The following is a 72089-nucleotide window of genomic DNA, read 5'->3' on the forward strand; positions in this document are numbered from 1 at the left end:
GGATTTTGAATTCAAATACATCAGAAATGTGGACGAGATAGATGGTGTAATGAAAATATGCAATTCAAGTATATTTGATTTCCATGAAAAAATGAAATATTTTGGATCCATAGTCCGCGTATCGTTCGGGCACCTATCATATTACTATTCGATAGGCGAATCCTTACCAACCCAGCCCTTTCGTAACGTTATTTTGAAAACAAATGTAGCCAACAATAGTGAATAAAATAAACATTACAAAGGCATTCTTTAATTATACAAAAGCAGTTTCGCTTTTTTAAGGATCTAGTTTAAATCGGTATAAGAGCTTCTAAATTACAGAGAGATAACAAATAAAAAACACAACTTCCGCTTTCAGGATGAGATGTACAGAAGTTGTAAGAAAACACCCGTCGCTGCACTGATGAAACCTTCAAGCAAAAACTTGAAACACATCTACTCCCAAAAGGATGTAGCAAGAGTAGTATCAGTACACCATACGTACTGATAAGCATCATATATCGACTAAGATTAATTCACGCAACACGATATAAAATCAAATAGAATAAACAAATGAGTATAGTCGCAACACGCTTTTTAATTCCTGCCCATACTTAAACAATTCTGTCATAAACATAATCGTGTTCCATTATCATGTCAATGCAACACTAGAAAGTAAGGACTAACAGACAATAATAATTACTCTTAGACGGACTTCTGGATCAATTAGACCCCGGCACTTGTAAAGGATAGACCTTAACCTTTCTATCAACCGACACTCAATGGGACCACCAATCCTTACCTTTCTTCCACCTTGCTTTAACATGCTAAGAATTTAGCAATTAGATTCAATCAAACACATAACCCACAATGAACACCAGACTCAACCACTTATCAAGTTTCAAGTAAGAACGAGCAAGTAATGCGATTAATGATAGCAAATCAATATACTCCCCAACACTTAGCCACACTAACGGGGTCAAGTCAATTTATCTTCCTCTATTTATCAACCGGCTATGAGGTTAATTGTAAACGCCTCATTTTCACAATCATGAGTAAATCATTTGTAACTTACCAGAATGAACCATAATCTATATGTCATCTAATCGGATCAGCTCTGCCTCCGCCACAACTATATGAACACACAAGTATAATGCAATCAATGTTAGTATCATATCCGTACATATATGCTAAATCGTAATGTTTGACCCATTAGGCATGGCCTGCAGGGAATCCATGGTGTCCATGTACCACTCGCTCCGGAATTAATCTCGGATCATAAGTCCATAACTAGGCCACATTCTCACCCCCTATCAAATGTACCTTTTCATATTTATAATATCTTTCTCATCACAATGTACTTCCATTCCACAATCAATAAAGAATGTGAATAATGAATAAATTAATATCAGGGAACACAAGTCACTACATCACAAGTCATATTAAGACTGTACCGAAATCAATTTAACCATATCAGGTATACAAGTCACCGCATCGCTAGTCACACAAGACTTGAGAAATCATCTCCTAACAATGGGATACTCTATGAAGATGCATATAGTAAGAACACACGTCATCACGTAACAGCCATACCCAAATTCAGACTCGACTAGTTAATAACACGGATAAGGAATCACTCCGAATCAAACAAGAAGTAAGTACTGACGATTCCCGCATGCTCAGTACATCGAATAATGACAACATGAATATTTGATGAGGACACCCACAATTTAAGAATAGGTCTCCCCCACCCATGGTACAGGAAGACCCTATTTTGGCACAATTTGCACTATGACGCCCTCACCCTCTCACTGATCAATAACGGACCATAACACTTCTTTTTCTTCACTTTTGGTATATCACGCATCTTATTTCACTTATTTACTTAATGGCCCGACGCCCACGTAATTCGAGTATTCCTTTAACCTAAACAATGTCCGTCCGAACTCCGTGTCCAAAGGCCTAATCATGCTTTCTCCCGTCAATTCTATAACGTATATACGATTTACTAATCAAAGTCTAACTCAAGTAAACCATAACCTACCTCGTTGCCAAGCAGCTTTACGAACGTTCATGGGGTATCTACCATCTCATCTTGAAGCCGAAAACCATGATAGAGAAATATTTAAGAAAGATAATCGGAAGGATCCTTGGACAGTCACGTTTCCCTAGTCACCAAGTGTTTACTTCTAGGAATACCCTAATGACAGCTTAAAAAAGTGATTTTGTGGGTAAAAGTTGTAAAACCTCGAAATAAGGTCATTAAACGAGGGTTCTGATCCGCGCATACCGCTGCAGCGGACTGATCCTCCGTACAGCGGACTTGCTATGGCAGTCGGTTACCTACTGCAGCGACAACATACTTCCCGAGCCCACAACTCTTTAACTCCTACTAATTTCAACTGCGAATAAATATTAGACTTAAAACTCCCTCGGGGACTACTCTTATGACGATACTCTGGGTTTTCATACACGGACTGCAAAAGGTCCAATAACGACCAGGCGGGTTGTTACAAAATCAAAGAAAAAGAAAGACAAATCAAAAATGCAGAATTTCCTTTGTCACACTCAAAAACAAAGAATGTTCTGCAAAGTTTTCTTAGCATTGATATTAAGGAGTTTTTTTATATCTACATTCTGGATATAAGGTACATGCTTATGGAACTTACATTTGCTGCTTGTAGGGTTAGGTGATAAAGAGTAAAGTGAAAAAAAGTAGGGTTTATTTTACCACAACCCCCTCCCGTGATGCGTAATAAAAAATTAATATTGACGAAAACGCACACGATGATAATGTTGTATAGTATCAATCTATATTATTTTTGTAGTGTGTATATGAATTGTAACAATGTATCTGCTTCATCGTATATGTTTTTTCTTGTATTTGATGAACCTTTTACGCCACTTTTTATAATCTTATGATTGAACTTATTTCTCTCTTTAATTTGAGTGTAAGTAAAAATAAATTGACCAATTTTTCTGGAGTTTGGTTGCATTGAAGTGTGAGCGTATCCATATATGTCAGCATTAGCTTATCAAAGGAAAAAACAAGGGTTATATTAGTGTTTTTTTCAAAATTTTTGTAATTGTTAAAGTGATTTATCTATACTTTTTTTGAGAAAGAATTAGATTTAAGGTGCATCATTAGATAATAACAATGTAACATATTATTGGACTTCTATTAATTAATTTTTTTTCTATTTCGAAAATGTTTAATATCTTATTCTCGCCTCGAAATAAGACTAAGAAGCTCTATTGAGAATAAAGTCGTGAATTTTTCAGGAATGCACAACTTTTTGTAGTACATATGGCTCTCAATTGGACTCTGATTTCTTTGTTCGTACATGGTGTAAATATTGATAGTAACATGACGCCTTTGGTTACGTTGATCATGTCGCATAGAATGATGGGTAGGAAATGCGCGCCTAAGTCATATGCTTGGGTTAAAAGAAGGAAAAATTACGCAATGTAGCAAACATTTAAACAGTATTAAAGACACATAGTTAAGGTTCAAAAATTACAAAATATAGCTAGATTTTGAGTTTTGTAGCCAATACACAATACACATGCACAATGATGCAATTCTGTTGCGCATTTTCAGCTGATACCCGTCAGATACAAAGATACCCACCGCCTAAGTATAACTCTTTTGCCGATACAGCTGATTTTGTAAATACGCAACTGTAGTTATGTTTTGTAAATACGCAACTATAGTTATTTATGAAATTTTCTCTTAAAAGAAAAGCACAACAAAATGAAATATGTTGTTCAATTCTAGATACGTATGTATGTATGATTTTTTATGTTTATGACGATTTATCAAGGATGGAACTATGCTTTTGTATTTGATATACTATGGTTATTCTAATTTCTAAGCTATTTATTGCTATTTAGAGTTCCAATCACATATAGATGCACGAGGCACATTCAAATTATATTAATAGTCATATTGTTGTGCCTGTGCTATGCACGAACAACACTATTCTAGTTAAAGGTATATATGTGTATCGAGTAAGCTTCAAGACTATAATAATCAATTGTTTATATTTACACGTAAATTTTCTAAAACTGTGAAGCTCGATCTGATCTATTTTTACATAGAAGCACGCTTACAGTTAATATCAAGCAAAGTGATAAGAAAGAAAAAGAAAATTTGCGATCTCTTTAAATTTGCGTTTAAATCGATGAAAAGACTAATGATATGAATTCATATAAGTAGGTACTTCAAAGTCTAATAATTTTATCTATGCACGTCATAAAAGCTACTCACTCAGTCCTAGTTTATGTGAATTAAGGTGTTATTATTTGGCGATAAAATAGTTTATTCCTTGACTATAATTTCAAACTTCTTAGAAATATTTTGAATCATCAGATATATTGATGACTTGTAGTATTTTTTGCATAGTTTTCAAATATGTAAATTTTATTTTTATGAAATATCTACACCAGAACTTATAGTCAAAATTAAGTATTTGACCCCCGTACTTCGAACATCTTCACATAAATTGAGATAGAGAGAGTAATTTACGCACCTTTTATCACACTATTTATTCCTAAAACCTCACTTTTCGTGAGAAGTCCAAAATATTACTGTCCTTTAAAATAAAAGCCCTTGTACGTTTTAATTTGCTACCTCAGCTGAAACTTAAAGACGAAACAACTTCCAAAGTTGAATCATATCCCGTTTGTCTCAATTTATGCGGTACGATTCGAATTTCCAGAGTCAAACAGTTTAGGACATGAAATCTTTAAATTTTACATACTTGAAAACTATGTAAAAAGTACTATTTGTCACAATAAATGGCAATTCAAAATATTTAAACAATATATGAGAAAGTACGGTCAAAGATAAGCTTGTTTGAATCTCGAAATCCAAAGGTGACGCATAAATTAGGACGGATGGAGTATATAACACCACCAGTGTAATTATCCAGAACTTTGTCTATTCTTTTATAGGAATTTCCTTTTACACGCAAAAAAAAAAAAAAAAAAAAAATTGCACCGATATATTTTTATCTTATAACCTGTAGTAACTTACCATAATTGTGAAATATAATCTAAAACTAGAGTAAGACATGTAAACATTAATGCATACATTACCCCTATATATTTATTTACTATACTAGACGGCGTATGCCCGTGCGCATTTTGGATTATAGTGTATTTATACATATGTAGTTGTATTTGAGTAGTGATAATATATATATATATATTTTATATTACTAATAAACATAAATAAGTTTGCACTGGTTATATATATATGTTCAAAACACGATTAATATAACACTGTAATTTGTGCTCCGTATTCAAAATTTTATTAAATTAGTGTTTGCTACGAATACAAAATTTGCAAAAATTTATTAATACTTTTTAAAAGTGAAGACTTGTGTAAAAGGAAACTATTTTCCTTTCTTTGAGACAAAACAATAGCGATATTTAAGCATAAGTTGATACTTTGAATTTTAATTCGATTAATTTAAAGGTGTAAAATATTCTATTGTTAATGTATGAAGATTGGACCTAAACAATACTTATTATTTTTTATCAAATTTTGATTTGGATAATTCTAATTCAAATTATTAAATTAATTTTACATGTTTAAAACGAAACAAAGTAGAAATAATTTCTCTTTGAGATAAAACAATAGCAGTATTTAAGCATCAGTTGATACTTTGAATTTTAATTCGATTAATTTAAAAGTGTAAAATATTCTATTGTTAATGTATGTAGATTGAACCTAAACAATACTTATTATTTTTTTATCAAATTTTGATTTGGATAATTCTAATTCAAATTATTAAATTAATTTTACATGTTTAAAACAAAACAAAGTAGAAATTTGATTTTCTATTTAAATGAAAAACTACTATTTTTTAATTTTTGGTAAATATTATTGGTTTAGCTCATTTTACTTGTCATGTTGTCTTTTGCACGATTTTTTAAGGAAACGTTAATTAGAATTATAATTTGAGTAATTTACCTTATTAACTATTTGATCTCTATTTAATATTCTTTTTTCTTTTACGACATTAACCTCTTTTCACATTTATTAGAGTAAGAAAAAAATCAAAAAGTAATTAAATTCTATCTTATTTTAATATATAAATAAATAAACATAACAAATAAATGACATGGCGGAATAACAAATACAATGGTTAAATATCTAGATTAGATCTCAGGCTAATATAACAAAAGAAAGGAAACTGTATAGTTTTGCTACTTAACCTTTTGAAGAAAAGCAATAATATAGGGTCTATGTTTTTTACTGTACAATAATTTCATTTGTTCCCACTAATGGGTTGATACTCATGTGGCAATGAATCCACCATTATTGACTTAATGGGAATACTTTGGGAATTATATGAATATTGTTTAATTTTTTTTTGACATTGCTTTTTTATAATATGGGGTCCACTTTTTTTTTTTTTTTGATATTGCTTGATTTTTGTAAAATGGGATCCACTTTTTTTTTTTTTTTTTTTACATGATTTTTTTAATATGGAGTTCACTTTTTTTTTTTCCCCTTTTTTAATACTGCTTGGTGTTTTTAGTATGGGGCTCACCCTTTTTTTTTTTTTGTTAAAAGAGTGATGACGACTAAGCATGGGTAAAACCCATGCTAATAATTGATTAGCACTTACAAGTGACTTATTAAATACTTATTACTAATATTTTTTTTATCAACAATTAAGCACGCACTTATCTTCTCAAATACTCCTATGTGTCAATGATTTTACTGCTCTGAACTAGTGAACAAATGTTAAACTTCACCATCTTTTATTGGGATACGTGTCTATTGAGAACAAATTCGCTATCTCCCAAAATAGAGGTAAGGTTCGCATACATTATATCCTCTTCAAACCTCACTTATAGAATTACATTGGGCATGTCATAGTTGTTTTTTGTCAGGACTGCACCGCCCATTGCCCCTCAAGCCATAGGGCTCCTTCAGTTCTTCCTCATCTTTTCCGTCTCCCATCAAACAACCAAATAAAAGAATTACACTAATATACTTTATGTTATAACATGCAGAAACTTACTATAACTGCGTATACAAGTACATATAGTAATATAATCTAAAACTAGATTAAGATACTGTAAACATTAAGGCATATTGCCTTGGTGATGGATGGATTGACGCAAAGAAATTCAAGGTGAGGTGCCATATTGTATGCTTTTTGTGGATGACATAGTCCTGATCGACAAGACTCGTAGCGGAGTTAACGCTAATTTGAGGGTTGGAGACATACTCTAGTCTAAAGGGTTTAAGCCGGGAGACCAAGCCAGTACTTAGAGCAAGTTCGGTGAAGCCTCGGGAGGCCGGCTTGGAAGTGAGGCTTGGTACCCGAATCAATCCCGAAGAAAAGTAGTTTCAAGTATCTCGGGTCTATTATGCAAGGCAGCGGGGAGATTGACGATGATGTCACACATCGTATTGGGGGAGGGTGGATGAAATGGAGGCTCGTTTCCGGAGTGCTATGTGACAAGAAGGTGCCACCACAACTTAAGGGCAAGTTCTACAAAGTGGTGGTTAGACCGACTATGTTATATGGGGCGGAGTGTTGGCCAGTTAAAATGCCGAGATAAAAATGTTGAGATGGATGTGTGGCCACACCAGGAGGGACAGGATTAGGAATGAGGATATTCGGGACAAGGTGAGAGTGGCCTCGGTGGAAGACAAGATACGGGAAGCAAGATTGAGATGGTTTGGGCATGTGAAGAGGAGAGACATAGATGCCCCAGTGCGGAGGTGTGAGAGGTTGGCCATGGATGGTTTCAGAAGAGGTAGGGGTAGGCCGAAAAAGTATTGGGGAGAGGTAGTTAGACACGACATGGCGCGATTCTGACTACCGGGACATGACCCAGATAGGAGGGTTTGGAGGACCCGACAGGGTAGAAGGCTAGTAGATAGTCTCGTTATCCTTCCTTATTAGTAGTTACATTATCGCAATAATTTCTTGTGCTCGATTTACCTTTGTGCTCATCCGTTATTTCCTATGTTTTGATTATCCTATTTTATCTGTATCGCTTTCGTTATTTGCATTTTCATATCGCTTTGAATTTCTTAGCCTTATAACGACCTCTTTTTATGCTTTTTATGCTTTTTATTGAGCCGGTCTTTCGAAACAGTAGTCCTACCTTGGTAGGAGTAAGGTGCAGACACTCTCTCCTCCCTGCACGGACCCGCGTTGTGGGATTTCACTGGGTTGTTGTTGTTGTAAACATTAATGCATATATTGATGGACACTTATGATGTGCCGTGAAATTACGGGATATTTGATGCTAATTTCTTAAGCTTTTGTAACTCTTCAAGCACTTTTGGTATTACTTTTCATGTGTTTTTGTCATTTTGTAGGAAAAGATATTCGGAAAGCATAACGGAGCAAAATGAAGCAAAATAGTCCAAGGACACACTTAGCACAACATGCGAGCCGCCGTACGTCATGTCTCGCGATCCACAATTCCACCGCATAGCGATAGGCCACGCGAAGAATAGAGAATGAAAGGTTGCGCGATTTCGAGATCAACGTGCGACTTGCATGTTGAACTTGCAAGACAACGTGTTAACGCAAACCTTGTTCGAAATCGGGAAGCCTTGAAGTCAAGAAGATAACACGCGGTACAGCCGAGCATGCTTCGCGTCTCGCGTGTTTGTCTTGCGACACAACACGCGAGACGCGTTGCTTGCGCGCAGGGTGTTTTTGTATAATATTGGTGCTCTACTCGGTTTATGGGATTTAGAAGTGATCGGAAGAAACCAAGTGAAAATAAAGTCAAAAGAGGCCAAAGACGCTTTGCAAAAGCTCACAAACCGACAAGATGTTTTGTGCTTTGCAAAAACGGACAGCTTTGCAAAACTTGAAACTTTGGGGTTTATTTTGTCATATTTTGACTTGGGAAAGAGAGGAGCTACAAAAGAGAGACTTGGGGCATATCATTATCATCTTTGGCCACAATTCAAGCTTGGAGCTAGGGTTTATCATCAACCACACCATTGGAGCAGAAGATTGGAGCTCTTGAATGATAAAACTCTTAACCCTTTCTTCAATTCCTTTTCATGTATTGAATATTTAAGTGTGTTGTATTTTATTCTCTCACTTGCATCTTGTTTATGAGAATATCCATTATCAAGTGTTGAATTAAAACTCTTGTTTTGCTTATGTATTGAACAATTTTTATTTCTAATGAAGTGGGTTAATGTTTTTCTATCAACTCTTCATGCTTAGATGTCTCTTAATGGTTGCAAACATTATTTGTGCCTAAGTACTTTTACTTGCTTGAGAAAGAAAGTGAAAGTTAGGAAAAGTTAGATAGCAAGGATTTGGGTCATTAAATCCATCTAATAACTTGAGCTAGAGATAGGATAGTTAACTTGAGGTTGAATTGATTGTGCTTAACATCACACTCTAAGGCTTGAGAAAGCTTAAGAGGAAATTCATTGATTTGGTTGAGAGACTTTCAATGAGATTTTAGAAATCATTATCTATTAACATAAACCCGCTCATAGTTGTAAAATTGTAAAATACATTGGATCATTACTTGAGAGTAATTTCTCTTGTATCCATGCTTGTGGCCATTGATCATTTTACTTGCTTTCTAGATTAGTTTATATTTTCGTATTAGTTATAATTTTCTCAACAAACCAAAATATTATCTATCGTTTGGCTTAGCTTAGTAAGTTAAAGTTCCTTACTTTCTTAATCGCCTAGTATATTGTTCCCTGTGGGATCGACCCCGACTCATAGTTGGGTAAATTATATTGCATACGATCGTGTACACTTTCTTTTTGAGGAGTGGATTTGGACGTTATCAATTTTGGCGCCGTTGCCGGGGAACAATAAGCTTGTAATGTAGGCTTAGGGAAGGGTAGGATAAGTATTTGGGATACAAGTGACTACGCCCTCCTTGAACACTACACAATACCTTTTGTCCACTTTCCTCTTCATTTCAAAACATCACTCCTTCCTTTGCATACTAGTTTCCCCAATTATTCCAACTTCTTTTTGTGCAACCATTTTCTTGATTTCTAATTTTTTTTTTTTCCACAAAGATACATTTTTTTTGCACAAAAAGTTTGCAACCTTTTTTTGTATTTTTCAAATTTTCTTCATTTCTTTAGGTGCAAGGGAAAGCTCAAGATTGAGAGGCTCTGCCTGACTCTTGACCCCAGACCCACTTCCGTCGTTAGCGCCACCGCGGTTAGCATATTGAAGGTATTCCTCAGTTGTCTGAGTAAAATTGTTTATTAGCATGAGGCCCCGTAACAACCACATGACCAGATCATAGAAACGAGTAGCTTTCTCCAGCGTATCAAAAGTTTCGAGCCAGACACGTCTCTTCTGGTCGGGATCTCTAATCTCAGCTATGTACTTCCCTCGTGAAATCTTACGCACACCGCTATAACGCATCTGATGTGGTGGAAACGTCACCGTCGCATCACTGTTTTCCTTCTGCGCCATCTGAAAATGAAAGGAATTAAGTATATAGAGAAAAAGAAGTGAGGAAATAGGAAGGAGGAGAGTGGTTTATATAGCCGCATGTCAAGCGGATTTGTCGAGGTTCACTTATTTACGTGGCATTTGAGTTTATGGTGTGTTTGGTATTAACGAACATGTTTTTTTTTTTTTTGGAAAATAAGTGAATTTCTTACTTAATTTTTAGTGTTTGGTAAGAAGCAAAAAGATATTATCCCAGAAGCATTTATATATAGTCTACTAAAATACTATGGGGGTGGGATGGGGTGAGGAGTGGGTTCCTTGGGTGACAGGGGTAGGATGGACAGGGGGGGGGGGTGGGGGGTGCTAGGTGGGCGAAGAGGAGACAATAAATTTGAAATATCACTTATGGAACTTGTTTTCCCAACTTACATTAGGAAAGTTATTTTTCTCATTGTTAAAGGTACTTGTTTTCCTAAAGAAAATGATTTCCAAAATATTTTGACCAGCCAAACCTGAGAAAATTGAAAAATATTTTCCTCCATACCAAACACACCCTTAGTTGATGGCATTTTTTACGTTTCTTTTCTGATACGTGGAAAGTGATACACACATCTGTATCTTCCAATATCTTACTGTTATGAAACTTCATGCTGTATTGTCATTTTCTATTTCTCCAACATGCAACGCCACAACCTCCTCCCCCTTCCCCCCAGTGAAAAAGGAAATTCAGATGCCTTTTTTATCCTTTTTCATTGGTTACTCACCTTCCTTATTTTTTCTCAACTCAAGAAAATATGAGGATCTAAAAATGTTTTTAGGGGTTCTTGTGGGGATCACCAATCAATTTACAAAATTAAATTCCATTTCAGTTTGTAGTTGATATGTTAACAGGTAAGGTTTTGTCGAATATTTTTCTGGAATATTTCGTATGCACGGATTACGTATTATATTTACGGCAAGTATAACCGTTATTTAGCTAAGGTAGATTACATATTATATATACGAATAAAAAAGTTACATATGTCGTTTTGTGTAACCGTTATTTTAGTTCAGTATAACTATTGTTTTAGCTGACGCAATTACAAATTTTATACATACGTCAAATATAACCATTATTTTAGTTCAAACAAAAGTAATGTCCGTCGTTTTGCTTTGTCGTGTAATCAATAGATCATATTTTTTTAGGTTATGCATGCGTGTGCATATTCCGGAAAAAAAAATTAAACGACAAAGAAGTTGATTATTATATAAGCTACATATTAAGAAAATAATTAAATTATTAGTTGCGCTTGTTACATTTTAAAAGGTTTTAGGAATAATGCAATAGCCAAAAAGTAATGTGTTGAAAAGTTTACGACATGTTAATGTAAAGGAAATCCATTACTTATCAATTATCTATAATACATTGAAAACATATATAATGATGCAAGCATGACGTGATAATCTTTTAATAGTTATCTAAAAATTCATATTGGAGAAATAATTAGTGAATGATTTACTAATGGGTAGTTATTATTTAATTAGTTACCTAAAAGCTAAAATTACGTGAATCTTGTCTTGGGCATTCTTTTTGGGTCAACTAGGAATACTTACCAAAATATTTTCATTAATCATGACCAAACAACAATACTCATAGGTAAGTAAATTGTTAATCGGCAATGCCTAAATGTAAGTAAATCATTAATTAGTCTAAACATAATTTCTAGTAACTAATATTTAAAAATAAGGAAGAAGACATGTGGAAGCTCGTTAATTGTAACCAGCAGTAATTGGCATGAAATAGAATTATTGGCGTGCTTCTGATCAAGTGATAAACAGTTTTCCACTATCTAACTGATGTTATATTATTTAGCTGATGTTATATTATTGCATGTCCTTTTGTCTTTTTTTTTTTTCAACATGACACGTACCGTTCTTACCAATTAAAGCAAGATTTCCTTAATTAATCAATTTTGTACTTATTTAAAAAATCAAGAAAATGTGAATTAGCTAAAGAAAATGATTTATAAGGATTTTTGTTTGGGGATACAGATTTAAAGTTAGAAGAAAAAAATCTAACAAAAGTATTATTATGTCGATACTACAAGAATAATTAGATACTTTGTCCATTAAGTTATGAAACAAATCAGCAATAGATTATATTTTCAGATATACAAAAAATAAAACTTAATTTCGTTCGTCGATTTGTCTTTGAACAATTAATAAATAATATATTATATTTCGATCATACATTTTAGAGAATAATTGAATAAACGACAAAGTACTTGATTATTATAACAATTCGCGCACAAAAATATATAAAGTATTTGTTTAACTCGTTAGAATGTAAACTATACAAAATAATTAACCTAACTATAATTAAGAAAAATAAACATATTTTCAAATTTTTACATTATATCTACATTTACACACGCCATTAATGAGGGAACAAACAGGGTACGAATTGAATGCAGTATCAAGTAATTGTACTAACAACAACACAAGTGTAATCCTTCTAACGTCTTCAATGTTGGGCGCGTGCCCTTGCACAACGCAGGTTGCAAGGCCGTCTCAATAAGATTGGGGCCTCAGGCCAAACTTCATAGAGAGGTCCTAATTTTCTTTTAAAAAAATAAAGAAAGATCATCATATATATTTTTATTTAAAGTCTACTTTTCTAGCTTTTTTAGATGCAAACTCATTAATTATTGTTTTATAATCTATTTGTTCTAACAATTCTTTTTCAATTGATAATATAGCTAATCCATTCAATCTCTCTTTTTGCCTAACCGGATTCATATTTTCTAGTTGACATATTTAAATTGAATAAGTTCTAATAATAACTACAACAAAAATATTTAATTATGAAATAAGAATGTCAACAATGACAAATTTTCAGTGAAATATAAGATAAAGTTAGAACAATAAAACCTGGTTCAAGAATTTGATAAGTTGATATAATGATATCGAAGTAGTGTTGCATTGCTTCAATATAATGATTACTTGTTGCAATGCTTGATAATTTGAAGAAGACGTCAAAAAGTAAATCTTGATCTTTCGTAAGTACTAAGTTTTTGCGTGAATGTTTAGGTGTTTAGGAGAACGGAGAATTTTTAATAATAATTAGAGTACAAGAATGATGAAAGGAAGACGAAAATAGGTAAATATAAACAATATAATACTTATCCAAATAAATAAGGATACTACAAATAACTACTCCTCCATAAAAGGGAAGAAGTTACCATTTCTCTCCCAAAAAAACCCCAATGCAGACCCCCCTCCCCTTCCCCCCCCCCGACAAACAAATAATAAAAGGAAGAAATAACTCGTTGTACTTCTTCCCAATATATCTTCAAACTTCCAATTTAACGTACACTTTTTTTTAAAGTAGTAAATATATACGTATAGGAAGAAATAACTGTTGTACTTCTTCCCAAAATATCTTCAAACTTCCAATTTAACGTACACTTTTTTTTAAAGTAGTAAATATATACATATAGGATGTTAAAAAAAAAAGTGGGGCCCCCAAAAAGGTGGGGCCCTAGGCCATTGCCTTACTTGCCTACCCTTTCAGCCGGCCCTGGCAGGTTGAACCTTGCTGAACAAAAAATATCCCATGCAAATCTTCGATAATTCTGGCCAACGATTGAATGCAATAATTAATGCTCTGAGGCATATTGTTTGAATTTCATTTACTGATCGAACTTCTTACTCGTTCTTCTTGAAGTGCTAAGTTTTTGTCAAAGTGCAAACCCTATGATGAAACCTAAAAGACAAAAAAAATCAGTGGAACTCTTCAAAAATGCATTTGTAAACATGCACACAAGTGATGATCATCCTGACCCAAAAAAAAAAAAGAGTTTATGATCATTACCTCTTCTGTTTGCTGGTAGAAGATTACTTTACTTTGTATGTAGCGATAACGCTGATATAAGTTTGCCATGGAGTATAATTTACAACAACAAAGATTCTCTGAGCTTTGTGTTTCGTGAATTTTGATATGATTTCAATTTCAAGTCACTGATGAACAATTGTAGTGCAATTGCTTGGACTGAGCAAGAAGAACAGTTTAATTACTTAGTGTTGGGTCTGTGCTCAACACGAGCCATCTAGTTATTGGAGATGAACAGTAATTATGAAGAGAAGATCTTTTTTTTTTTTTTTTTTTTTTTGTGAACTCTTGAAAATCACAACAGTAAAATACTCTAGCAATGTTTAATTTGGAAAACGTAAACAATTTTCATTGGATATGCTTTGAAGTTTGCATTCTAGTTCATAACACACTTTTGTATATTTTTCACAATGATGCACATTAACAAAAATAATGATGCAATTGTGACATAGTGCTATTGTTTGAGGGTCGAATAGTATTTTGTTTGACTACAATTTTCTCAAACTTTATAAAAATATTTGGAATAATTAGCTATATTAATGACTTGTAGTACTTTTTGTGCAGTTTTTAAATATGTAAATTTTATTTTAAAATTTTGAAGGATCTACACCCGAACTATAATCAAAATTAAGTATTTTGATCCTCGTATTCCGAACAACTGCACATAAATTGGGACATAGAGAGTAGTTTACACAACTTTTATCACACAATCCTTTCTTAAAACCTCACTTTTCATGAGAAGTCCAAAATACCACTTTACTTTATGACAAAAGCCCTTGGATGTTGTAACTTGCTACTTTAGCTGAAACTCAAAGACGAAACAACCTTCAAAAGTTGGATTATATATAACAACACCAATGAAATTGTTCAAAACTTCAATTCGGCTATATTCAAACAACAAAAAATAAAAAACAGGTATTTGCCGAAAATATCTCCTTCAAAATACATAAATACAGGCAAAAATACAAAAAAAAATAAAAAAAACAATATTGTATATACATTAAATAATGCAGAATACACTCCAAAACAATCAATTCCGGCCTCAAAATCGTCGGAAAAATTGGATACAATACAACAACCACGTCGGTGATCTGAGAAATACAAATACATACCTGTTCCAGATCAGATCAACCTTGCACTAGAGGGGAGTTCTGTGGAGGAACTTTGGCGGTAGATTAACCCATATCAGCCCATATCAGATTTTCAGATCAGATCCAACTCCGGCGACTGGATTCTGGCATTGTCAACTGCTGCATTGTTCGAAGTTTAGAGCCTCGAACTCAAAAATCTGAAAGCCGACTGGAGCCTGGAGCCTCGACCTCAACTTGCCGGAAACCTCGTGCTAACTGGAATGACAACCTCCTTTTTGACTTCGAACTCACATCTGAAGATCTGGCTTACGAGGAGGTTAGTGCTGACTGAAGGAGAAGACAATGATCACGAGGAATACTAAACGCATGATGACTTTGTTTGTTGGATTGTATTTTCGTTAGGTGTTCTCCAGTTGCTGCATTTTAGATACATGATTTAATGTGAATTTGCTATGAAATATAAAGTATAGCTATGTATAGTAATTAATTTAAAGTGTAGCTACAGTAAAAAAAAATACCTCTTGTATGTTATCCAGTGGCGGAGCTCGGATTTTAAATAAGGGAGTTCAAAAATATAAAGAAATATACAAACAAATAAGCCAAGGGGGTTCAATATCTACTATGCATACATAAAAAATAATTTTCACATTGTATATACAGTGTAATTTTTCACCGAAGGAGGTCGGAACCCCTCAGTCCTTACCGGCTCCGCTCTTGATGTTATCTACGCCTATAAACTTTCATGAATAAACTTGACTATATGAACTTAAACTTTAAATTCATTTTTAGGACTTAAATAATTGATCTTGTTTTGACTTTGATTTTCTTAAGTTTAGAAATTGGAATTAAATTCCATGAGATGTACCATTTCTATACTTATGTGACCAAAATATCCACTTTCACTTCTGACATAAATAGGCCTACTATAGCATGGACACAAGTTGTAAATAAGCATATATCATAGGGCAAAACAAGAAACATTGAGGGTATGTTCGGCACTGAAAAATGTTTTCCAATTTTCTCATACTTGATTGATCAATTTTTTTTAACATTATTTTCTTAAGTTTCTTAAAAATTATGGAAAAGAAATCGCACAAGTAGCATTCCACATGGATTTTCTCATCCCCATCCCCGAACCTACCTCATTTTCACCTCGACTCTCCACCCCACCCCTCAACCCTCACCACCATCCAACCCCAAACGTCCTCCCCCACCTTGCACCTCGCAGCCCTCACCCAATCCACCTATACCCACTGCAACCCCCCATTCGGGTGCCCCCTCACCCCTACCCTGTACCTACCCCTACTCTCATCTTTCTAGTCCACCGACCCCATTCCCACCTCCCACTCGGGTGCTCCGACCCTCAACCCCACCCCAATTCACCCATCCCCACCCCCACTAAGGGATGCCCCCATCCAGTCTACCCACCCCACCATCTCTAAATCCCAACCCTACCGTCATACAATTTGTCTTAATTATATATAAATAATTTTCGAATAATATTTTTTGCTTACGCACCGAACACAAAAAAAAATAAAAAAACTACTTATTATTCTCAAAACCGGTGCATGGAGGATTTGGCTTCGGGGACAGGAATGGTGGAGGAGTCTCACTCCTGGATTTCGCAAAAGCTTTTGGATTGGTGGTAGCCAACTCGAGTTTTCCGGGCATAAGGAGTACTTGGTAACCTTTCGTAGCTCGGTGGCTGCGACGCAAATAGACTTTTTGCTTCTTAGAAAAGATGATAAAAGCCTCTGTAAGGACTGAAAGGTCATACTTAGTGAGAATCTTACGACCCAACATAAGCTATTGGTGATGGATTTGGAGATAAGAAGGAAGAAGAAGAAGAGGGTCGTGGATGAGCGACCGAGGATTAGGTGGGGGAGTTTGACTCCGTCTAATGCCCTAGAGATAGGGAGAAGTTGATGGCTATGGGGGCGTGGGATAGTAGGGGGGATGCGAGCCGATATGTGGGATAGGAAGGCCGGTTGCATTAGGGAAGCGGCTAGAGGTATTGGGGGTCTCGCGAGGCCCGTGGTGAGCACCGGGGATTGGTGGTGGAATGGAGAAGTCCAGGGAAGGTAGAAGCAAAGAAGCATGCGTATGTGAAGTTGGTAGATAGCGAGGATGATGAAAGAGAAGCGGACGAACGAGGGAAAAGTATAAGATGGCGAGAAAGGAGGCGAGAAGTTGGCGGTTCGGCGGCTAAAACGGCGCCTTTGAATTCCTTTATGCGGGGCTAGAGGACGAGAGGTGGGGATAAGAAGCTATTTAAGCTCGCAAGACTAGCGAGAGAGAGAGAGAGAAGGCACGCGACTTGGATCAAGTGAAGTGCGTCGGGACGAGGATGGCCAAGTGTTGGTATAGGAAACCCGCATTAGACAGAGATGGCAGTCATACTTTCATGAACTCTTGAACGAAAGAGGGGACAGAGACATTGTGTTGGGAGACTTGAAGCACTCTGATAGGCGTCAAGACTTTGGTTATTGTAGGAGTATAAAGGTCGAGAAGGTGAAGGGAGTTGTTCGTAGGATGCGCAGGGGAAGAGCGACCAGGACTCGACGAGATTCAGAAGGGGAATTTTAGAAGAATGCGGGCGGGGGTAGGCTTGGAGTGGCTGACTGGGTTGTTTAATGTCATTTTCAAGACAGCGAAGATGCCGGAAGAATGGAGGTGGAATACAATGATTCCCGTGTACAAAAACAAGGGAGACATTCAAAATTGCAACAACTATAGAGGTATCAAACTGCTAAGTCACACTATGAAGGTGTGGGAAAGGGTGGTGGAAATGAGGGTGAGGAGATGTGTGTCTATTTCAGAGAACCAGTTTGAATTAAATGTAGGGGCGCTCGACTACGAAGCCATTCATATTTTAAGGAGATTGGTGGAGCGGTATAGAGAGCGGAAGAGGACTTGCACACGGTATTCATGACCAAGAAAGGAGGCTGTGACAAAAGTGCGAGAGGTCGCATGGAGATGCTTGGAGACTAAAGGTGTACTGTGGTGTACATTAGAGCGATAAAGGACATGTATGATGGAGCTAAGACCGGGGTAAGGACGGTAGGAGGAGACTCGGAGCAACACTGCGACTACGATGGGGTTGCGTCGGGGATCGACTCTTGCTTAGTTTCTATTCGCCTTGGTAATGGATGAATTGACGCGACAAATACTGTGATGAGGTGCCTTGGTGTATGTTGTTCGCGGATGACATAGTCACGATTGACGAGACTTGCAACGAAGTTAACGATAATTTGGAGAAGTGGAGACGGACATTGGAGTCTAAAGGATTTAAATTGAGTAGGACCGAGACGGAATACTTGGAGTGCGAGGTTCGGTGGCGTATCGCGTGAGGGCGGCGAGGAATTGAGGGTGGGTACCACGGACCGTTGAAAAGAAAGGAAGTTTCGAAGTATCTTGGTCTGACATTATACGGGGAGATGGGGATATCGACGACGATGTTTCCGTCGTATTGGTGCGAGTGGATGAAATGGGCTTTGCCTCTAGAGGAGTCTTTGTGTGTGATAAGAAAGTGCTTCAAAACTTAAAGGCAAGTTCTGAAAGTGGTGGTTGATTGACTTTATTGTACGGAGCGGAGTGTTGGTCGATCGAAGATGTCACGTTCGGAAGATGAAAGTCGCGGAAATGCGAATGCTGCGGTGGATGTGTGTGGCACGCTGGGAGGGATAGAATTAGGAATGAAGATATCGAGACAAGGTGGGAGTGGCGTCGGTGGAGGACGAGATGCGGGAAGCGAGGCCGAGATGGTTTGGGCGTGAAGAGGAGGAGAGACACGGAATCTCTAGTGCGGAGGTGTGAAAGGGCGGCGGACGGTTTCACGAGGGGTAAAGGGAGGCCGAAGTATTGGGAGAGGTGATTAGACGGGATGTGGCATAATTTCGGCTCACAGGGACATGACCTTAGATAGGAGGGAGTGGAGGACTCGGATTAGGATAGAAGGCTGCGTGGCTTATCCTTTCACCATGGAGTTGCGGTTTTCATTTGTTTATTGTATTTGATTTTTGCATTTATTCTTGCTTATATTTGTTGGGCCGTGTACTTTGTTTATCTTAGTTATCTATAGTAGTTAATGCTCCTTTCTTTCCGGACTGTTCTTACATAACTTTCTCGCTTTTATTATTCCTTGCTTTTATATTGTTTTCGGTATGCTTGGCCCTATCTGTCCTTTTGTCTTGTTTTCCTCTCTTTTCTCTCTCGAGCCGAGCGTCTTTCAAAACTAATGCTCTACTTTTCACAGGTGGGGGTTAGGCTCGCGTACACACCTACTCCTCCCTGCACTCAGGGCCACGATGGGATTATACGGGCTTGTTGTTGTTGTATTCTCAATACCATTTACATGAATATACATTTTCCTTTCATACTAAACACACCCTGAGGCTTTAAAAATGATTCTCTTCCCATTATCTTCCACACACAGCAAAAAACTAAAAGCTCAGAGAAAACAAATGAGGTTTGCAAAGAGTAGAGTTTAACTGTTCAAAGGGCTGTTGCTCCTCTCTGCAATACCTGTGATTTCAATTTTGCTGTGTCAAAAAAATAAAATAAAATAAAAATTCAACAGCCCTTTTTGCAATTAAACAGTACCAAACGACCCCTTAAGTATTTGCTTGTTCTCACTCCCAAAGTGAGAATCATATAGTAATAGTAATAATAATAATAATAATTTTAGAGAAAATTTATGAGGCTATGATGATGATTTTTTTTTTCTTTGTTTCTCTGAGCAAAATTGATTAGAGTATTGAGATGACCCGACCCGTATCTTGGCGGGGCGACCCGGAAACCGGTGTTTGCAGCCATGGCGGTGATTTTAGTCTCTCTTTGCTGTATGGTAAGTATATTACAGATCTGAGCCTCATTGTTTGATTTTTCTTAAAAAGGGAAAATTACACTCTATGTCACTGGGAAAAAATATTTACGCCAGGTAGCCCAACATTGCCTGGTTTAGCTCATATTTGTGTATAATACACTTTTATACAAGTTTGATACATTATGTATAGTATTGTATACTAAAAATATGGCTACGTGGTGTAATATTTTATGTTGGGCTGTATAGTTTTGAAAATTTCCCCTTTTTGGGAAATGCAGCTGGGAGATGACCCGACCCGTATCTTGGTGGGGCAACCCGGTGTTTGCAGCCATGGTGGTGTCTTCAATCTCTTGCTGTATGGTAACTATTACAAAAAAAAAAGCCCAAAATTATACATTTATCTTTGAGGTTAGACTCAAAATGATCCTTGTTTGGGGAAAATTAGGCTCTATGTCTACTGGGTGAAAATATTTTGGCCACGTAGCTCATATTTTGAGTTTTTTTTACCTGGTTTAGCTCATATTTGTGTATAAAAACCTTTTGATACACTATTACACACTTTTATACAAGTTTGATACATTAGTATAATGCTTTCCCCAGGTTTAATGTTGTATAAACTGAAAATATGGCTACGTGGTGTAATACTTTATGTTGGGCTGTATTTTGTTGTCCACCGGAAACAGTCTCTCTACCTACCTTGGTAGGGGTAAGGTCTGCGTACCCAGACCCAACTTTGTGGGATTTCACTGGGTATGTTGTTGTTGTTGGCTGTATAGTTTTGAAAATTTCCCGGAAAATGTGGGCTGAAAAGGAAGAAATGAGGCATATGAAAAAACCAACAGCCTTTTCAAAAGCAGAAACTGAAAAACTCAATAGAGTTTTAAGTTATATACACTTGATATTATCTGTCTTTACTGTGTGTTTGTGTGTCTGATTTTTTTTTTTTTTGTTTTTTTTTTGTGTGTGGATGGAAAGGTGCATAAAGTGGCAGTGATGATGTTTCTATATTTGGGCCAGCCAATCCGGGCATGGAGATGACCCGACCCGTATCTTGGCGAGGCAACCCGGACAGCAGGTGATCTGCAATCGGTGTTTGCAGCCATGGCGGTGTCTTCAATCTCTTGCTGTATGGTATATACATATGGTAATTATTAGAGTTTAATGGTCAAAAACACATACAACTATCGCTTTTCGCGAGTTTCACACTCCAATTGCCAGTTGTTCCCTTTTTCTAACTGAAGTATCACCATTATCTCTAATTATTATGAGGAAAAGCCCAAAATTATTCCTTATCCTTGAGCTTAGACTCAAAGTGATCCTTGTTTTTTTCATATGGAGCACTAATTGTACTCCATCTTTACAATATTGATGCACTTTTTCGTCCAAAAGATGGAAGTTTTTGGGAGCCTGAATGTTTGATTTTCTTAAATGCAGCTGGGAAATTCGCAGGTGGAATAATACACTAAATTCCGTCCCCCCCCCCCCCCCCCCCCCCCAGAACAAAAACCCAAAACAGGGAAAAGTTTAGCCCCGAAAAGAAAGAAATGAGGCAAAACAGAGAGTATTGGGATTTTCTTTGAAGGGTGGTTGCCCCTCTCTGTTGTGCCATTGATTGTCCATTTTCAAACAACCAACAGCCCTTGAAAATAGCAGAAGCAAACAGGATTTATGTCATATATATATATATGCCGTCGTTTGCATTTGTTTGTGTATGTGTGTGTGTTGTTTCTTCAGTGCAGTAATGATGATGTTTCTATATCTGGGCTAACCAATTTGGGCATGGAGATGACCTGACCCGTATCTTGGCATGGCAACCCGGTATGGCCTGCGACTGAGACTTCTGTTTCTCACATGCAGCTGGCGTTTGCAGCCATGGCGTGGTTGGCTTCTTGTTTGCCTTATCATAATACACATCTGAGCCCCATTTTCTTGAAATAAATAAAAATTCACTTAATATCCTCAAAAACGTTTTCCATTAACAATATTTTCCTTCATACTGAACACATCCTGAGTTTAAAAATGATTCTCTTCCCATTCTCTTGTACACACAGCAGAAAAACTAAAAGCTCAGATAAAAGAAATGAGGGTTGCAGAGAGTAGAGTGGAAAGTCCAAAGCGCTGTTGCTCCTCTATGCAATACCTGTGATTTCATTTTTTGCTGTGAAAAAAAAAAAAAAAGAACTGCGCTTTTGCAATTATAAAGTACCAAACGACCCCTTAAGTCTTTGCTTATTCTCACTCCCAAAGTGAGAATCAATGTTTGATTTTTCTTAAATGCAGCTGGGAAATTCCCAGGTGAAAAACACATGAGAATCCGGGCATGGAGGTGCCCTGACCCATATCTTGGCAGGGCAACCCGGATGCAGCCATGACGGTGTGTTCACTATTCAATCTATTGCTGTGTGGTAAATACGTATGGTAGTTATTACGAGAAAAAGCCCAAAATTATCCCTTATCTTTGAGCTTAGACTCACACTCTGTTTGGATGGTAGTTACCCATGGTTTCATAATGTACAGTATCATATCGTATTGCAAATTCATCTTTGTTTTTTCATATGGAGCACTAATACGTCTAATAGTACTCTATCTTTACAATATCGTGCACTTTTAGTCCAAAAGATGGAAGTCTTGGGAGCCTTAATGTTTGATTTTCTTAAATGTAGCTGGGAAATGTAGGTGGAAAAATACGAGAATATCCCCTCAAAAGGGGAAAAGGTTAGCCCAGAAAAGAAAGAAATGAGCCAGAACAAAGAGTATTGGGATTTTTTCTGAAAGGGGGGTTGCCCCTCTCGGCTGCGCCATTTATTTTCCTCCATTTTGAAACAATTAACAGCCCTTGATAAAACCAGAAGCAAACAGGATTTCAGTCATATATACCGTCATTCGCCTATGTTTTTGTGTGTGTGTGTGTTGTTTTTCCGGTGTGATTGAAGGTATGTAAAGAGACAGTGATGATGTTTCTATATCCGGGCTAACCAATTCGGGCATGGAGATGACCTGACCCCGTATCTTGGCATGGCAACCCGTTATGTCCTGTGATTGAGACTTCTGTCTCTCGCATGCAACTGGTAGTTGCATCCATGGCTCCAAAAAAAAAGAAAAAAAAAAAGAAAAAAAAAAAAAGCAATTTCTTTTTCCCACGATTTGGATGGGAGTGACTGTCTTATGCTGCTGCTATACCTGCTGAATGAAATCATGGATTTCCATTTCATAGACAATAAATGAAGCTGCATATAGTTTGCATATGCTGCTGTATCTGCTGAGTGAAATTATCAAATGGCTGAATCTCATGTTTTTTTAGTCTAGGTTTCAGTCTGTTCCAATTGTTATAGCTCGTATTTATTTGATAGAAGGAAGAAAGTTTGATAATGGTCGAATCTCGTGTTTGCTACTCTAGGTTTCTCATCATACTTCTCAGACTCATCATTGTGTCAAATGGTGAGTCAAGAAAAAGGATTTGAGTTCGCATACTGATATGTAGCATAACGATTTTTTCGCTCAATTCTGCACCAATCAAAACAGAATTTTCCCCTAAATTCTGATTTTAAATGTTAACAAAAAGTCTTTCGTATTTTTCCCTTAATTCGGAGGCTGCTCATGGTTGATACTTGATTGATTGATCTGATTGTATGCGAAGGACATGTGTGTGTGTGTGTGTGTGTGCATATATATATATATATTTGATGTTGTCATTCCTGCATGGCTGCATTCTCAACAGTGTACAGATTCAAGATTCAGTCTAAAACTATGGAAAAAACTGGGTAGGAAAGTGGCTATGATGATAATTCTGATGGACATGTGGAGGTCGGGTACTGAGTTTAAGACGCCTGTGCTTGGCGGGGCAACCTGGTTTTGTAGTTTGCATACAAGGTAACAAGCAACCCAGGTTGCAGCCATGGCAGTGTTAAAGACTCATTGCCTGAATTGAATGACTTGGTCCAAATCCAAATGTCTGCTAGCAATAAACAAATTCCATTTGGAGCCTCCTTGAGTCTCAAGCACTTGCTAACTTGCTCTTCTTCATCTTTTTCTGCAGCGAATTTCTCATGTTCTGTTTCTCTGATGGAATCAAATTGTATGTTTCTATTTATCTCTCATGGCCTTTGTCTTCCTAATGAAGCCAGATTAGAGAGAGTGAGGCAACAGAGAGAAGGGATTCCTAGCAAGGGTGGTTGGCCTCTCTGCTTGCCAATGATTCTCATATTTTACAAAATCAACAGCCCTTAAAGGGAAAAAAAAAAGAAAGAAAATGAAATCAGTCAAGTGGTAGAATAGTACCCTGCCACGGTACAGACCCAGTTCGATCTGCGGCTGGTGCAGTTCACTTCCTCATCACAAAAGAAAAAAGAAAAAAAAAATGAAAGAAGAAAGCAGTTGCTTATTCTTCAAGTCATAGTAGTACATCCATTACAGTAAAGGGTAAACTTGGGGTAAATTGCAATTTTGAGATCGTCAAGTGTTTAGATGATGCTGTGACTCTCTTCCATCAAATTTTGACCAATTTATAAACACAAGTTCTATCACTGACAGTGTGAAGCTAGAACTTGAGCATAGCCCAGAAAGGAAGAAGAATTGAGGCATCAGAGAAATTGGGATTTTCTGTAAAAGGGTGGTTGCCCCTCTCTCTGGTTTGCCAGTGATTTCTCCATTAATGGATCAAAAAAATCAACAGCCCTTTGAAATAAACATGAAAAAAAAAAAATTTATACCAAACACACCCCTATATCCTTCTTGCTCTTCCTCCCTCCACTTTGTGTTGCTACTAATGTTGTAAATGGCTGTGATGATTGCTTGCTTTCCTTTATGGGCTATGTTCAATTATAACATTGAGCAAAACTCCCACCCGTATCTTGGCAGGGCGACCCGGTAAGGCTTCCGATAGCAAACTGGTGTCTGCAGCCATGGCGGCGATGCATTCTCTTTTGCTTTGTTCCAATACAGCAAATCTGAGCCCTCAATTATTCATTTGGATCAGAAAACCCATTACGGGTTGTTGAAATCTGAAGAAATTGCACTGTTTTTTTCTTCAAATGGATTGGTCTTGCTTTGCCAGTTTTCGCCCTTGACAAAAAAAAACTCAACAGCCCTTTGAAATAAATAAAGAAATTGGAGATTTTCTGAAAACAAGTTGAAAATCTCTGCTTTGCCAGTGATTTCTCCATTGATGACCAAAAAAACCAATAGCCCGGTAAACAAGGAACATAAAGAGGTTTGACTGTATGTACACTGAGATATCTGTGTATATTCTGTGTATGTGTGTGTGTGTGTGTTTTACTGTGTTGATGAAAGGTACATAAAGAGGCAGTGATGATGATGTTCCTATATCTGGGCTAACCAATTCAGGCATGAAGATGACCCAACCCGTATCTTGGTTTGGCAACCTGGTATAGCCTGTGACTGAGACTTCTGTCTCTCACATGCAACCGGTGTTTGCACCCATGGCTTGGTTGGCTTCTCTTTTGCCTTATAATTATACACATCTAAGCCCCATTTGCTCGAAAGGTTAAAAAAACAGAATCTTTTCTGTACAAGCTATGAATCATCTTGCAGTCCTAATGTATCATCATATTTGTTCAGAGAAAGAAGAATGAGGTATCAGAGAATTGGGATTTTCTGTAAAAGGGTGGTTGCCCCTCTGCTTTGCCAGTGATTTTCCATTAATTGACCAAAAAAACCCAACAGCCCTTTGAAATAATCAAGAAAAAAAAAAAAAAAAAAAAACTGAAAAACACACCCTTAATTCGTTGATTTCCTCAAGTTCCTTCTTTGTGCTGCAACCTATGTTTATGTTATGTGATGATTCCTTGCTTTCCTTTCTGCGCTATGCTCAATTATAGCATTGAGAAATATATATCTTGGCAAACGACCCGGTTATGGCTTTGACTGTATATAAACTGAGTATCTGCAGCCATGGCTTCTGTGTCGCTGTGTGTGTTTTACGGTTTGTTAAGAAATAGGCAGTGATCTGATGTTTCTATAACCCATTTCGGGTCGGAAAACCCGTTACGGGTTGTTGAAATTTGAAGAAACTGCATGCTTTGCCTTTCAAACGGACTGGTCTTTAATTTTTGCCCTTCAAATGGGCTCAGCTTCGAAGAATGAGGCATCGGAGAAATTGGGATTTTCTGTAAAAGGGTGGTTTCCCCTCTCTGCTTTGCCAGTGATTTCGCCATTGATGACCCAAAAAACCAACAGCCCTTTGCAATAAACAAGAAAAAGCAAAACAATAAAATTTGGAGCTGTTTGGCCATGAGAATTATTCGTGAAGCTACAAGTTGAGCATAGCCAGAATGAGGCATCAGAGAAATTGGGATTTTCTGTAAAAGGGAGGTTGCCCATCTCTGCTTTGCCAGTGATTTCTCCGTTAATTGACGGAAAAAACCAACAACCCTTTGAAATAAACAAGAAAAAAAAAATTAAAAATTGCACGGCCCTTCAAATTGGCTGGTCTTTCACCCCTATACTCTTCTTGCTCTTCCTCTTTCTCCTCTCTTTGTGCTGCTGATGTTGTAAAGGGGCTATGATGATTGCTTGCTTCTCTTTCGGGGCTATGTTCAATCATGGCACTGAGAAAAAATGGACCCCATTTCATGGTCTTGGCAGGGTGACCGGGTCGGAAAGGCGTTATGTTATTTCACTCTGAAGAATGACTGGTGAATCTGCAATGGAAGGTGAAAAAACCAATGAACTTCTCTTTTGCTTTGTTCAAATACAGCAAATCTGAGGCCTCAAAACAGAGAGTTGGGATCTTTAAACGTGAGTCCATTCTCTGGTCGGAAAACCCATTACGGCTTTGCGTTGAAATTTTAGCTCTGAAGAAAAAGGCATATTTTTCAACAGAAAAGCCCGTGTAAGTCTCGATTTAAGAAAATAACCTTTTGCAAAAAGTAAAATCAAATACAATCCCATCTCCAATTCCAACTTCATAAATTCCAAATAAATTGGTTTTTTTTTTTTTTTTTTTTTTTTGAAAATCTGGTTCACTTATATTCACGGTCTTTTCTTGTGTTGATGGAAGGTACATAAAGAGGCAGTGATTATGATGTTTCTATATCTGGGCTAACCAATTGGGGCATGGAGATGACCTGTCCCGTATCTTGGCGTGGCAACTTGGTTTAGCCTGTGATTGAGATTTCTCTCTCACATGCAACCGGTATTTGCAGCCATGGCGTGGCTGGCTTCTCCTTTGCCTTGTCATAACACACATCTGAGGCCTATTTGCTTGAAAAAAAAAAAAGAATGTTTTGCATGATTGAATTTTGGATATGTTGAACCTGCAATTGTGTGCTATATAGATCAGTTACAGTCCTAATGAATCATCATTTTTGTTAATTATCATCTGAGAATAGCATAGAGAAAACGAAGAATGAGGCATTGGGGAGAGATTGGGATTCAGTAAAGGGTGGTTGCCCCCCTCTCTGCTATGCCACTGATTTTTCCATTGATAACTGAAAAATCAACAGCCCTTTGAAATAAACAAGAAAAGAACAATAGAACTGTCATCCAAAACATACCCTTTTGGGCTAAGTTTAATCATTTCATTGAGAAAATATCGGATCCGTATCTTGGCGGGTGACCTAGTATGGCTTTTGTGTAGCAAACTAGTGTCTGCAGCCATGGCGGCATCCCTTCTCATTTGAGTTGTCATAAAATACAGAAAATCTGAGTCCTCAATAAGCATTTCATGTTTGTGAGTCCATTGTCGGGTGTGAAAACCCATGCAGGACAAAATTATTTACTTAGACTAAAAGTTTTAACTGTTGGTAAATTTAAAGGACCAAAACTGTAAGTGCATTAAGGGACTATTTTGAACCTACTCTCAAACATAATGGACCATTTTTGTCATTTTCTGGGTAACAATCATCCAAACAAGCTGTAACAGTTTTGCCCATAATACATAGAGGTTCTACCAGAACCTTGTGTTTTCATTTAGGTTCCAAGTTGAGCATAGCCTAGAAAGGGAGAAGAATAAGTTATCATCAGAGAGATTGGGATTTTCTGTAAAAGGGTGGTTGCCCCTCTCTGCTTTGCCAGTGATTTCTCCATTAGTGGACCAAAAAAACTAACAGCCCTTTGAAATAAACAAGAAAAATAAAAACTTCATTCAAACACACCCTCATAATCTTCTTACTCTTCCTCTTTCTCCACTCTTTGTGCTGCTGCTGCTACGAATGTTGTAAATGGGCTGTGATGATTGATTGCTTTCCTTTCTGGTCTATGTTCAATCATGGCATTGAGAAAAATCCGACCCGTATCATGGCAGAGCGACCCAATACGGCTTTGTATATAGCAATCTGGTGTTTGCAGCCATGGCAGCGTTGCTCTTCTCTCTTGCCTTGTTCCAATACAGCAAATCTGAGCCCTCAATAACCCATCACAACAACAACATACCCAGTGGATAACCCATTATGGGTTTGCATTGAATTTTAGCTCTGAAGAATGAGGCATCAGAGAAATTGGGATTTCCTGTAAAGGGTGGTTGCCCATCTCTGCCTTGCCAGTGATTTGATGACCAACGGCCTTTGAAATAAACAAAAAGGAAAAAAAAAAGAAAAAAAGAAAAAAAGAAAGCAAATTGTATAAACTTCATCCAAACACGCCCCTATACACTTCTTGCTCTTCCTCAAAATTAAAGACCATCCCATTTGAAGGATAAACCATGCAATTTTTTCATTTTTGTGCTGTTGCTGCTGCTGCTGCTGCTGATGTTGTAAAGGGGCTGTGATGATTGCTTGCTTCCTTTCTGGGCTATGTTCAATCATGGCATTGAGAAAATCGAACCCGTATCTTGGAAGGACGACCCTGTTATGGCTTTGACATAGCAAACTGGTGTCGGCAGCCATGGTGGCGTCAGTCTTCTCTTTTGCTTTGTTCAAATACGGAAAAACTGATCCCTCAATAACCCCATTCGGGTCGGAAAACCCAGTACGGGTTTGTGTTGAAATTTCAGTTCTGAAGAAAAATGCATTGGAGTAACATCCCTTTTTTAAACAGGAAATTTCAGCCCTTTTCAGCTCGATTTAAGAAATATCCTTTATATAGCAGCAAAAAAGGGAAAAAGAGAGCTGCGAAATTCGGAGGTGAGAAAACCAATGAATTTCCCCAAAATGGAAAAAAGGGTTAGCCCAGAAATGAGGCAAAACAGTGAGTCTGGGATCTTCGTTAAAGGGTGGTTGGCCCCTCTCTGTTCCGGCATTGAGTTTCCTCCAATATCAAACACAACCAACAGCCCTTTGTTTTATGAGAAAATGGAAGATGCAAATGGATTTAACTTGAGCCGAGGGTCTATTTTCTTGATTTTCTACCCCACAAATGTAGATTTTTTTGAGTTTGCTTTACCACACCCTCCCAGACCCCACTTGTGCTATTACACTAGGGGGTGGTTGTTGTTGTTGCAAAATGGATTTAACTTATATACTCAGTCTTTTCTTGTGTGTACGTGTTTACTGTGTTGATGGAAGGTACATAAGGATGGTTTGGTGTCGATGATGGTGTTTCTATATCTTGGTTGTATTCAGGCATTAGGCTCATTTGTTTTATGGAAACAACAATATACCTGTGACTGCTAAAAATGGTTTTGTTTTAAATGCAATTTGTTTGCAGCCATGGCGTGGTTGGCTTCTCTTTTGCCTTATCATACCACACATCTGAGCCCCATTTGCTTGAAAAGAAAAAAAGAAGAATCTTTCCTTGTTATTCAATTTTGGGATATGGGGAACCTGTGATTTTCTGCTACAAGCTATAAATCATCTTGCCGTCCTAATAGATCATCATATTTTTTCAGTATCAGCTGAGCATAGTCTAGAAAGGAAGAAGAATGAGGCATCAAAGAGATTGGGATTTTCTGTAAAGGGTGGTTGGCCCCTCTGCTTGCCAATGATTCTCCATTTTATAAAATGAACAGCCCTTAAAGAGAAAATGAAATCAATCTAGTGGTACAATAGTACCCTGCCACAGGTGAAAACCCATTTGATTCACGGCTGTTACCATTATCAAAAAAAAACCAAGGAATTTCCCAAAATCAGAAATGAGATTAGCCCAGAAAGAAATGAGGCAAAACAGAGAGTGTGGGGTTTTGTTTCAAGAAGGTTGCCCCTCTCTGCTCCGCTGTTGATTTTCCTCTATTCACTGAAAAACTAACAACCTTGTCATGGAAATAACAGAAACAAGAATTGAAAATTGTAACTAAACAATATTGCTCCTCCTAGTACTACTGTATATCTTTCTTTCCTCTGTGTGTTGTTTTTTTGGTGTTTATGGAAGGTACATAAAGAGGCAATGATGATGATGTTTTTCTATCTGGGCTAACTAATTCGGGCATGGAGATTATCTGACCCGTATCTTGGCTTGGCAACGTGGTATAGCCTGTGCCTTAGACTTCCCTCTCTCACATGCTGCTATACCTGCTGAATGAAATCATTGATCCAATTCTCAGTCAATAAGTAGGTGTTTCAACTTCTGGGAATCAAACCCTGGTCTCTTGAGTTAGAGCCAAATATCCTAGCTGACTAGACTACAATGGAAAAACAAGGCAAAATGAAAGAGGCTGTGATGATAATTCGTGTACACATGGTTTTGGGATTGAGTAAAAGAGGCTAGCTTCTTGGCGTGGCAACCCGATTTGTAGGTGCTTTGAGGTCACATGCAACTTGGGTTGCAGCCATGGCGGTTCTGCTCATTTTCTAGTGCTAGAGTACATATCTGAGCTTCCTTCATATTCTAGGTTGTGTTGACCTTCTTGGCTCTAAAAGGTACAGTGGTAAATGGACATCCTATCAAAACGATCCTGTTTAAATTAAGCTGGAAATGTGTTTGTATTCTTGAAAACATATGCTTTATACTATGGCTTATCAGCAAACTTAAAGGATTATTTTGAACCTAACCTCGAACATAAGGGACCATTTTTGTCATTTTCTCCTTTATCCTTTAAAAATGTTTCTCTTCTGATTCTCCTTTGGCACGCAGCAAAAAGCTAAAAGCTCAGAGAAAAAGAATGAGGGTTGCAGTGAGTAGAGGGGAAAGTTCAAAAGGCTATTGCTCCTCTTTGCACTGCCTGTGATTTCATTTTTTGCTGATTTTTTTTTTCAACAGCCCCTTTCCGGTTAACCAGTACCAAACGACCCCTAAAGTATTTGCTTGTTCTCCAATGTGAGAATCATATAGTAATAATAATTGTAGCGAAATTCTGAGGCCGTGATGATCATTTTCTTCTTAAATTCTCTGAGCAAATCAATTAGGGAGGAGAGTAATTGGACCCGTATCTTGGCAGCGCGACCCGGATGGCAGGTGAACTGCAACCGGTGCTTGCGGGCATAGTGGTGATTCCAGTCTCTCTTCCCTATCGTAAGTAGATCTGAGCCCCAATGTTTGATTTTTCTTAAAAAGGATAGCCCTAAAAAGAAGACATGAGGCAGAACAGAGATCATTGGGATTCTTTTTGAAGGGTGGTTGCCACTCTCTGTTCCGCCATTGATATTTCTCCATTTTCAAACAACGAACAGCCCTTGTAAAAACAGAACCATACAGGATTTAAGTCATATATACCGTCGGTCGCCTATGTGTGTGTGTGTATTTTGTATTTTTGGGTGTGATGGAAGGTTTGTAAAGAGGCAGTGATGATGATGATGTTTCTATATCTGGGTTAACCGATCCGGCATGGAGATGACCCGACCCATATCTTGGTGTGGCAACCCGGTATGGCCTGTGACTGAGACTTCTGTTTCGCACATGCAACCGGTGTTTGCAGCCATGGTGTAGTTGGCTTCTCTTTTGCCTTATCATAACACTCATCTGACCTCATTTGATTGAAAAGAAAGGGAAAAAAAGAACCTTTTTAAAAAGTAAAAAATAAAAAAGATTCTTTTCCTGGGTTCAATAATGGGATATGCTGAACGTGCAACTTTCCGAGGCTCCTCTTGGTTATTGATTCATTGATCTGATTATATGCAAAGGATGTGTGTGTGTGTGTGTGTTTATTTTATGTTGTTCATTCTTGGCTGTGTTTTCAACAGTGTACAAATACAAAACTGTGTTTGTAAAAAGAAACACGCAAAAGGAAGTTTAGAAAGAGAGGCTATGGTGACAATTCTAATGGGCACATGGAAGTTGGCACTGAGTTTAAGAGGCCGTTCTTGGAGGGCAACCTGGTTTTGTAGTTTGCATACACAGTGGAAAACCTATTACATGTCTGCGTTGAAATTTCAGCTCTGAAGAATGAGGCATCGGAGAAATTGGTATTTTCTGTAAAGGGTGGTTGCCCATCTCTGCTTTGCCGGTGATTTGTTTCTAAAAAACCAACGGCCCTCTGAAATAATCAAGAAAAACATATAGAAACTTCATCCAAACACCCCCCTATACTCTGCTTGTTCTTTCTCTTCCTCTGTCTCTTTGTGCTGCTGCTGCTACTACTAATGTTGTAGATGGGCTGTGATGATTGCTTTCCTCTATGGGCTATGCTCAACAATCATGGCATTTAGGGAATATCTGATCCGTATCTTGGCAGGGCGACCCGGTTACGGCTTTGAATAGCAAACTGGTGTCTGCAGCCATGGCGGCGTCGCTCTTCTCTTTTGCTTTGTTCAAATACAGCAAATCTGAGCCCTCAATAACCCATTCAGGTCGGAAAACCCATTATGGGTTTAAGTTGAAATTTAAGCTCTGAAGAATGAGATATCAGAGAATTTGGGATTTTCTGTAAAGGGTGGTTGCCCATCTCTGCTTTGCCAGTGATTTCTCCATTAATGGACCGAAAAAACCAAGAGCCCTTTGAAATAAACAAGAAAAACAGAAGCTTCGTACCAAACACCCCTACTCTACTTGCTCTTCCTCTGTCTCATTGTGCTGCTGCTGCTGCTACTTTCCTAAAGGGGCTATGATGATTTCTTGGTTCCTTTCTGGGCTATGTTCAATCATGGCATTGAGAAAAGCCTGACCCGTATCTTGGCAGGGCAACCCGGTTACGGCTTTGAATGGCAAACTAGTGTCTGCAGCCATGGCAGCGTCGCTCTTCTCTTTCGCTTTATTAAGAAATACGGCAAATCTGAGCCCTCAAATAATCATGTTCTTTGATCGTGAGTCCATTCTCGGTCGGAAATTTCCCCAGAAATGGAAAAATGGTTATCCCAGAAATGAGGCAAAACAGAGAGTTTGGGATTTTCTTTGAAGGGCAATTGACCCTCTCTGTTCTGCCATTGATTTTCCTCCATTATCAAACAACCAACAGCCCTTTGTTTTATGAGAAAGCAACAATATACCCAGTGGGATTCGGGAACGGTGGGGTGTATTTAGGTCTTACCCCTAGGTCTTACCCCTACCTTTGCGGGATAGAGAGGCTGTTCCAATAGACCCTGGCTCAAGAAATAGCATTTTCAAAACATTTTTGAGTGTTTTATGAGAAAAGCAAAAGAGAAAATGGAAAATTAACTTATATACAATCTTGCTTGTGTGTGTGTTTTCAGTGTTTGATGGTAGGTACATATAGAGGCAGTGATGATGGTGTTTCTATGTTTGGGCTAACCGACTCAGGCATGGAGATAACCCGACCTGTATCTTGGCGTGGCAATCCTGTAAGGCCTGTGATTGAGACTTCTCTCTCCCATGCAACCGGTGGTTGCAGCCATGGCGTGGTTGGCTTCTCGTCTGTGTTATCATAACATACATCTGAGCCCCATTTGCTTGAAAAGAAAGAGGAAAAAAAATAGAATCTTTTGCATAATCCAATGTTGGAATATGTTGAACCTGCGATTTTCTGCTACAAGCTATAAATCATCTTGCAGTCCTAATGTATCATCATATTTGTTCAGTTTTAGCTGAGCATAGCCTAGAAAGAAAGAAGAATGAGGGATCAAAGAGATTGAGATTTTCTGTAAAGGGTGGTTGGCCCTCTCTGATATGCCCATGAATCCTCCATTGATAACCAAAGAGACCAGCCCTTCTAAATGAACAAGAAAATAATTTTTTAATTTTTTGATGAGGAATGGTCATTTAATGGATCTTAATGGGTTAGCCAGGGACATTGATTGTGATCATGTTGGCACATATTTAACCAGCTTTGTTGATGATGGCACTGTTGTACTCCCTTGCACGCAGAACAATGCTCGAATTGCTTAAAGATGGTGGTTTTGCAATATCCAATCCAGAAATTGACACAATCCTTCAAGAATTCAGAGAGAATATAATATCCGCCCTTATCAATGAGGTCAGTTGTTTTATCAAGGAAGCTACATATTTGATCTCTGCTCTACTTCCAAGGAGCAACCATTCCCTTGTTTCCTTCCTACTTCTCACGATAATAACACAAACACAATAGAAGATTGCAGAAAGAAAATATAGTCAATTCTATTAATGAAAAAAATGTTTCATTGTTACAATTAATGATGTCTACAAGTAAGCACTTCAAAACTGATGCTGAAACTTCAATTGATTTTCAGCCATATGCCCTTCATTCCACCACCCTAAATGTTTTGCCCTCTTTATAAACACAAGTTCTACTAGTGAAGCTACAAGTTGAGCATAGCCTAGAAAGGAAGAAGAATTGAGGCATCAGAGAAATTGGGATTTTCTGTAGAAGGGTGGTCTCCCCTCTCCGCTTTGCCAGTGATTTCTCCATCGCTGACCAAAAAAAACCAACAACCCTTTGAAATAAACAAGAAAAACAAAAACTTCATGCCAGAAACAAACCACTATACTCTTCCTTTTTCTCCACTCTTTGTGCTGCTGCTGTTGCTAGTTGCTACTGATGTGTTGTAAATGGGCTAGGCTATGTTCAATCATGACATTGAGAAAAATCCAACCCGTATCTTGGCAGGGCGATCCGGTTACGGCTTTGAATAGCAAACTGGTGTCTGCAGCCATGGTGACGTCGCTCTTCTCTTTTGCCTTGTTAAGAAATACAGCAAATCTGAGCCCTCAATAACCATTTTGGGTTGTTGAAATTTGAAGAAATTGCACGGTTCGCCTTTCAAACGGACTGGTCTTTAATTTTTGCCCTTCAAATGCGTTCAGCTTCGAAGAATGAGGCATCCGTGAAATTGGGATTTTCTGTCAAAGGATGGTTGCCCATCTCTGCTTTGCCAGTGATTTCGCCATTGATGACCAACAGACCTTTAAGCAAGGAACATAAAGAGGTTTAACTATATGTGCACTGAGGTATCTGTGTTTCTTCTGTACATGTGTGTGTGTTTTTCGGTGTTGATGAAAGATACATAAAGGGGCGTACATAAAGAGGCAGTGATGATGCTTCTATGTCTGGGCTAACCAATTTGGGCATTGAGATTACCCAACCCGTTTCTTGGTGTGGCAACCCGGTATGGCCTGTGACTGAGACCTGTCCCTCACATGCAACCGTGTGTGCAGCCACGGCTTGGTTGGCTTCTCTTTTGCCTTATCATAACACATATCAGAGCCCTGTCTGCTTGAAAAGAAAAAATATAGAATCTTTTCCGTGATTCAATGTTACAATATGTAGGACCTTTCTGCTACAAGCTGTAAATCATCTTGCATGTCCTAATGTATCAGCATATTTGTCCAGTATCAACTGAACATAGCCTTGAAAGGATGAATAATGAGGAATCAGAGAGATTAGGATTTTCTGTAAAGGTTGGTTGCCCCTCTCTCCCATGCCAGTGATTTCTCCATTGATAACCAAAAGATCAACAGCCCTTTGAAATAAACAAGAAAAAAGAAAAACAATAAAATTTGGAACTGTCTGGCCATGAGAATTATTAGTGAAGCTACAAGGTGAGCCTAGCCAGAATGAGGCATCAGAGGAATTGGGATTTTCTGTAAAAGGGTGGTTGCCCATCTCTGCTTTGCCAGTGATTTCTCCATTAATTGACCAAGAAACCAACAGTCCTTTGAAATAAACAAGAAAAAAAGAAGAAATTGCACTGTTTGCCCTTCAAATTGGCTGGTCTTTCACCCCTATACTCTTCTTGCTCTTCCTCTTTCTCCTGTATCTGTGCTGCTACTAATGTTGTAAATGGCTGTGATGATTGCTTGTTTTCCTCTATGCGCTATGCTCAATAATGGCATTGAGAAAAATCCGACCCGTATCTTGGCAGGGCGACCCGGTTATGGCTTTGGTATAGCAAACTGGTGTCTGCAGTGATGGCGGTGTCGCTCTTCTCTTTTGCTTTGTTCAAATACAGCAAATTTGAGCCCTCAATAACCATTTCGGTCGGGAAACCCATTACAGCTTGTTGAAATTTGAAGAAATTGCATGATTTGCCCTTCAAACGGACTGTTCTTTAATTTTTGCCCTTCAAATGGGCTCAGCTTCGAAGAATGAGGCATCGGAGAAATTGGGATTTTCTGTAAAGGGTGGTTGCCCATCTCTGCTTTGCCAGTGATTTCTCCATTAATGGACCAAAAAAACCAACAACCCTTTGAAATAAACAAGAAAAACAAAACCTTCATACCAAACACACCCCTATCTCTTTCTCTTTGTGCTGCTGCTGCTGCTACTGATGTTGGTAGAGGGGCTGTGATGATTGCTTGCTTTCCTTTCTGGGCTATGTTCAATTACGGCATTGAGAAAATGTCAGACCCGTGTCTTGGCTGGGCGACCCGGTTACGGCATTTGTACAAAAAACTGGTGTCTGCAGCCATGGCGGTGTCGCTCTTCTCTTTTGCTTTGTTAAGAAATACAGCAAATCTGAGCCCTCAATAACAATTTCGGGTTGAAAAATCCGTTATGGGTTGTTGAAAATTGAAGAGATTGCATGGTTTGCCTTTCAAACGGACTGTTCTTTAATTTTTGCTCTTCAAATGGGCTCAGCTTCAAAGAATAAGGCATCGGAGAAACTGTGATTTTCTGTAAAGGGTGGTTGCCCATCTCTGCTATGCTAGTGATTTCACCACTGAAGACCAAAAAAACCAACAGCCCTTCAAACAAGGAACATAAAGAGGTTTGACTGTATGTACACTGAGATATCTGTGTTTCTTCTGTGTATGTGTGTGTGTTTTACAGTGTTGATGTACATAAAGAGGCAGTGATGATGATGTTCCTATATCTGGGCTAACCAATTCGGACATCGAGATGACCCGACCCGTATCTTGGTGTGGCAACCCGGTATGGCTTGTGACTGAGGCTTCTGTCTCTACCATGCAACCGGTGTTTGCAGCCATGGCGTGGTTGGCTTCTCTTTTGCCTTATCATAACACACATCTGAGCCCCATTTGCTTGAAAGGAAAAAAATAGAATCTTTTCCGTGATTCAATGTTGGAATATGTAGAACCTTTCTGCTACAAGCTATAAATAATCTTGCAAGTCCTAATGTATCACCATATTTGTTCAGTATCAGCTGAACATAGCCTTGAAAGGATGAAGATTGAAGAATCAGAGAGATTAGGATTTTCTGTAGAGGGTGGTTGCCCCTCTCTGCTATGCCAGTGATTTCGATTGATAACTAAAAAATCAACAGCCCTTTGAAATAAACAAGAAAAAGAAAACAATAAACTTTGGAGCTGTTTGGCCATGAGAATTATTAGTGAAGCTAGTGAAACTATAAGTTGAGCATAGCCAGAATGAGGCATCAGAGAAATTGGGATTTTCTCTAAAAGGGTGGTTACCCCTCTCTGCTTTGCCAGTGTGATTTCTCCATTAATGCACCAAAAAAACCAACAACCCCTTTAAAATAAACAAGAAATAAAAAGAAACTGTATGGTTTGCCCTTCAAATGCTCTGGTCTTTCACCCTTATACTCTTCGTTTTTCTCCTTTCCTCTCTTTGTGCTACTGCCACTAATGTTGTAAATGGGCTGTGATGATTGCTTGCTTTCCTTTCTAGGCCATGTTCTATTATAGCATTGAGAAAAATATGACCCTTATCTTGGCAGGGCGACCCTGTCACGGCTTTGAATAACAAACTGGTGTCTGCAGCCATGGCAACGTCTCTCTTCTCTTTTGCTTTGTTCAAATACAACAAATCTGAGCCCTCAACAACCCATTCGCGTCGGAAAACGTTTGCGTGGGAATTTCAGCTCTGAAGAATGATTCTCTTAGTAGGCATTTGGCCATAGATTCCAAATATTTTCACTAAAAGCTGAGAGGAAAAGAATAAGGGTTGCAGAGAGTGGAGGGGAAGTTCAAGGGGCTGTTGCTCTTCTCTGCAATACCCGTGATTTCATTTTTGCTGTGGAAAAAATAAATTCAACAGCCCTTTTACAGTTAAACAGTAACCAAACGACCCCTGAAGCTTTTTTTTTTTTTCCCCGCTGATCATCTTCAAATTCTCCCTCCCAAAAGGAGAATCAATAGTAACAATAATAATAATATTGTAGCAAAAATTCTGAGGCTGTGATGATGATGTTCTTATTTCTTTCCCTGAGCGAAATCGATAGGACAGGAGAATAATTGGACCCGTATCATGGCGGGGCAACCCGGATGGCAGGTGAGCTGCAACCGGGCTTGCAGCCATGGCAGCGGTTCCAATCTCTCTTACCGTATCATAAGTATTACAGATCTGAGCCTCGATGTGTAATTTTTTTTTACGGAAAAGGGTCAAATATACCCCCGTACTATCAGAAATAGTTTAAATATACCCCTCGTTATACTTTCGGTCCAAATACACCCTTTCCAGAATTTGTCCTTGAGTTTGAGGAGGGATACATGTTGGGCTCAGAATCAAATGACCCACCCCAATTTTAAATATCTGATTCCTTTAGAAACCCACTCATTTAATCCGACCGTACCCATTTTCTTTTCTTCTTCTTGTAAATACAGCTGGGAGATGACCCGACACGTATCTTGGCCGGGCAAGCCGAGCGGCAGGTGACCTGAAACCGGTGTTTGCAGCCATGGTGGTGTCTTCAATCTCTTGCTGTATGGTACTTATTACGAGAAAAAGCCCAAAATCATCCCTTATCTTTGAGCTTAGACTCAAAGTCATCCTTTGTTTTTTCATATGGAGCACTAATAGTACTCATCTTTACAATTTTGGTGCACTTTTAGTCCAAGAGAGAGAAGTCTTGGGAAGCCTCAATGTTTGATTTTCTTAAATGCAGCTGGGAAATTCGCATACATGAGAATTTCCTTGTGTGTTTACTGTGTTGATGGAATGTTTCTATATCTGCGCTAACCAATGCGGGCATCAGATGACCCAACCCGTATCTTGGCGTGGCAACCGGTATGGCTTGTGACTGAGACTTCTATCTCTCACATGCAACCGGTGTGTGCAGCCATGTTGTGGCTGGCTTCTCTTTTGCCTTTTCATAACACACATCTGAGCTCAGTTGCTTGAAAGGAAAACCAAAAAAAAAAAAAAAAAAAACTTTTTCGTGATTCAATGTTGGAATATGTAAGCTATAAATCATCTTGCAAGTCCTAATGTATCACCATATTTGTTCAGTTTGAACTGAACATAGCCTTGAAAGGATGAAGAATGAGGAACCAGAGAGATTAGGATTTTCTGTAAAGGGCGGTTGCCCCTCTCTGCTATGCCAGGGATTTCGATTGATAACCAAAAAATCAACAGCCCTTTGAAATAAACAAGAAAAAGAAAAACAATAAAATTTGGAGCCGTTTGGCCATGAGAATTATTAGTGAAGCTACAAGTTGAGCATAGCCAGAATGAGGCATCAGAGAAATTTGGATTTTCTGTAAAAGGGTGGTTGCCCCTCTGCTTTGCCAGTGATTTCTCCATTAATGAACAAAAAAACCAACAGCCCTTTAACAACGAACATAAAGAGGTTTGACCGTGTTACACTGAGATATCTGTGTTTCCTCTGTGTATGTGTGTGTTTTACGGTGTTGATGAAGGTACATAAGAGGCAGTGATGATGATGTTTCTATGTCTGGTCTAACCAATTGGGGCATTGGCCATTGAGATTACCCAACCCGTAGCTTGGCGTGGCGACCCGGTATGGCCTGTGACTGAGACTTATGTCTCTCACATGCAACCAGTGTTTGCAGCCATGGCGTGGTTGGGGTCTCTTTTGCCTTATGATAACACACATCTGAGCCCCATTTGCTTTGAAGAAAAAAAAAGATAGATTCTTTTTCATGATTCAATGTTTGTATGTTGAACCTATGATTTTCTGGTACATGTTATAAAGTATCTTAAAGTCCAAATGTATCATCATATTTGTTCAGTATCAGCTAAGTATAGCCTAGAAAGAAAGAAGAATGAGGCATCAGAGATTAGGATCTTCTGTAAAGGGTGGTTGCTCTTCTTTTCTATGCCAGTGATTTCTCCATTGGTAACCAAAATATCAACAGCCAAATAAACAAGAAAAAGAAAAACAATAAAATTTGGAGCTGTTTAGCCATTAGAATTATTCACTTTTTTTCTGGAGTAATTTTTCACTTTATTTCAAAATCAGTGTTTGGTTATAAAATTTTCAAATCCGACTTGGAGTCGGATTCCTAATTTGGAAATGTGCTTCAAACCTGTTTTCCAACTCCTTCTTTATAATTCCAAATAAAATGTTCTCTTCTCTTCTTTGCAACAAGTGTAACCAAACACTACTTCATTTTCAACTCCAACTTCATAAATTCCAAATAAAGTGAAAAATATTTGAAATCTATGGCCAACGCCTACTAAAACTGTCATCCAAACGCACCCTTTTGGACTATTTTCAATCATTGGATTGAGATTACCGGACTTGTATCTTGGCAGGGTGACCCGGTATGGCTTTTGTATAGCAAACTGGTGTCTGCAGCCATGGCGGTGTCCGTTCTCTTTTGCTTTGTCATAAAATCAGCAAATCTGAGCTTTCAATACTGGTTTCATGTTCATCAATGGTGAGTCCACTCTCGGTGGGATTAATCCATACAAGTTTGTGCTGAAATTTCCAGCTCTGAAGAACGAGGCATCGGAGAAATTTTTGGGGATTTCTGGGGTGTTTGACCATCTCTGACTTGCCTATGATTTATGTGTCAAGCCAAACACCCTTCTTCTGTGTGTACACGCGGGTATATATACAGCAACAACAATAAAATACCTGGTGTAGTCCCCACAAATGGGGTCTGGGAGGGTGGGGTTAACGCAGACCCTACCCCTACCTTTGTGGGGTAGAGAGGCTGTTTCAGAAACATTGCCTGAGAGATTCGAACTCTCACAGGGAAACCCCATGTACTTAGCAGGCACACGCCTTAACCACTCGGCCAAACCGACACTCGTTTGGATGGTTCTTCTCATTGTGTAGTTACTTTGATAGCTATACATTAAAAATATGGAGAAGAATTAGAATCCGGTGATAAAAAAGACATAAACGGTCCCTTAAGTTCATGGATGGTAGGTCTTTAATAGGGCTGTGATGATTGATTTTTCTGAGCTTGATGGAATCAGGATTTGATAGGCCGTATCTTGGCGGGGCAGTTCGGTTATAGGATTTGCAGCCATGGCCGTGTTAAGATTTCCGTGCCCGAGATGGAATACAGATCTGAGCCTCAGAATCTTTCTTATTATCACATATATATATTTAACCAATTTGTTGTGTTTCAATTTTCAGCTTGCTTTCTGTTTGAGATGGACATCTTTTGTTTCTCAGTACTTAATGGTCAACTTTTGCAATGAAATGTTTTTGTTGGGGTAGTTCATTTGAATTAGGTCCTTGCAGAATTTTGTTACTTCTATTTGAGTAGGAAAGTTGTAAAGCATTACTTCGCGTTCTGGAAATTGAAACCAAAATGAATAGAGGAAAATAATTAGATAGGTTAGCTTCTTTCCTATGTTTGCTAAAGGGCAGGCTATAGTAGAGTTTGAAGAGGGAGGTGGAGCCCAGAAGAAAGAATGAGGCCGACAGGGGTAAGAGGGACTTTTAGGAGGGTGGTTGACCCCTCTGCTTGGCCTATGATTTCTCAATTAACAAAACCAACAGCCCTCTTCTTCTGAAAACCAAGAAAACAAATATATGGCGCCTTCGCTGTTTGGTGTTACTGGATCTTTAGTCCAAAACTTCCACAATTTCTTGAAATCTATTGAAGAATAAACATTTTCTTAAAGAGGCCATGATGATATTGTTCACTGGGGCATTTGCACAAATGGCCTTTTCTAAGGCCACTATTTAAATTTTGTCCTCATTTCCATCTGGGCATCGAGACATCCCGACCCGTATCTTGGCTTGGATAGAACTGGAATGGTCTGTGATTTGAGGCTTCACTTTCACATGCAATCGGTTCTTTTGCAGCCATGGCGTGGTCACCTTCTCTTTGCCCCATTAGAAAACTGAGATCTGAGCCTCATTATTTCCTTCCTGAGAACCCGGGAATCGAACACGAGACCTTCTTTGACGGAAAGAGATCAATAACACCGTTTTTATGCAACCATTGATTAGTCTTCAATGGAAAGTTGTTCTCTAGAATTGGGATTCTTCAGTTTTATGTGTTAGACTGACGTGATAACCAACTACACCAGGCAACCTTTTTAGTATGCATGTTCTGCATATGATTATATGTGGATTTGTGCTTGTGTTTCAGTCGTATAATTGTGTCCTCACTGGCTGTGTTCCAAAGAAATGAACTCCAAAAGCGGAAGCAATATGGCTGTGATGATAATGTCTGCTGGGCTAGTAACATCGGGCATTGGATTTTTTTTGCCTGTATCTTGGCATGGCAACTTGAATTTCTGCAATTTGCAGCCATGGCAAGTGCCAGAAAAGTCAATGCCCCAGATATAAATCTGAGCCTCCAGTTGAAACCAATGTATTAACAGTACTAGTAGTGGTGGTACTTGGACCTCAATCTGATTAATGAGGCTTAATATAAAGTATCCCAGTTTCTTGAAAATTATGCAACCATTTTCTCGAAGTGGCAATGATGATATTTGCTTATCTGGGCTTTGCAAATAAAGACAACCAGACCCGTATCTTGGCTTGGCAAACCCCAGATGCTATGTGATTTAAGGCTTCTCTATTACAGGCAACCGGTACTTTTGCAGCCATGGCATGGTCTCTTTCTCTTTTCCTAATAACCCAGATCTGAGCCTCCAAGTAGTCATGGACATTGTTTGGTGGAAACCCATTTTCACTTATTCTGAAAGCCAGCTCATAAATGAGGCATCAATGACAAATGGGAATTGTTTATTTATTTATTTATTTAATTATTTGTTCATCCAGTCAGTTTTTCTACTGATGATTCTCTTGACTTGCTGCTGCATGGCTGCGTGAGGACCAACACCGAGAATCATACTGGAAAAAAGTGAGAAATTGAGGCAGTGATGATATGGTTCTTGGTAGCACAGTTGCCAGGTTTAGGGCGGCAAGAGATGGTTCTGTGAGCGAATCTAAGTCCAAATTCTACTTGAACTCTGTCTGACATATATAGAAAACTTGCCATTTTTTGATCCTAGATTCTTGTCCCTCAATTCATTATAACTGTTCTCCGATGGAAAAATCCATTGCTATTTTCTTTTCCCTTTTTCACCATGGAGGTATGGCGAATTGGTCAGAACTTCCATACGATCTTGTTACAATAGCGAAGCGTGTTGCAATTATGGAGGATTTCGTTTTATTGGCGCTGTTTGCATGGCGATGTGCTGCTACTAAAGAAAATTTTGATGTCTCCATCTCCCCAAGTTCCTTTGCTTATGCTGACTGCTGATAAAATAAGGATGACGATTACCGAGAATTTTACTCTGTTTCCAAGGAGAAAACTTCAAGCAGAGTCTTTCTCCCATAAGCTAAGGGCGAGTGTGTCTTTCAACACAGGGATGGCTTTGCGCTGTGCAATATACAGGTGTCGTAGAGATGACGTTGTTGCATCCTTTCTCACGCACCCAAATTCAGCTTCCTCCAGCACAATCCCTATTCTCTTCTTGCTCTTCCTCTGTCTCTTTGTGCTGCCGCTGCCGCTACTGATGGTGTAAAAGGGCTATGATGATTGCTTGCTTTCCTTTCTGGGCTATGTTCAATCATGGCATTGAGAATAGATACGATCCGTATCTTGGCAGGGCGACCCGGTTACGGCTTAGAATAGCAAACTGGTATCTGCAGCCATGGCAGCGTCGCTTTTCTCTTTTGCTTTCTTCAAATACAGCAAATCTGAGCCCTCAATTGAAATCTCAGCTCTGAAGAATGAGGCATCAGAGAAATTGGGATTTTCTGTGAAAGTGTGGTTGCCCATCTCTGCGATGCCAGTGATTTCGCCATTGCTGACCAAAAAAACTAACAGCCCTTTGAAATAAACAAAAAGGAAAATAAAGAAAATAAATTGAAAAAACTTCATCCAAACAGACACCTATATTCTTCTTGCTCTTCCTCTGTCTCTTCGTGCTGCTGCTGATGTTGTAAAAGGGCTATGATGAATTGATGATTGCTTGCTTTCCTTTCTGGGCTATGTTCAATCATGGCATTGAGAAAAACCCTGACCTGTATCTTGGCAGGGCGACCCGGTTACAGCTTTGAATAGCAAACTGGTGTCTGCAGCCATGGCAGCGTCGGTCTTCTCTTTTGCTTTGTCAAGAAATACAGCAAATCTAAGCCCTCAATAACCCATTTCATGGTCTTCAATGGTGAGTCCATTTTGGGTAGGAAAACCCGTCATGGGTTTTTGTGGAAATTTGGGCTCTGAAGAATTGAGGGAGAAAATGACAAAAATGGTCTATTTCCAAAATAGTCCCTTACACTTACCAATTTTGGTCCTTTAAGTTTGCCAAAAGTTAGCACTTCTCATCTCCGTAAATATCTATTAGAACTCTCTTAGATTTGACGGAAAAAGTTAGCGGGAAGTCACATCAGAGAAAATTTTGGTGTTTGACCTTCTCCAATATGCCGATGATTTAGCTGTCAAGCCAAAGAATTACCCCAAAAATGGAAAATTTTGGATTGATTTTCTGAGCTTGATGGTATCAGGATTTGACAGGCCCGTATGTTGGCAGTCCGGTTTCAGGATTTGCAGCCATGGCGCTGTTGAGATTTCCATGCCCAAGATGGAATACAGATATTTGCCATTTGGAGTTTTTTTCCGTCATTTAGGTTCCGGACTAGTATGTGTGTGTTTGTGTTGGACAGTGTTGATGGAAGGTACATAAAGAGGCAGTGATGATGATGTTTCTATATCTGGGCTAACCAATTCGGGCATGGAGATAACCCACCTGTATCTTGGTGTGGCAACCCGATACGGCCTGTGACTGAGACTTCTGTCTCTCGCATACAACCGGTGTTTGCAGCCATGGCGTGGTTGGCTTCTGTTTTGCCTTATCATTACATCTGAGCGCCATTTGCTTGAAAAGAAAGAAAGAAAAAGAATCTTTCCATGATTCATTCATTTGTCCTCACTGGCTGTGTTCCAAAGCAATGAACTGGAAAAGGGGAAACAACAGGGCTGTGATGACAATGTTAGCTAATTAAAAGAAGTAACAATGGAGGTTGAGCCCAGAAGGAAGAATGAGGCCAACAGGGTAAGAGAGACTTTTAGGAGGGCGGTTGTGCCCTCTGTTTGGCTTATGATTTCTCAATTATAACAAAATTAACAGCCCCATTCTTTCTTTCCTCGAAGGAAACCAAGAAAGTAAATAATCTAGCGCCTTCGCCGTCAGGCGTTACTGGATCTTTAGTCCAAAACTTCCACAATTTCTTGAAACCTATAGAAGATTAACCATTTTCTGTATGCATGTTTCTGCACGAGTATATGTGGATTTGTGCTTATGTTTCAGGCGTCTTAATTTGTCCTCACTGGCTGTGATGATAATGTTAGCTAATTAAAATCGGGCATTAGATTTTTGTTGCCCTGTATCTTGGCATGGCAACTTGAATTTGTGCAATTTGCAGCCATGGCAGGTGCCAGAAAACTCGATGCCTGTGATACAAATCTGAGCCTCCAGTTGATGGCAAAGCATTAACACTAGTACTAGTATTACTTGGACTCAGTCTGAGTTATGAGTTTTTAATCCAAAGTATCCTAATTTCTTGAAAATTATGCAACCATTTTCTCAAAGTGGCAGTGATGATATTTGCTTATCTAGGCTTCAGGAATAGAGACAATTGGACCCATATCTTGGCTTGGCAAACCCCAGATGCTATGTGATTTGAGGTTTCTCTATCACAGGCAACCGGTACTTTTGCAGCCATACGTGAACTTTTTTTTTTTTCCATTCAGTCAGTTATGCTAGTAAGCCCAAGATTTCTTGCTGCTGCTACTGAGGATTATCTTTGTCTTGCTGCTGCATGGCTGTGTGAACACCTAAACAGCAAGAATCATACTAGAAAAAGGTGAATTGAGGCAGTGATAATATGGTTCCTGGCAAATAGCATTGTTGATTTGCATTGGTTCACAGGTTACATATATACAACAGTTCAGGAGAAAATGAGCAAAGCAAAAGCTCAGAAGGGAAAGAATGAGGCTACAGAGAGTTTAAGGATTTTTCATTGAAAGGGTGGTTACCTCTCTCTGCATTTAGCCTATGATTTCTCATAAAACAATCCCAACAGCTCTTTCTTCTGGAATATTTGCATGGAACTGTTGATTTTCATAGAGAAATTTGCACAAATATGACCCTTTATTTAATGCTTCCACTGGAGAATTCAGTGCTACCAGTGGAAGTAGTAGTGGCGAGTATAATCGACGGCTTGAAAGAGGCAATGATGATTCTGTCAAATTTCCTTAATTTGCATTCCCTTCTGAGCTTTTTAATCGGGCATTTGAGATATCCGACCCGTATCTTGGCTGGGCATGCCCCCAGATTTTTCTGGTGGGTTTTTGCAGCCATGGCGTTGGCGGACTCTCCTTTTTGTCCGAGTTTTACCAGATCTGAGCCTCGATTTTTCTCTATGCACGATATAGCCAATATTGCATGGTATAGCCAATTTTTGCATGGATAGCCAGTTCTTGGTCTGCTGTTTTACATAGGGAAATTTGCACAAATAGAATCTTTTGAATCTTTGGTTCACTATGCTTCCGCTGGAGCACTCAATATTGCCGGTGGAAGTGATGGTGGTGAGTATAATCGATGGCTTTAAAGAGGCGATGATGATTTTTCTCAAATTTGTCGTTCCCTTCTGAGCATTTAATCGGGCATTTGAGATGATTCGACCTGTATCTTGGCAAGGCATTCAAACCAAATTTTCTTCTGGTTTTTGCAGCCATGGCGTTGCTGGACTCTCCTTTTGCCCAGCTTAACATGAATCTGAGCCTCAATTTTTCTCTATGCATGGTATAGCCAACTTTTGGGACTGCTGTTTTACACAGGAATAATTTGCACAAATTGGATCTTTTGAATCTTTGATGCACTATGTTTCCTCTGGAGCACTCAATGCACTGTGCCGTTTTGGAAAATGTATATATAGTTGTTTTACGTTTTCAATAGCGAATTCACTAGTTCAATTTTGCCTCAATTTTTGTATATGCCGTTTTGGGAAATAGATATGCATTTGTTTTTGTTTTCAATTGTGAATTCAAAAGTTCAATTTTGCCTCAATTTTTCTCTATGCCGTTTTAGAAAATGGATATACAGTTGTTTTTCGTTTTCAATTGCCAATTCACAAGTTCATTATGGATCTAATTGGAAATTCCAGTGAAATAGCTGTAGAAGCAAACTCCTCGTCCAGTCCGTTTCCCGGCGATATCGATTGTATGTTTCTGTGCTCAAAAAGCCCTAATCCCTTTTCTCCCAATGATTTGCTGGAGCCATGGTGTGTTTGGCTTCTGTTTTGCCTTATCATAGCATACATCTGAGCCCCATTTGCTTAAGAAAGAAAGAATCCTTCCATGATTCAATTTGGGATATGCTGAACCTGCGATTTTCTGCTACAAGCGATAAATCATCTTGGAGGCCTAATGTATCATCATATTTGTTTAGTTTTAGCTGAGCATAGCCTAGATAGAAGAATGAGCCATTGGAGAGATTGGGATTTTCTGTGAAGGGTGGCTGCCCCTCTCTGCTTTGCCAGTGATTTCCATTGACAATCAAAAATTCAGCAGCCCTTTGAAATAGATAAGAAAAAGAAAAAATAAGTTGTCATTCAAACACACAGTTTTGGACTATGTTCAATCATTGCATCGAGATTATCGGACCCGTATCTTGGCGGCGCAACTTGTTATGGCTTTTGTATAGCAAACTGGTGTCTGCAGCCACGCCGGTCTCCCTTCTCTTTTGCTTTGTCATAATATCAACAAATCTGAAGTCTCAATAATGGTTTCATGTTCTTCGATGGCGAGTCCATTCTCGGTGGGAAAACCCATACAGGTTTGTGCTTAAATTTCAGCTCTGAAGAATGAGGCATCGGAGTAAGTTTTGGGGATTTCTGGGGTGTCTGACCATCTCCGACTTGCCGATGATTTATGTGTCGAGCCAAACACCCTTCTTCTGTGTAATATATGTACGTTGGTGGACAATCCTGTTTTGATGGTTGTTATCATTGTATTGTATTGTTGCTTTGAAAAGCTATACAACAAAAATATGGAGATGAAATGATAATGGGGCGACAAAAAGACCTCAATGGGTTCCTTAAGTTCAGCATAGGTCTTTAATTGGGCTGTGATGATTGATTTTTCTGAGCTAGATGGAATTAGGATTTGATACCATATCTTGGCGGGGCAGACCGGTTATAGGATTTGCAGCCATGGCGGTGTTGAGATTTCCGTGTCTGGGATGCAATACAGGTTCCGTACTCGTGTGTGTAAGTGTGTGTTTTACGGTGTTGACGGAAGGTACATAAAGAGGCAGTGATGATGATGTTTCTAATATCTGGCCTAACCAATTCAGGCATGGAGATGACCCGACCTGTATCTTGGTGTGGCCGCACGGTATGGCCTGTGACTGAGACTTCTGTCTCTCACATGCAACCGGTATTTGCAGCCATGGCGTGGTTGACTTCTCTTTTGCCTTATCATAACACATATCTGAGCCCCATTTGCCTGAAAGGGAAAAAAAGTTCCGTGATCTAATGTTGGAATTTGTCTAACCTGTGACTTTCTGGTACAAGTTATAATCATCCTGCAGTCCTAATGCATAATCATATTTGTAGCAGCTGAGCATAGCCTAGAAAAAACAAAAACAAAAAAAAAAATGAGGCATTGGAGGGATTGGGATTTTCTGTAAAGGGTGGTTGCCCCTCTCTGCTATGCAAGTGATTTCTCCATTGGTAACCAAAAAATCAACAGCCAAATAAACAAGGGGAAAAAATTGGAGCCGATTTGCCATGGCAAACCCCAGATGGCTATGTGAATTAAGGCTTCTCTTTCACATGCAACCGGTACTTTTGCAGCCATTGCGTGGTCTCCTCTTTGCCCCCTTAATAACTCAGATCTGAGCCTCGAAATTGCAAGTGCTTCTTGACATTGTTTGGTAGAAATGCGAACTATATATTTTGTTCATTCAGTCAGTTTTGCTGGTAGGTCCTTTCTTGCTGCTGCTACTGATGATTCTCTTATCTTGCTGCTGCATGGCTGCCTGAACTGCATGACTGCCTGAAAACCTAAAGAGCGAGAATCATACTAGAAAAAGGTGAAAAATTGAGGCAGTGATATGGTTCTTGACAAATGGCATATTTTGCATTGAGATGATATTAAGACTCGGTATCTTGGCAGGGCAATCTGCTCAAGGTTGCAGCCATGGCATTTCTGAGTAAATACTTGATCATAGAGAGATCTGAGCCTTGTATCAAGTACTAATACTCATAATCCCTTTTTTTAATATTTTCTCCCCCCTCTTTTCTCAGGACTGCAGTAAATTCACAGCAAGTGAATGAGATTTAGATAATCCTATTTGTATATATTATTTAGAAATTATCCACAATATTTTGTTACCTGAAATTTAATACTTCCCGAGATGGCCAGAAGGAAGAACGAGGCCAACAGGGGCAGGAGGGACTTCTAGAGGGTGGTTGCCCCCCTCTGTTTGGCCTATGATTTCTCCATTAATACAACCAACAGCCCTCTTCCTCTTTATTTAACCAAATATCTGGCGCCTTCACCGTTAGGCGTTACTGAAGTCTCAATCTGAGATTAGTCCAAAATTTCCACTGTTACTTGTTAAATATGGAAAAGAATCACCATTTTCTGAAAGAGGCAGTGATGATACCTGCATATCTGGGTTAAACCATCGGGACATAGAAATTCTGACCCATATCTTGGCTTGGCAAACACCAGAGTGGCTGTGATACGAGGATTCTCTTTCACGTGTTGTCGGTTTTGTGCAGCCATGTTGCGGTCTCTTTCTCTTTGCCTCGTTTGGAACTCGCATCTGAGCCTCATTTCCAGTTAGTCCAACTGGACAGCTGGGGATCAGACACGAGACCTTTGACTGAAACCCATTTTGTGTTGTTTCAGTAGCTCAAAGATGAGAGATCAGAAAGAAAAGGTGATTTTTTCTTTTGGCAAGAAATAAACAGCACCCTTTTTTTATGCCAACCATTGATTAGTCTTCAATGGAAGGACGTTCTCTGGAACTGGGAATTCATCAGTTTTGTGTGTTACTGACTTAGAGCCCGTTTGGATTGGCTTATAAGCTGTTTTCAGCTTTTTTGAGTGTTTGGCTGGCCAACTTAAAGTCATTTTGTGCTTAAAATAAGCTAAAAAAAATAATTGAACCCATTTAACTTAGTTTATTTAAAGCAGCTTATAAGCTGAAAACGAACTATAAGCCAAAAAAAATAAGTTGGACTACCCCAACTTATTTTTTTCAGCTTGTAAGCTGCAAACAGCTTTAAGCTATAAGCCAATCCAAACGGACTCTTAGTCCAAAGCACCCTAAATTCTTCGAAATATATGCGACCATTTTCTCAAAGAGGCAGTGATGATATTTGCTTATGTGAGCTTAAAAAAAGGTCGTTTGGGTTTAGAGACGAGTGAATCTGTATCTTGGCTTGGTAAACCTCTGATGGTATGTGATTTGAGGTTTTTCTATCACGTGCAACTGGTTCTTTCGCTGCCATTGTGTGGTCTCCTCCTCTCTGTCCCATTACTAACCTTGCTCTGAGCCTTAAATTGCAAGTAGTCCTTGACATTCTTTGATGGAAAAACCAATGCGAAATAGGAATTATTTATTTATTCAGTCATTCAGTTTTGTTGGTTCCCAGATTGAAATCTTGGTCGGAGAATTTAATAGTGCTTCTCTTTCTGTAGCTCTAGCTTCTGAAGATGCACATTGCTGTTGATTTGTTGCTGCTACCGATTCCCTTGTCTTGCTGCCGTGGCTGTATTAACCACCCAAATGTCGAGAATCATACTAGAAATACAGAAAAAAGCGAAAAATTGAGGCAGTGATGATATGGTTTTGGCAAATAGCAATATTGGTTTGCATTGATGTGATATAAGACTCGGAATCTTGGCAGCGCAATCTGTTCAAGGTTGCAGCCATGGCATTTCTGAGAAACTTCATACTTGATCATAGAGAGATCTGAGCCTCCTATTAAGTACTTGTAGTTCGCCATTCCTTTTCTTCGTTATGTTTCCCTTTTTTCAAGATTGAAAAGTGAGTTGCAATTTTTCTCTTTACATGTTTTATGTGTCTAGTTATAAATACTGCTGGTAATTTTTGCTGTTCTGAATCACAGTGATTTTGCATCATTCTTGTGCCAATGGATGCCCCCTTTTTTGATGTTCCATGCCATGTCTTCCAATTTCATAATATAAGAGAACATCTACTTTCTTGAGCCTTGACCTTTACAAGAACTATGGATTTTTTTTCATGTCATATTTTATGCGTTACCCACCTTTTTGTTATAATAACTTGTTTTTCTTTTTAATATTATAAATCTATATTTTTCATACTGATGGTGGGTCTGTATTATAAAATGACAAAGAACGATACAATCAAGTCAAACGTTGTATTTATCAAAACAATGTTGTACAATATAAGATAGATACATTATGTGATGATATGCAACAACGATCCAAACAAATTGTCAGCTTGCATCAATTGGTAGAATGGTGCTGTCAAAAAAAGTTTTTGTTTTTATACCTGTGAGATCAAATTCTCAAATCCATTAATAGGAAACAAAATCTGTAATACAATAGAAGTAATGGTTAAATAAATATGATTTAACTATTTGGGTTTGGAGAATAGCGGACGCTGGTTCTTAAGCTTCAAGAAGTCGGACTTTTTGGTCTTATGACGATGATTTTGGCGCACTGTTGCAACTGACCTTAATAAGCGACATATGCTGTACTCCCTCCGGCTCATATTACTTGTCCACTTTTCTTTTTTAAAAATCAAACTATATAAATTTTGACCAGCATTTTGAGATATATTTTTTTAACATATTGATACGAGAAGAATTGCAACTTGTAGTACTTTTTGTGTAGTTTTTGAATATCTAAATCATAATTTTAAAATATTGAAATTCAATTTAGCTCCAAAAATTGGTCAACTTAACTCTCGAAAAACGAAACAGGACAACTAATATGGTATCGAGGGAGTACTTGGTTTGATTTTTTAATTTAAGGATAAAACTGTTTTGGTTTGATTTGTGATTTTAAAAAGAGTAGTCTCATTATCTTTTTTTTCTAATTCGTTCACTTAAAAGTGTTGTTCTGAACTACTTCTTGTTCAATTCTTCATTTAGGAGAAAAATATCTGGAGAAGTAGATTTTATAGTCCATTTACAAAAAGTTTTTCATTTTTATGGCTTTCATTTTTCTGCGCTCACACGCGTATTTATATATATATTATTGGGCAATTCGCAGAATTGCCCTTCTTTTGGGGTGGTCTTTAAATTTTGCCCTTCATATTTGAAATCTTTAAATTTTGCCCTTCGCTAAATCCCATAGGTTTCGGGTTCGAACCCCCATTCAGTCAAAAATTAAAAAAAAAAAAAAATCGCAAGGCAGAGTTTGAATTTCGCTATGCCCCGTGACATCAAGATTGTGAAGGAATTAGCAAAGTTATCTTTGACCCCGCATACTTATGCCTTATGGGCGGACTTGACATAAGTATGCCGGTTCGCATAACTTTGATAATTCCTTCATAAGTTTATGCTTGGATCCGGCATAAAAGTTTGCCCGTTAAAAGTATGCCCCCATCGGCATAAACTTGTTAAGGATTTACCAAACTTATGCCGATGGGGGCATACTTATGCCTTATGGGCAAACTTTGCCTTGAAGCATATATATGTATTTTTTCAAGCATATATACCAAAGTTACATGGAAAAGTATTATGCTACAACCAAATGTCCATCCCGTATACAAATTCACACTTTGTCGGCAATACAAGGTAGATTAGCAATTGTTGATAGACTTGAAATATTTTCCCATCTTCGTAAGGCACTCCAAGAAATATTTTCCCATCTTTATTTTGAATGCTCCATCACAAAAGGATTGTGGTACATTGTTGTTGGTATGGGTACACTAGAAGAATAGAAATTTGTAAGATGAAATCACATGGATCTCACACGTTGCTAGACACAAATCAAAGCACGCTCCATTACTTCCGCATTTTTGGTATGCTAGTGGCATTGGTTTGGAGAGAAGGAACCTACTTTCGATTTCAAAATCTTTAAATTTCTTCCGATAGACTGCACAGAGATTGCACAACATATTCACATCCAAGAAACAATTTCAAATGGCAGAGAGCTCTGCGCTATGAATTCTATCCCTAGCTAAGTGTAGTTGATTAAAAACTCGTCGTTGTTTTTTTAATGTAATAGTTGCTCCTAGTTTGACTTATACAAGTTAGTGAGTAGGAATTTTACCATGTGTACGGTTGAAGGTCGGCTTCAACTTTTGTCTTGTACAAGTTTTTTGGATGGAATAAAATAGACTTTCAACCAAAAAAAAGTTTGCCTTATAAGGCAAAGTTTAAATTTTATATGCCCCCTCCCAAGGCGGACTTTTAGTTATGTTTAACTAAAAGTACCGCGAGGGGCATTTGCCTTGAGGGGCGGACTTTTAGTTATGCTTAGATCCGGCATAACTTTAACTTTTCTTAAAGATTGTATCTTTGGATCCGGCATACACTCCCCTAGTCCCGCCTTGCGAAATTATTTTTTTATTTTATGCTTGAGCGGGGTTCGAACCCGTAATTTCATGTATTCGCTCATCTTTCCAAGCAAAGGGCAAAATTTAAAGACCACAAATATGAAGGGCAAAATTTAAAGACCACAAATTTGAGTGGCAAAATTTAAAGACCACCCCAAACGAAGGGCAATCCGTGCAAAAAAATGTATATTATTAGAAGAGTAAGCCCGTGCAAGACTGCCCAACACAAAAAATGAGTTTAGTAATAAAATTGCGAACGTATTATTATATAAACACAATTACAATTCAATCAATTTAAATAGCATTTGTTATAGCCCTTTATTTTTAGGTACAAACGAATGGGTTGAGCGCTAGTTTTGGGAAGCTTCCTACCTTAACCATTGGAGTGAAGGGTTCGAACCCATTAGTAAGATGATTTCTTTTTCTTATTCTCCCCTCTCCGGATGCAATAGAATTTTTTTAATAAAAGTACATAGAAACTCTATCTTAATCCTTTTTAATGAAATATGAGCACACACTTGGTGTTTTTTTGTGTTCAATCTAAATCCTCCTCCTCCTTTTAATTTCTTCTGTTAATTTTTCTCTAAGCTTAACTTTATTATTTTATGAACTTACTATGATTCAAAGACGGAGACCCCCTATACTATGAAAATTCTACGCATGCACCCTATGTAAGGCATATATGTAATTAAGTATATTAAAATGTAAATTATAAATTATAAAAAATAAGCTTTTATATATTTCCGAGTGGTAAACCCACTCTTATATATAGTTAAAAAAAAAAAAAAATTAAAAATTAAGGTGGGGTCTACTCTTCTACAATAGTATAATAACACATAGGAGATCTGAAAAAGTTAGCACAAATAGGGCGGTAAATTCTTTCAAAGGCTAAATACGGGCAAGAGATCGATAGCGTACAAGTACTGGAAAAGGACTTTGAAATAAGAGTCAAAGAGTGCTTGAAATTGTCGGAAGGGAAGTGGATTGGGGCGGCGATGTGCCCCGGATGTGGAACGGTGATGAGTTGGTCTGCTGATCGACTCGGGATTCTTCTATTCAAGATGACATGAGACCTCGTCTCCTCTAAATTTTTATGACTAATAATTATCTTTATAGAGATATTTCTTATATATCTTATGAAATCATGATTTCACATTTTTATTTTAAATCAGTGTTTGTTTATACAATTTGTACAAAATTTCAACTTCAACTTCATATCATGATTTCAAATTTCAAATTTAAAAAAAAAAAAATTAAATGTAAAACTTGACCCATAAGTTCATATTTTGTTTAAAAAAAAAAAAGGGCAATTCGCATGAATGCCCCTCAAATGGTTGGTCTTTAATATTTGCCCTTCGCGTAGAAACCCTGAGGTTCTGGGTTTGAACCCTGGCCGGCATAAAAGTAAAAAATAATTTCGCAAGGCAAGGCTTGAGGAAAATTATGCTGGATCCGTCATAAATTTTATGCCTAAGGCAATTTATAAGGCAGACTTTTATGCCTTAAGGCAACCTTTGCCGGAAACAGCATAAGTTGTTATAAGGCATAACTAAATTGATGCCGGATCCAAAGATAAGTTGTTATAAGGCATAACTAAATTTATGCCAGATTCAGCATAGGTTGCCTTATAAGGCAAACTTTTAGTTATGCTTTAACGCAACATATGCCGGATTCGGCATAACTTTAGTTATGCCTTAAGGCAACTTATGCCGCATAAGGCAGACATTTCTCAAAGCCTTGCGTTGCCAAATTATTTTTATTTTTATACATGAGCGGGGGTTCGAACTCAGAACATCAGTATTTTCGGCCACCTTTTCAAGAGAAGGGCAAAACTTAAAGACCACCAAGTTGAGGGGCAAAATTTAAAGACCACCCCAAAAGAAGGGTAATCTGTGCAAAAAAAATGTAAAAAAAGATCCATAAGTAGATAGATATATTTACCAACCATTTACATCAAATATTAAAAGATCTCAAGTTGGTAGTATATTTATAACAAATTTACTCTTACCAAATGCATATGGGAGAATTATATTAAAGAGTAATTATACTACAACTCGTATTCAATTTTCATTTTTATTGAACTAACGCTCAATCAATTGATGTTATATTTTTTAGAAAGGTCTGCTAATAGCGTATTAATTTTTTTATGAATTATGATTTGCTCATTTGGATAAAAATTGGAAAAGTTTTGACGATTTTCACAACTTGTGAGGTTCTTATGTCTATGAGAAAAATACAACTTAACTAACAAAAAATTATGTGGATTGCCCTTCGTACGGACATGTCTTTAATTTTTGTCCTCAATTCGCTGGTCTCTAATTTTTGCCCCTACTTCTCATTTAATGAAAATTTGTGGGTTAAAGTACCCTTTTCGCACCAGAGATGCTGGGTTCGATCCCTAGCAGAGTTGGAAATAATAATAATTTCGCAAGGCATAGGTTTGATCCCTAGCAGAGTCTGAACCTATGCCTATTCGGGCGAAGTTATACAGATGCCTTGCCCAACAAAAGTTCGTAGAAATGAAGTTCTATATAGTTTCAAGGAAACCCTTGCTGTGTCCGGCATAGTTTCTATGTAACTACATAGCGAATAGGCATAGTTTCATATGAACTTATGCCTTGCAAAATTATCTTCTTCTTTTTTTTCTTTTTTTTAATTGAGTGGGGGTTCGAACCTAGAACTTCGGGATATTTTCAGTCACCTTTTTAAGCGAAAGCCAAAAATTAAAGACCGGCGCCTTGAAGGACAATCGCGCAAATTGCCCCTTAAATAATTCAAATTGCATGTCCAAACAAAACTTTAATTTCAAATCATGTCCAAACGGCTTCTAAGATTGGATAGATTCAAATATTAATTTTTGAGCTTTGATTCAAGAATTAAATTGACTTTATGGGTTTCAGTTCGACCCGATCTGGATTCCACATGGGCTTTATGTGGGGCTTTCAATTCAATTAAAGCCCACTTAATTAGGGCATAGGGCACAATATAAGAAGCAACATAACCACAAAAAACAACACAAATCTCATTAGTTTAAGTCTGAGGCTATGGTGAGAAAAAAAACAGAGAGAAGTGGGAGTTTTATTGGTGGTTTTGCCCCTCTCTGTAATTCTCCACAGCCAATGATCACACAAAATGAATAAAAAAAAAAAAAAAAAATTGCAAAAACCACCCTTTAAGTGAAATTTAATTTCACTAGACTTCCCTCAGTTTCACTTTTTGTTACTTCTTCTGTCCCAATTTATGTGTAATGAGGCTATGAAGAAATTCAAAGATTTTTGTCTTTTTATAAAGATGAATAAATCAGATGTATATTTCCATTGAGCTTGAAAAAAAAATTGTATTTTTGGCATGGCAGCTCAAATTGGTCTATGAGATTTGGAGGAGAAATTATTTCTTTTCTGTCTCATAAGGCTAAGAAATTGCAGCCATGACAGTTTTTTTTTTAAAAGCTTTTTGGATTTTTGTCTGAGAAAAGGCGAATCTGAGCCTCTTCCATTGCCTAAAGAAAGGAAAATTACACGTTTATGTCTATTTTTTGAAAATATTTACACCATGTAGCCCATACTTTGAGTTTATTACTTGCTTTAGCCAATATTTGTGTATAAACACCCTTTATAAACTATTATACACTTTTATACATTGTGTATAATGCTTTCCCCCCAGGTATAATGTTGTATAATGTTGTGTAATATTGTATATTGGGTTACGTGGCATAATAAGTTTCAAAATCTGTATATGGGTGTGCCTAAAAATGTTTTCTTTTAATATGGTGTGCCTAAAAATGTTTTCTATATGGGTGTGCCTAAAAATGCTTTCTTTTGACAAGGATGTGCCTTAAAATGTATTCTTTTGATATGGGTGTGCCTAAAAATGTTTTCTTGACTAGAATTCTAGAAATGTGACTGCTAACTCTATTTTTAGAATTCATATCTAGTTGCTTTTTGCACTAAAGCCTAAACCCAAGTGAATGAGGCTGTGATTCATTTTTACAGGATGCTTGAATTTCAAATATTTGAGCTGATTTGTGTCTTGGCTTGCAATATTTAGTCAAACTTGTGAGTTTGTGAGTTGGTTTTATTGACCTAAACAAGAAGTCATACTTATTGCTATTTACTTTTGATTGAATTTGCTTCCTTTTGTACATGAAAGAATTCATACTAAATGATGAGTATATTCAAGTTAGCTATGGATTAACATCCAAATGAAGCTTTTTGTCATAGTTACTCTGATAGATGAAACATCCACTAGCTCTTTGTTATCACGACTACTTGTCTAAATGTTTTTACTATGTCTGTCTTATGCTTTATTTAATCAGTTTTTTTTTCTTACTATATCTGTCGTATGCTTTATTTTTATGAGGTTCTTGAGATGCAAGCTCACACCGTTCTAGACATGATTGGGAATCCGAAAATTTCTGATCAATGTACAGTGAACTGCGCCTCATTTTTCTTCTTTTGTCGTTCTTTTTGTGTTTTTCCTTAGTTGTTGGGGTTTGTTTTGTGAATGAATTCTAAGTTGAGATGAAATGAGAAGGGCTTTGGGTTTTAAAATAGGGGAGAGCTTCAATTATAGCTCTGAAATACTTACAGGTTTTCTGTGGGGTGCCCTGCAAATCTATAGCCTTAAACAGTAAATCAAAAATGGCATCATAGTACGGATTTGTTGCAGGTCTAAGTGGTTCTTGCTTCTGAAAGTGACTTTTGTTCACTCTTTTTGAGCCAATTATTGCTTTTCAGAAGCTAGCCACTTAAGAGACTATTTCTTTCACATATTCGCCTCCAAACGCCATTACATTTTTTTAGTTTGATTGTTTTCTTGATCCAAAAATAAATCATGTTCTTGTTTCTGCTATTCACTATCTTTTTTTTTTAACCATTGATGAATGATCAAAGTTATTTAGGTTGTAGATAATAAGAGATATAATACAGTTATTTTCTAAACTGCTTGTTGCTGACCGGATTCAAGGTGGCATTTTTCCTTCCAAAACTTGCCATTATGTTTTCATGCACCTCCTACGAAAGGCTTTTAAAATGCCAGTTAAGCAATATAAGCATGCTTTTCTATTGTTCCGCAACGGTCTTAATATTATTTGTATTTGAGAATAATCATATTTTAATGCAAAAAGAATTGCTAATAAGGCAACTTTGCCGAGGGGTTCTGTATTTGTTGATCCCCTCTTTTTCCCTGTTGCCAATATTATAATTCGACAAGCTTGGAACAATTTTAGTTGATGAAACTATATATGGTTCTGACTTCAGCTGATTCCAGCTTGGCTACATTCTCCATGTCTCTTTTGATTGGGCAATTTTAGTACTTCGCAAATGTTTAGCTTATATTTCAAAAGTTTCTATTTTTGGTTGTTTTAACTTCATGCTCAGTCCAACATGTTTCAGTTGCTCTGAGATGAGTGTACCTTAATGTCTTTGTCTATCTCTAGGATCAAAGGCATCATTGTAAAAAATGTACTTTCCTATACGTGGCCCTTATTTTCTCGTTTTATAACTCTTTGTAAGGAATCACTGTTCCTACTTCTTTGATAATAGTGTGCCTAAATGTGTTTCCTTTTGTCTAGAAATCTAGGCATGTGAGCACTACTGTCTATTTTTGAGGTACTCTGTTGCTGGGAGGTTTCTTGGGCATACCCTCCTTGGCTAAGTCCATAATTTCATCAACATTACGTGTATTTTGAACAATAATCTAACACCAACCTATGCAGAAGCTTTTAATTTAATACCGCTAAATGATGAGTAATTTAAGAAAGCTATGGATTAACATCCAAATGAAGCTGTTTGTCATAGTTACTCTGATAGATGAGACCCCTACTAGCTCTATGTTATCACCACTACTTGTCTAAAAATTGTTTCACTAGGTGTGTTTTATGCTTTATTTAATCATGTTCTTGCTGCTGCTATGTACCTAGAGTTTCTTCTAAGCTGCTTGTTGCTGGTCCTTGGATTTAAGGGGGCATTTTTCTCCTCAAAATTTGCCAAAAAGCATAGCTTTTCCTGTTGTTGAAAGGGTCTTAACATTATTTGAGTTTGAGAATAATTGTATATTAAATGCAAAAAGAATTGGAAATATGGCAACTTTGCCGAGGGGTTCTGTATTTGTTGATCCCCTCTTTTTCCCTGTTGCCAATATTATAATTGGACAAGCTTGGAGCAATTTTAGTTGATGAACTAATATATGGTTCTGACTTCAGCTGATTCTAAGCTTGGCTACATTCTCCATCTTGTTTTGTCCTTGTTTAATTCTCTTCTTAAACCTCTCAATTGTTAGTCCCACGGCTCAAGGCTTTGGTCTAGGGATAAAAGTGCAACAATTGATGTGTTTAGTTATGGCTTTGGAACAATTGATGTGTCAGGTGACACAAGTTCGAATTATGGCTTTGGTCTTGGGATAAGAGTGCAACAGTTGATGTAGTTATTATCCTGTAACGGATAGGTAAAAACAGACAGTTAATATATTCCTAAATGTGTTTCCTTTTGTCTAGAAATCTAGGCATGTGAGCACTACTGTCTATTTTTGAGTTACTCTGTTGCTGAGAGGTTTCTTGGGCATACCCTCGTTAAGTCCATAATTTCGTCAACATTACGTGTATTTTGAAAAATAATTTAATACCACTGCATCAACTTATGCAGAAGCTTTTAATTTAATACCGCTAAATGATGAGTAAATTAAGAAAGCTATGGATTAACATCCAAATGAAGCTGTTTGTCATAGTTACTCTGATAGATGAGACCTCTATTAGCTCTTTGATATCACCACTACTTTTCTAAAAAATTGTTTTACTAGGTGTGTTTTATGCTTTATTTAATCATGTTCTTGCTGCTGCTATGTATTATCCTGGAGTTTCTTCTAAACTGCAAGTTGCTGATCCTTGGATTTAAAGCATTTTTACTCCCAAAATTTGCCAATAAGCTTGGTGTTCAATTGTTGAGAGTGTCTAAACCAGTGTTATCAAAGGCGCGCTTTAAGCGCGCTTAAGCCCTGAAGCGAGGCTCAAAACATGTTGAGCGCTTCACCTCGCTTTATATACGCTTCAGTGTCATCATCAAGGCTCTAAGACATACTTTTCCTTGCCAATGAGCCTCTCTTGGAGAGGTGACACTAGATGATTAATATTTCACTTTATCATAATATTTTTACAATTTTTTTGTCCATACATTTGTTATTCATGCTTATTATTATTAATCTTGGACTAAACAAATATATATTTGTATTTTTGTACCATTGCGCTTTTTTTCATTAAAGCCCATGCTTCATTTGTGCTTTGCGCTTAACGCCCCAGCTGACCTTAGAGCTTTTTTGCACTTTTCGCTTTTGATAACACTGGTCTAAACATTATTTAAGTTTGAGAATAATTGTATGTTAAATGCAAAAAGAATTGCTAATGAGGTAACTTTGCCGAGGGGTTCTTGTATTTGTTGATCCCCTCTTTTTCCCTGTTGCCAATATTATAATTCGACAAGCTTGGAACTATTTTACTTGATGAACTAATATATGGTTCTGACTTAAGCTGATTATAAGCTGGCTACATTCTCCATCATGTTTTCTCCTTGTTTAATTCTCTTCTTAAAGGGTGGACTAGAAACCTCTCTACTGTTTCATGAATATGTCCCAGGGCTCAAGGCTTTGGTCTAGGGATAAGAGTGCAACAATTGATGTGTTGAGGTGCATGTCACAACTCACAAGTTCGAATTATGGCTTTGGAACAATTGATGTGTCAGGTGCATGACGCACGTTCGAATTATGGCTTTGGACTAGGGAGAAGAGTGCAAAAATTGATGTGTAACGGTGCATGCTACAAGTTCGAATTATGGCTTTGGTCCATGGATAAGAGTGCAATAGTTGATGTAGTTATTGTCCTGCAAGGGATAGGTATTCCTTAAATTAATCAAGAGTGCAACAAGGTTGAGATTTTTTTTTTTGAGTCTACAATGGGTTTAAGTGGACCTAGATAGTGCTAATGTTCAGCAAAGGTTTTGAGTTTGAATCTCGATTTAGTCAAAAAAAAAATTGCAAGGCAGAGATTTATGGCAAAATTAGGCTTATTCGGACAAAATTAGATTTTATGGTAAGTCTCTACCTTAAGGCCTAACTTTTTGGGCAAAGTTAGGCCTATTCCGGCAGAAGTCTTTTGCCTTAAGTCTAACTTCTGCCTGAAGAAGTCTAACTTTGCTACAAACTTTTAGATTGCGAATTTTTTTTTAATATTTGACTGAGAGGGGTTCAAATTCAGAATCCATGAATTTGAGGCGAAGGTTAAAAATTAAAGACCAAAGACTTTTGAATGGCATTCCACACAATAAACGCTGATTAATGCCCTTAGTCTAAATATTCCATTGAGATCCTCGAATAAAGACTTCCATAAATATACTAATCAACATTTTTATGTAGTAGCTAAGCCCATGGCTAATAGAGAAATAATTCACTAGAGAAAAATCTATATTTAAATTACAAGAATTTTCAAAAGAGTATACCCGGGATTAAAAGATATATTGGATGTAACTGAAGGTAGAGCCTGTTTGGATTGGCATATAAATATAAGACTAAAATCAGGATTAAACATGAGAGAAAATTCAACTACAACATGAACAAGATGATCAAATTAGCAGGTACAATCAAGATATCATTATGAAAAGGCCTACTTTATCAGATATGCAATATGTAGAAACATTTATCTGTTAATAATTAGCTATCAGCTTATAGCTCGAAAGGCGGTATTACAACTACGTAATATAGATGGGTTAGCAGCACAGCAAATATACAATAATGGAAATGGCTGCGACTACTTGTAAAAGGAGAAATGCCTTTGACAGGGATGCATCTCTTATGATACTGCCAAGGTTTATGAGAATGTTAAGAAATTGGTAGAATGTCCATTTCACTATTGAACAAAGAAATAGAATACAAACGCAATTGCTGTTATACAAGTAATAAAATAAGAAGGAACTAACCAAACATCAAGACAACAAACAAAAGAAGATTCTATAGCAATACTTTAGTATTCAATTGCTAAACGTTTTGTAGGAGAATTCAAGCTCTACCAAAATAGGAGTTTAGAAATATTATCAAAATCTAACTTGTCTAAACTGTATAGTTTTAAGTGGTATAAAGATGTTTTTCTTAGCAAAGCTATGATACGAAGTGATTGTGATCATATATATCGTAAAAGAAAGATTTATAAGTAAATTATCATTGTTATTTCAAAAAGGTTAAAAGTAGATTAAAGGTTTTGCAAAAAAGATCAGAAGTAAATTAAACGATATATTTATTGAAAAATTTCGTATGATTAGTTAACTTATGGTGATATTGTAAGTTTGATAATGAATTAGAGTTAAGCACAAACTTGAAATTAAAGAATTTAGAAAAGTGTTTCCTTATAAAAAAAACAATTTAGAAGAGGTTAGGAAATTTCGGCACATAAATGCACAAAAATATCAAATTTTAGTCTAATGAAACAGTTAAAGAAAACAAGAAAGAAACATAAAAAGTACAAATAAAGTAAAAAAAAAAAAAAAAGTTCAACTAAATATAAAGAAATTTATAAAGTATAACAGAAATAAAAGTTATAGATCTTCATCTATTACTGTGAATATATGTTGAAATTTGGAAATAAATGTCATAAAAACAAGCGAATGTAAAGTTAAAATTCTTTTAAATATACAAAATCAACAGGCTACATGTAGAAGAGGATATTAAAAATAATATGCTCTATGCTAGATGGAAATGATTACAGTGAAAAATACTCCTCTATTGTTCAAGATATTAGTGAAAAAGAACATATGAACGAGAGAATTGTAGTAATAAAAGCAGCAATAGTAAAATGTAAACGTAAAGGAGAAATATATGCGTGTGATATAGGTCCATGAGGATAATAACTATAAAAAGTAAAGAATTCTCTTTGTATTAATAGATCGATGAGAATGAAAAAATTTTAAAAAAATATTTATTATATCTGAGAGATATAGTTTTACAAAACCAATCCTCCACTAAAATAGAACCATTTAGTATGAAAAGAATATCTTAAATATTTAATTTCAAGCAAAAAAAATCACAGATAACACCTTATCGGGTCTTCAAACTGAAACAATATTTTTTCAATTTAAATTATACGAGGCTATAAAATTTTATTTACCGAATACTTTCACAAAAAAGTATTTCCAAATAAAATCCATAGCACAAAACTTCATCAACTTTCACAAACTTTAGTTTTTCTAACTCAAAATACTAGTACTAATTTTTCTTGCTTCAGTTTAAATTCTTTAAGAAATAAATTATTCTCCGATGAAAAGATTATTACCAGTAAATTAAAGTGTTCAGGTGCTTCAGGGTTAGTACATATAAGCAAAACCTTAGGGAAACTTTTAGGGTTAATTTAATTAACACCTCGTTTGGATGGTTGTTATATAGTGTTTCAAAGAGTTTCTCTTTTATTTTTTTATTAATGCTGATATTATTTCTTATCAACTATTTGATTTGTCCTATAAAAATAACATGCATTGCATAATTTATAAGAAGAAGTTGGTTGTTTACAATAATAACCTTTCATCTTATGTAATAGAAAAGGGTTTGAAGGACATCTATTTTTGCCATTTTATTGTTTTATTCGAGAGTAACTAATCCTATTACTATTATATTCCATCATATGGTAGAGATAATTTATCTCGATATTACTTCTAATCTTAATATAACTTATCATTGTTGACACCCAATTTTGTCCCACCTTTCCTCCGAAACATCTATTTTCACTTCTAATATTTTTGGCAACTTAGGAAATAATTATTTATGTTTTTACTATAATTATTAGCTTTTGTTAATACCGGCGTTTCATCATCTTTGTCATATAGTCACTATCGTTATTTTATTACCGTTACTACTACCACTATTATTATTATTATTACTATTATTATTATTATTATTATTTATTGTTGTTACCAGTATTATTATAATTCGCATTTTTTTTTCATTTCAGCATTTTTACCACCTTATGCACACGCATCGCATTTATGTTCGTGCAATTAAATAATAGCGCTTATTTACTAATATTATTGCACGACTATTACGACGTCATATAATTTTATTATCTGAGCACTAATAAACATGTATTAGGTAATACTTGGTACATGTTAGCATATAATTAGTTAAAATGGGTCTTTTATTTAAATTTAGAAGCCAAGCTATTTCTCTATATTAGCCCATCTTTTAATTCATCAACCCAATTAATCATCATATTTTCGGATTAGCCCACATTTAATACCCAGTCCATATTTTTTCATCCACCCAGCCCATTACCCATTAAACCCGACCCGGCCCAACATATTAAACAAATGAAACCTTTAGGTTTCGTCTTCAGCCGCCTCCCTTCTCACCCCTCCTCGTTCTCTCTCTTCCGCTCCTCTCTCTTCTCTTCCTCTCCTTCTTACACGCCTTCGACCAAAATGGCCAAATCACAGGCTTATTTCGCCTTGCCCAGATCTTGCATGGCCATTTTGGGAAAAACCATTAATGCTTGTCCCTTTCCTCGTCAGTTTTCGTTGAATAGGGTAAGGTTTTGTTCCTTCTCCTTTCCTTTCGCTTGTATCTGAAAACAATTAATGAGTTTTGTTCGTTATGAGCCCAGATCCTTTTTTTTTTGTTTTGGTTCCTTTCCACTTTCGGGAAAGTGTTTAATGGTTTTTGTTTTCTTTCTGCGTGTTTCTGATCGATGACAGAGAAAAGGATTCCCAACGTTTTTGATTTGAAATTTGGAATCTTAAAGCCCGCCAAATTTCGAACCTCAAAACCCTAATTTTTAGCCCTATAAAATAATGGTTTTCAGATGTGAAAAAGGGGGAAGCCGCCTGGAAATTCCCCTAAAAAAAGGGAGCGACCATATGAAACCCCAAAGTATAAAGTCTTTTAGCCGCGGAAAATCCCTAAAGTTAGAGTTTTTTTTAGTCACATAAATTCCATAGAAATTAAGATCTGGTCAGCCGCCCAAATTCCTCTAAAATATTAGTTGGCATAAGTCCTTTTGATATTGATTCAAAATACTACGCATTTTATTCCCATTTCGCTGTTTCGAATCCGAGTGCGCGCAAATCCGGTGGTTGAGCGTTCGAGGATAGATCGGAGACTCGAAGCCTCACTTCGCTGCACTTGAAGAAGGTAATTCTCCCTTCCCCTTTTTATTTCTGTTTTATTTATGTTTTTTCGTAATCGATGTGTAAGCTTTGAAACATGCTGATTAGTTCAAGCAGTTTAGTTTAATGGACAAATTGTTGGCATGTCGATATTAATCCGGGCTTAATCAGTCCTGCATGAGGATTTAGTTGTTAAGTTAATCCTGCTCACGCAATTACATATGTTAGGTATGGTAGTTTGGTCTTAACTGGTTCAGATGTTGAGTTGTGCTCTTCCTATTTAACTCAAGTTGTTTTAATCAAATGATCTTACATGTGTTGGTCTAATATATGTGGGTCTGTTTACGTGCCAGTTATAGATTCGATGAATAGTTTCTTTTCTTTGCTGTGTGGGTCTGTTGGCGTGCCATAGGTTGTCTTGTTAGAACAGATCAATTAGGAGGAAAGGGATGGAAATCATAAGACATTACATGCTAAAAAGGGGTTCTGAGTTATATGTAAATCAGCAGGTGTTTCAATGCATTTTAGCCTCTTCTCTTTGTGTTGGGCATCGTACATTGTCATTTTACTCACTGTCCTATGAGTATAAAAATTAGAAGTGACCTTCCCCTTTAAGAGCCTAGGCCATGAACTTGTCCCTATTTAGTTGTGCACTTGCATGAAACATGTTTTAAAGCAACTAGAATCCTGTTATGACTTGTTCTAGCATAAATGACGAGGTCTGTAATCAAACGAATGAGTTTCCTGATCGTCTAGTTCTCCATCCTAGTTATTTATTCAAATCCCCTGTTTTTTTTTTTTTTTTTTCCGTGTTTGATTGTTATATTCAAGTCTCTTTGTTCCTCTGTTATCTAAGTTCAGCATATCTAGTGTGGATGTTTAGTATCACTATTTTGTTGTTTAAAATTCCCTATGACTAGGCAGTGTCTAAGCTCCTCATTTCGGGTATTGTCATTGGACGTATGACCATTAGTTGGTTTGTTTAATTTGCATCAGCAGATTCGGAAATAAATTTTAGTTCTATAGGCGCATTATGTTTTCCGAATTTGTTAATTTTTACATGCTTACATTATAAACATACCATGTCTGATTAAGTATATATTTATGTATATCAGTAGTATACTTTTACTGAAACACGTTAGTGGGGAGGTTAGATTGGTCATTATGGATTAAGCTTGAACCCTCCCCGGTGTTAGCCATGCCTGGGATTCATGAAATCCCTTGGAACTTGTGCAACATCGGGAGGACGGGGGCAAAGGCTTTCCAATACTAACCATTTAAACATCCCTATGAATGTGCATACGTGAAGTATACACACATATACGTAATGTATACATAACTCATTTATTTTGAAAACTGGAACTGCCCTACTGTTTTTGGGCCTGCCTCATCCTTTTGACTGCTATCATTTTAATTGGGCTTGCATCTCTTTTTATTCGACTGTTTTGTTTGGTATTTGGACCTCACTGCCCATTTATTTGCTTCATATGTTTTAGCTTCAGCTGTTAGCTCTCGTTTTTGGGCTTGACTATTTTCTCTAAGTGTCCTTTTATTGGGTTGTGCGCTAATTCAAGCTATATACTTAGTTTCTTTATTTAGGCCTTAGTCTTTTATTATATACTAATCCTTTTCCTTTCATCTTTGCACACTATTGCATACGAGTCCGAGGGACTTATCTCCTTTCCCGCATTCGATGTTGGGTCAAGGCCCAACATTACCTCCTCTCGGTCAATCTACATCTCAAAGAAATTAAAATATTCTGGCTAAGCCCATACAAAGACCAACCCGTAGCAATATTTCTTTGGTATGAAGCCCAACAACAAATAAATCCAGCAGTCTCAAAGCGGGCTGGCCCATTTGATATTATTTGCCCCCCTTTTATTCTATTGTGTGCCTTTAATTTGTATTATGCAACTAACCTTTTACTTTGTTTTGTTTACTTAACTTAGATGAATTCTAGTAAATTAGCGGGTTAGTTTAGTATAATGGGTAATTAATTAAAATGAAATTAGTAGTTTACTCCGTAGGCTTCATTTTTATTTATTTATTTACGTTATCTATAATATCTACCCTAAATTATTTACATTATCTACAATATTTATCTTAAAAATTATTTACATCACTTGTAATATTTGCAATTACTAGAATCATTAATTTCCAATAATAAGGACATGTGTCTTGAACTAGAGGATTACTTTCCATTTCTTTACCGCCTTAGAGATTTAACGTACCATGGATGTGAAATATATGAATTTAGGAATTGTAAGCTGATTTAATTACACAAGCATTCTAATTAAGCATAGTTAATAAAATTAATAAAAGAAATTCACGTTAGCTACGTTTGTATTTTTGTTTATAATCCTAAATCATAAGAATCAATAAAAATCTCGTCACTTGAGATATCTTAAACATGTATCAAGACACGGCCTAAGTCCACACTTTCTTCTACTTACATATTTTATGCAAATCTTATTTTGAATAGTATTTTAGTTAAAGCCTTAGCAATATTTATAAACTTTATTTTAAATGGCATTTGAAGTTTCCTTTTGATGCAAGATTAATATATTTGGTACAAGCCTTATTCTAAATAGCATTTTAAAGCCTTAGCAATATTTATGAAATATTATTTAAATAGCATCATTATATTCTTTCTTTAAAATCTTAATAACCTTTATAAGTCTTATTAGCCTTTAAAGTTCTTTTTTATAAATTATTATTTTCTTTAAGTTTTATTTTAGCTAATATTATTTTCCTTTAAACTTTAGTGATATTTGTAAGCTATGTTCTTAAAATTTAAGCACTATATTTAATCTAAATTAATTAACCTAATTTTGGCCGGTAAATCGTAGTTAACGGATCCTAGAGGATGCCTGACCCCTTCCCTTTAGGATAATTAGAACCCTTACCTAGAATTGAAAATTAAGCAGACCATTAACGGAGGTTTAGTTAGCTTTACCTTAGTTAATAATTAGGTGCCCTAATTCACCTTAAAATTAATTAGGTGGCGACTCCTTAAAATAAAACAAATAAGAATCTCCAATATGTTGTACTCGAATTTAACCCGGTCTAAATGGGGTATAACAATCATAAGATCAGTAGCCAATCAAGAATAAAACAGTAAATTTTTATTGTAAGACTATTTGTGCTTCTCCATCGTACCAAACCAACCCTGACTTCAACAACTTTATCAAACTTTATTTTTTCAACTCAACATACTAATTTTCCAGCTTTGATTTACTTCCTTCGTCTCAATTTATGTGGCACTTTTCGCTTTTCGAAAGTTAATTTGACTAAACGTTGAAGTTAAATTGGATTAGACTAACTTAATATTTTAAGATTAAAATTTTATATATTTGAAAACTACATGAAAAGTATTATAATTTGCCACTTTTCTCATATCAATTTGGTGACAAAATACATCTTAGTAGGCGCTTGGCCATGCGATATGATCATGATTTCATATTTTGATTTCAAGTCAGTGTTTGTTTATGCAATTTGCGCAAAATTTCAGCTTTAACTTCACATCATGATGTCAAACAGACCCTTGCCCTTTTCTCGTACTTCGTGCTTTTGTTCACATATGTTTTTTTTGTGTGGGGCGGTGACTGAAACATTTCCTTTATGTTAGATTCCCAAATTCTCCAAAAAGTTATGATTTGTGATTTCGAATTTTGTTATTTAAATGTAAAACTAGACTCACAAGTTTATATTTTGTAAAAAAATTCATAAGTTGGTAGGTATATTTACTAACCATTTATATCAAATATTAAAAGATCTATAAGTTCGTAATATATTTATAACAAATTTATTCTTACCAAATGCATGTGGGAGGATTATATTAAAGAGTAGTTACACCACAACTCATGTTCAATTTTCTATCTGATTGAACTAAAGTTTGATTAATTGATGTTGTATTTTGAGAAATTCCTTCTAGTATCGTATTATTTTTGTCATGAACTCTGATTTGCTTATTTAGTAAGATTGTATAAGAATTGAAAAAGTTTTGATTGTTTTCACAATTTGTGGGCTTTTATACATATAAGAAAAAAATACAATTTAAGAAATATAAATTACATGTTCAAACAAAACTTCAACTTCAATTCATCACGATTTCAAATCATATCCAAATAACTCCTTAAAATAATGATCAAAATTTACGCATTTTGAATATCGAAAAACAAAAAGTGTCACATAAATTGAGACAGATGAATATATTCTTCGGTACAAAGATTATTATTAGGGAAAAGGGTCAAAACTACCCCTCTACTTTGGAAAAAAACTAAAAATATCCTCTGAACTAATTTTCTTTCAAAAATACCCCTCCCGCTATTAAAGTTTTTAAATATATCCCTCTCTTAACGGAAATTCCCAAACTTTCCAAAATAACTCAATTTATTTTTAAACCCGCTCCATTATTTAACCCGATTCAACTAATAATAACTCACACTATCCCCTTATTCCCCTCCAATTCTCTCAAAGAAATGAAATCGGTTTATTATTAGTTGGGTTGATTTAAATAACTGAACGAGTTTAAAAAATGAAATCGCGTTGTTTTGGGAAAGTTTGGGAATTTTCATTAAGAGAAGATTATATTTGAAAATTTTAATAGTGGAAGGAATATTTTTAATCTAAAATTAATTTGAAGGATATTTTTAGCCCTTTTTGCCGGTTGAGGGATATTTTTGACCCTTCGCCCTTTTTATTACTTTACTAGGGCCTTTTAATTATTGGTGACAAATAAGTTTTAAAATTGAGTTGAAGTAACTCTAGTTTTTTTAATTGAGTAGGGGTGATAATTTTTGGATTAGTGATTAGGGAGTTTTGACTCACCCCAAAGTTATATTTTTAACACTTTGACCCCAAACTTTATTTTTTACACTTTGCTCCCAAGTTATATTTTTAACACTTTAACCCCAAGCTTTATTTTTTACACTTTGCCCCCAAGTTTTATTTTTAACACTTTGACCCAACCCATATAAACCCTACAGAGCCAAAAAAAACGCGCCAAAATTTCTGTTTGCCTGCGCCGTTTCCACCATTTTTGGCTCTTTGCTTCGTTTCTTAACTTCTTTCTTCTTCTTCTTCTTCTCGTCGCTTTCTTCTTCTTCTTCTTCTTCTTCTTCTTCTTCTTCTTCTTCTTCTTCTTCTTCTTCTTCTTCTTCTTCTTCTTCTTCATCATCATCATCATCATCTTGATCGATTTTGCTCAAGAAAGAAAAAAACAAGACCACCTGATTTTGCAATTTTTTTACTGGATTTCATTCGTGTAGCACTGAGAATTACTTCATAACTCATTCCATTGTTCTGCTTTCTTCTTCTTCTTCTTCTTCTTCGTCCGCCATTGTTGCTCAAGAAAGAAAACGCGACCACCCGATTTTGCAATTTTTTTTTGACTGGGTTTTGTTGGTGTAGCACTGGCAATTACTTCATAAGTGTTTTCCGCTCATTTGGTAAGTACAACAATGCTGTTTTATTCAATTTTTCACCTGGGTATAAATCTACTGATTTTCCAACAACTTACAGTAGCTGTTGTAGTTGTTGCAACATATAATGTGGTTGCAACTCATATGTATTATGAAGTTGTTGTAATTGTTAAATAAATAACTTTAACAATAAAGCGAGTTGAGTTGCAAAAAGTATTTCCCCTTGTTGCCCAAACCCAAAGACCGTTGAGGCCGCTTTTTTTTCAAATTTAACCCCCAAAAAACAAGCCGCCTAAAAAATTATTGCTTTCGCAAAGTTGAAACTGTTCAAAAAATGGATTTTTGCAACAATTTTTTATTCTTGGGGTCGTTTAATTTTTGTTTTCCCAAAAACCTAAAAACGCCGCCAAAGAAATTTACTTGCGAACAAGTTGAAAGTTGTTTCAAAAATTTTTCCACTTTTGCAACAAACCCAAA

At 37.0% G+C, this 72089-nt stretch overlaps 1 protein-coding gene and 3 long non-coding RNA genes across 5 annotated transcripts; 3 read left to right on the forward strand and 1 right to left on the reverse strand.

The window, feature by feature from the left end:
• Nucleotides 1–10076: 10076 nt before the first annotated feature.
• LOC132039378 (ethylene-responsive transcription factor 4-like) lies at nucleotides 10077–10439 on the reverse strand. Its single transcript, XM_059429868.1, has one exon. The coding sequence runs from the start codon at nucleotides 10437–10439 to the stop codon at nucleotides 10077–10079; it is 363 nt and encodes a 120-aa protein (XP_059285851.1).
• A 4748-nt stretch (nucleotides 10440–15187) lies between these two features.
• On the forward strand, nucleotides 15188–23286 carry LOC132040125 (uncharacterized). Its single transcript, XR_009410567.1, has 4 exons — nucleotides 15188–15696; nucleotides 21181–21336; nucleotides 21640–22579; nucleotides 22869–23286. It is a non-coding gene; the product is annotated as an uncharacterized LOC132040125 (long non-coding RNA).
• Nucleotides 23287–29548: 6262 nt separating this feature from the next.
• Nucleotides 29549–50561, forward strand: LOC132040126 (uncharacterized). Of its 2 annotated transcripts, XR_009410569.1 has the most exons (4): nucleotides 29549–29679; nucleotides 31819–39963; nucleotides 45168–46176; nucleotides 49316–50561. It is a non-coding gene; the product is annotated as an uncharacterized LOC132040126 (long non-coding RNA). The 2 variants fall into 2 exon arrangements; XR_009410568.1 differs by lacking the exon at nucleotides 29549–29679 and having other exon boundaries at nucleotides 30212–39963.
• Nucleotides 50562–57047: 6486 nt separating this feature from the next.
• Nucleotides 57048–57552, forward strand: LOC132040261 (uncharacterized). Its single transcript, XR_009410648.1, has 2 exons — nucleotides 57048–57237; nucleotides 57269–57552. It is a non-coding gene; the product is annotated as an uncharacterized LOC132040261 (long non-coding RNA).
• The last annotated feature ends 14537 nt before the right edge of the window (nucleotides 57553–72089 follow it).

Source organism: Lycium ferocissimum, chromosome 12 (assembly GCF_029784015.1).
Source record: "Lycium ferocissimum isolate CSIRO_LF1 chromosome 12, AGI_CSIRO_Lferr_CH_V1, whole genome shotgun sequence".
Classification (NCBI taxonomy): domain Eukaryota; kingdom Viridiplantae; phylum Streptophyta; class Magnoliopsida; order Solanales; family Solanaceae; genus Lycium; species Lycium ferocissimum.

Excerpts from the sequence above, each read along its gene's own strand:
- LOC132039378 (XM_059429868.1), bottom strand. The coding sequence starts at position 10,439 with ATGGCGCAGAAGGAAAACAGTGATGCGACGGTGACGTTTCCACCACAT.